The sequence below is a fragment of the Phocoena sinus genome, chromosome 9 (genome assembly GCF_008692025.1).
Source record: "Phocoena sinus isolate mPhoSin1 chromosome 9, mPhoSin1.pri, whole genome shotgun sequence".
Lineage (NCBI taxonomy): Eukaryota > Metazoa > Chordata > Mammalia > Artiodactyla > Phocoenidae > Phocoena > Phocoena sinus.
This window is the reverse complement of record NC_045771.1, coordinates 42,247,652-42,319,740: the sequence shown is the minus strand read 5'-3', so window position 1 is coordinate 42,319,740 and position 72,089 is coordinate 42,247,652. Positions and strand designations below refer to the sequence as shown.

At 38.1% G+C, this 72,089-nt stretch overlaps 1 protein-coding gene and 1 non-coding gene across 5 annotated transcripts; one reads left to right on the top strand and one right to left on the bottom strand.

Moving 5' to 3' along the window:
• Positions 1-15,001: 15,001 nt before the first annotated feature.
• HERPUD2 (HERPUD family member 2) lies at positions 15,002-58,906 on the bottom strand. Of its 4 annotated transcripts, none has more exons than XM_032642886.1 (9): positions 58,381-58,691; positions 57,761-58,181; positions 35,552-35,629; positions 32,656-32,769; positions 28,799-28,953; positions 20,237-20,359; positions 17,210-17,470; positions 16,323-16,440; positions 15,002-15,865 (listed from the first exon to the last, which is right to left on the bottom strand). In XM_032642886.1, exons 2-9 carry the CDS (start codon positions 57,905-57,907, stop codon positions 15,704-15,706), a joined length of 1,158 nt encoding a protein of 385 aa, XP_032498777.1. In that variant the 5' UTR covers positions 57,908-58,181; positions 58,381-58,691; the 3' UTR covers positions 15,002-15,703. The 4 variants fall into 4 exon arrangements, with proteins under 4 accessions (XP_032498777.1, XP_032498779.1, XP_032498778.1 ...); XM_032642888.1 differs by lacking the exon at positions 58,381-58,691 and adding an exon at positions 36,599-36,727 and having other exon boundaries at positions 15,003-15,865; positions 17,147-17,470; positions 57,761-57,871; XM_032642885.1 differs by having other exon boundaries at positions 15,004-15,865; positions 17,147-17,470; positions 58,381-58,906.
• Positions 46,103-46,209, top strand: LOC116759926. Its single transcript, XR_004351588.1, has one exon. It is a non-coding gene; the product is annotated as a U6 spliceosomal RNA (small nuclear RNA).
• Positions 58,907-72,089: the final 13,183 nt, after the last annotated feature.

The window sequence follows — 72,089 nt, the reverse complement described above, 5'->3', positions numbered from 1 at the left end:
CCTAGGGTTGTTGTGAGGATTAAATAAGTTAATACCTGCAAAGCACTTAGAACAGTAAGCATTTGATAAATGTAACCTATTATTAATAACATTTCTTAATAATGCTGACCCAAAAAAAACAGGGGTGAGGGTGGGAAAGCTCCAAGCCAGTATTTATTTGATTCATAAAAAGAAAATGTTACATGTTACATTTCTCCTCCTTTTGAATACTACTACTCTATCCCTTGTGTTTTCCCCTAAACATACACACATACACAAGCACACACATTCTATCTTCAAGTACTTTGAATCTGGTGCCTCTTGACTAAGTTAGCTTCCTGGTCCATCTCCAAGCTGAGGCGGGGCCTTTCTGAACTTCACAAACAGCTCAAACGCCAGAGTGAGCTGCATACCCTCTTACTCTAGTAATGCTTCTTCCCTTAACTTCTACTTTGGACACTAAATATACCAGTTTCCTGTTGGTTCATATTTGCATGAGAAGTCTTTTTCCATCTTTTTACTTTCAACCTTCTTGTATCCTTATACTTAAGGCATGTTGCTTTTAAGTCTCAGAATTAGGTTTTATTCTTCTTGTAGTCGATTTCTAATCTCATAGCACAAAAAAAGAATTCAGAGTAATGATAGTAAAGATGATCCAAGATCTTGGAAAAAGAATGGAGGCATCAAGAAGATACAAGAAATGTTTAACAAAGACCTACAAGAAGTAAAGAATACAGATGAACAGTACAACAGCTGAAATGAAAAATACACTAGAAGGAATCAATAGCAGAATAACTCTGGCAAAAAAAAATGTATAAGTGAGCTGGGAGACATAATGGTGGAAATCACTGCTGCAGGACAGAATAAAGAAAAAAGAATGAAAAGAAATGAGGACAGTCTAAGAGACCACTGGGACAACATTAATCACACCAACATTTGCATTATAGGGGTCCCAGGAGGAGAGAGAAAGGACCTGAGAAAACATTTGAAGATATAATAGCTGAAAAGGAAACAGTCACCCCAGTTCAGGAAGTAGAGTCCCAGCAGGATAAACCCAAGGAGGAACATGCTGAGACAGATAGTAATCAAATTGACAAAAATTAAAGACAAAAAATATTAAAAGCAACAAATAACATACAAAGGAATTCCCAGGTTTTGTTTTTTAAGCTGACAATATTGTCTTTAAGTTGTAATATTTAGTCCATTAATGCTTGATGTATTGATGAATTTGGATTTAAATCTACCTTCTTAACTTTTTGTTTTCTGTTTGTTCCCATCTGTTCTTTTTTCTCCTTTCTTGCCTTCATTTGGATTTTAAATTTCCATATTCCTTTTCTATTATCCTGTTAGTTTTACATTCTTTTATTAACTAGCATAGAAATTGAAACATGCTCCCTTGTTTATTCATTTCTAATATAAATTAGTGTCTTAACCATTTCCATTTCCAAGATAATTCAAGGACCTCAGAATACTCAATTCCATTTACCTCTCATCAGACTTATATGCTATTTTTGTCATGTATTTTAATTCTTTATACATGTAAGACCCCATAAAGCATAAATGTATTATTTATGGCAATATTCTTTTAGATTTATGCACAAATTTACCTTTCCATTGCTTTTCAGTTTCTTTCTGCACCTTCAAGCTGTGATCTGTGATGATTTCCCTTCTGCCCAAACACCCATTAGTATTTTCCTTTAGGACTTCTAGTACTTTCCGGTGGTGACAAAATCTGTTTTCATTTGCCTGAAAATGTCTTTTGAAGGATATTTTTGCTGCACATAATCTTCTATGTTGGCTATTATTTTCTGTAAGCTCTCTGAAAATATCACCTACTAGGCTTACTTATTGTTGCTCCTTTGAAAGTGATCTACATTTCCCTCTGGCTACTTTTAAAATTTGTTTTTCAGCAGTTTTACTCTGAAGTAATTAGCTGTGATTTTCTTTGTATTTATCCTGCTTGGAAGCCAAGAACATTTCCTACATCTGTGGCTCAATGTCTTTCATTAGTTTTGGAAAATTCTTAGCCATTATCTCTTCAAATATTGTGTCTGCCCTGTTCTCCCCCAGCATCATTTGGATTTTTTTTTTGACCTTTCAATTTACTAATTCTGTCTTAAATAGTGACTATCAATGCCATCTACTGATTTCTTAATTTCAGCTATATTATTTTTCAATTCTAGAATTTCCTTTTTATATAATTTCCAGTTCTCTACTGAAATTTCTCCATCTTGTCATGTAAATCCTTGATCATTTTAATCACAGTTATTATAAGTTCTCTGTCAGATAATGCTAAGTATCTTTTTTTTTCTTTGCTTTAAATTTTACAATATAATTTAATTTTTACATTTTATTTAAGGGTAATGGTTTTTTTTCACAACTCACACACACACACTGTATTTTATTTTTACAAGAGATAAATAAACTGACACCAAGCATTGTAAATGGATGACCACAACAAAAGCAACAATGCTTGCAATTACCAAACACGAAACACGCTCATACTATGTCATAATATTGACATTCAGTCCAATAATCCTCCACTGTAACAGCTCCTTTACTTTGCAGTGAAAATTGATTTGTGTATTTTTTGCCTCTGAGTCCTTATGGGATTTTTTTTTATTCAAACAGAAAGTCACAAAAATTATAATCATCCTCATCAGTTCACTCAGTCCCATGTAATTAATTTTTTTTTCCATCTTGATCTTTTGTTAGCACTTCTATGAATTCATCAGTTTTCCATTAGAGTTGTGAAAATGCTTATTCATTCAGTTCAGCAGTATAGTCAGTTACCAGAAAACTGTACTTGTCAGAGTCTTTTCCATGAATTCCTTGAAGATGAAACCCTTTTATAGGAACATTTTTGCGAAAGCATCAGAGTACACCCAGAGCTGTCTGTAAATGACAAAAGACTTAAAAATGACCATGGTTAAAGATTTGATGAAAGTTCATAATAATGCAATTGGCAAGGAAATTTAGTTATTTCTGAGATATACATTTTAAAGTAATAACTAGAATTATGACTTATAACATTATACCAGAATATATAAGATTTTTAGAAATTTCATGTAATGTCTGAAACACTTATATTAACATATTTCCATACAAATAACCCAAAGAAAGTTTAGTATTAGTTGTTTTTTTGTTGTTCTTTGTTCGTTTGTTTATCCTGCAGGTTCTTATTAGTCATCAGTTTTTTTTGTGTGCTTTTTTTTGTTTTTTTTTGTGGTACACGGGCCTCCCACTGCTGCGGCCCCTCCTGCAACGAAGCACAGGCTCCTGATGCGCAGGCCCAGCGGCCACGGCCCACGGGCCCAGCCGCGCCACAGCACACGGGACCCTCCCGAACCAGGGCACGAACCCACGCCCCCCACACCAGCAAGCGGATCCCCAACCACTGCGCTGCCAGGGAAGCCCCAGTCATCAGTTTTATACACATCAGTGTTTACATGTCAATCCCAATCGCCCAATGCAGCACACCACCATCCCCACCCCACCACGGTTTTCCCCCCTTGGTGTCCATACGTTTGTTCTCTACATCTGTGTCTCAACTTCTGCCCTGAAAACCGGTTCAACTGTACCATTTTTCTAGATTCCACATATATGCGTCAATATATGATATTTGTTTTTCTCTTTCTGACTTACTTCACTCTGACAGTCTCTATATCCATCCATGACTCAACAAATGACTCAATTACGTTCCTTTTTATGGCTAACATTCCATTGTATATATGTAGCACAACTTCTTTTTTTTTTTTTTTTCCGGTACGCGGGCCTCTCACTGTTGTGGCCTCTCCCATTGTGGAGCACAGGCTCCGGACACGCAGGCTCAGCGGCCGTGGCTCACGGGCCCAGCCGCTCCGCGGCACGTGGGATCCTCCTGGACCGGGGCACAAACCCGTGTCCCCTGCATCGGCAGGCAGACTCTCAACCACTGTAGCACAACTTTATCCATTCGTCTGTCGATGGGTATTTAGGTTGCTTCCATGACCTGGCTATTGTACATAGTGCTGCAATGAACATTGGGGTGCATGTGTCTTTTTGAATTATGGTATTCTCTGGGTATATGCCCAGTAGTGGGATTGCTGGATCATACGGTAATTCTATTTTTCATTTTTTAAGGAGCCTCCATACTGTTCTCCATAGTGACTGTATCAGTTTACATTCCCACCACACCCTCTCCAGCATTTGTTGTTTGTAGATTTTCTGATGATGCCCATTCTAACTGGTGTGAGGTGATACCTCATTGTAGTTTTGATTTGCATTTCTCTAATAATTAGTAATGTTGAGCAGCTTTTCATGTGCTTCTTGGCCATCTGTATGTCTTCTTTGGAGAAATGTCTACTTAGGTCTTCTGCCCATTTTTGGATTGGGTTCTTTGTTTCTTTAATATTGAGCTGCATGAGCTGTTTATATATTTTGGAGATTAATCCTTTGTCCATTGATTCATTTGCAAATATTTTCTCCCATTCTGAGGGTTGTCTTTTCATCTTGTTTATGGTTTCCTCTGCTGTGCAAAAGCTTTGAACTTTCATTAGGTCCCATTTGTTTATTTTTGTTTTTATTTCCTTTAATCTAAGAGGTGGATCAAAAAAGATCTTGCTGTGATTTGTGTCAGAGTGTTCTTCCTATGTTTTCCCCTAAGAGTTTTATAGTGTCCAGTCTTACACTTAGGTCTCAAATCCATTTTGAGTTTATTTTTGTGTATGGTGTTAGGGAGTGTTCTAATTTCATTCTTTTACATGTAGCTGTCCAGTTTTCCCAGCACCACTTATTGAAGAGACTGTAGTTTCTCCATTGTATATCTTTGCCTCCTTTGTCATAGATTAGTTGACCATAGGTGTGTGGGTTTATCTCTGGGCTGTCTAACTTGTTGCATTGATCTATGTTTCTGATTTTGTGCCAGAACCATATTGTCTTGATTACTGTAGCTTTGTAGTATACTCTGAAGTCAGGGAGTCTGATTCCACCAGCTCCATCTTTTCCCCTCAGGACTGCTTTGGCTATTCGGGGTCTTCTGTGTCTGCATACAAATTTTGAGATGATTTGTTCTAGTTCTGTAAAAAATGCCATTGGTAATTTGATAGGGATTGCATTGAATCTGTAGATTGCTTTGGGTAGTATAGTCATTTCCTAATATTGATTCTTCCAATCCAAGAACATGGTATATCTCTTCATTTGTTGGTATCATCTTCAATTTCTTTCATCAGTGTCTTATAGTTTTCTGCATACAGGTCTTTTGTTTCCCTAGGTAGGTTTATTCATAGGTATTTTATTGTTTTTGTTGCAGTGGTAAATGGGAGTGTTTCCATAATTTCTCTTTCAGATTTTTCATTAGGGTATAGGAATGCAAGAGATTTCTGCATTTTTAAAATTTTGTATCCTGCAACTTTACCAAATTCATTGAATAGCTCTAGTACTTTTTTGGTGGCATTTTTAGGATTCTCTATGTATAGTATCATGTCATCTGCAAACAGTGAGTTTTTTTTTTTTTTTTTTTTTTTTTTTTTTTTTTTTTTTTTTTGCGGTATGCGGGCCTCTCACTGCTGTGGCCTCTCCCGTTGCAGCTCCGGACGCGCAGGCTCAGCGGCCATGGCTCACAGGCCCAGCCGCTCCGCAGCATGTGGGATCCTCCCGGACTGGGGCACGAAACCGTGTCCTCTGCATCGGCAGGCGGACTCTCAACCACTGCGCCACCAGGGAAGCCCAAACAGTGAGTTTTAATTCTTCTTTTCCAATTTGTATTCCTTTTATTTCTTTTTCTTCTCTGATTGCTGTGGCTAGGACTTCCAAAACTATGTTGAATAATAGTGGTGAGAGTGGACATCCTTGTCTCGTTCCTGATCTTAGAGGAAATGGTTTCAATTTTTCACCATTGAGAATGATGTTTGCTGTCAGTTTGTCATATATGGCCTTTATTAGGTTGAGGTAGGTTCCCTCTCTGCCCTCTTTCTGGAGAGTTTTTATCATAAATGGGTGTTGAATTTTCTCAAAATCTTTTTCTGCATCTATTGAGATGATCATATGGTTTTTATTCTTCAGTTTGTTAATATGGTGTATCACATTGATTGATTTGCATATATTGAAGCATGCTTGCATCCCTGGAATAAATCCCACTTGATCATCGTGTATGATCGTTTTAATGTGTTGTTGGATTCTGTTTGCTAGTATTTTGTTGAGGATTTTTGCATTTATATTCATCAGTGATATTGGTCTGTAATTTTCTTTTTTTCTAGTATCTTTGTCTGGTTTTGGTATCAGGGTGATGATGGCCTCATAGAATGAGTTTGGGAGTGTTCCTTCCTTTGCAATTTTTTGGAAGAGTTTGAGAAGGATGGGTGTTAGCTCTTCTCTAAATGTTTGATACAGTTCACCTGTGAAGCCATCTAGTCCTGGACTTCTGTTTTTTGGAAGATTTTTAATCACAGTTTCAATTTCATTACTTGTGATTGGTCTGTTCATGTTTTCTGTTTTTTCCTGGTTCAGTCTTGGAAGGTTAAACCTTTCTAAGAATTAGTCCATTTCTTCCAGGTTGTCCATTTTATTGGCATAGAGTTGTTTGTAGTAGTCTCTTAGAATGCTTTGTATTTCTGCAGTGTCTGTTGTAACTTCTCCTTTTTCATTTCTAATTTTATAGATTTGAGTCCTCTCCCTCTTTTTCTTGATGAGTCTGGCTAATGGTTTATCAATTTTGTTTATCATCTCAAAGAACCAGCTTTTAGTTTTATTGATCTTTGCTATTGTTTTTTTTTGTTTCTATTTCATTTATTTCTGCTTTGATCTTTATGATTTCTTTCCATCTGCTAACTTTGGGTTTTGTTTGTTCTTCTTTCTCTAGTTCCTTTAGGTGTAAGGTTAGATTGTTTATTTGAGATTTTTCTTGTTTCTTGAGGTAGGCTCGTATAGCTTTAAATTTCCCTCTTAGAACTACTTTTGCTACATCCCGTAGGTTTTGGATCATCGTGTTTTCATTGTCATTTGTCTGTAGGTATTTTTTTATTTCCTCTTTGATTTCTTCAGTGATTTCTTGGTTATTTAGTAATGTATTGTTTAGCCTCCATGTGTTTGTGCTTTTATACAGTTTTTTCCTGTAATTCATTTCTAATCTCATATCATTGTGGTCAGAAAAGATGCTTGATATGCTTTCAATTTTCTTAAATTTACTGAGGCTTGATTTGTGACCCAAGATGTGATCTATCCTGGAGAATGTTCCATGCGCACTTGAGAAGAAAGTGTAATCTGCTGTTTTTGGATGGAATGTCGTATAAATATCTATTACATCTATCTGGTCTGTTGTGTCATATAAAGTTTCTGTTTCCTTATTTATTTTCATTTTGGATGATCTGTCCATTGGTGTAAGAGAGGTGTTAACGTCTCCCACTATTATTTTGTTACTGTCAGTTTCATCTTTTTATAGCTGTTAGCAGATGCCTTATGTATTGAGATGCTCCTATGTTGGGTGCATATTTATTTATAATTGTTATATCTTCTTCTTGGATTGATCCTTTGATCATTATGTAGTGTCCTTCCTTGTCTCTTGTAACATTCTTTATTTTAATGTCTATTTTATCTGATATGAGTATTGCTACTCCAGCTTTCTTTTGATTTCCATTTGCATGGAATATCTTTTTCCATCCCCTCACTTTCAGTCTATATGTGTCCCTAAGTCTGAAGCGGGTCTCTTGTAGACAGCATATATATGGATCTTGTTTTTGTATCCATTCAGCAAGCCTATGTCTTTTGGTTGGAGCATTTAATCCATTCACGTTTAAGGTAATTATCGATATGTATGTTCCTATGACCATTTTCTTGATTGTTTTGGGTTTGTTTTTGTAGATCCTTTTCTTCTCTTGTGTTTCCCACTTAGAGAAGTTCCTTTAGCATTTGTTGTAGAGCTGGATTGGTGGTGCTGAATTCTCTTAGTCTTTGGTTGTCTGTAAAGCTTTTGATTTCTCCATCGAATCTGAATGAGATCCTTGCCAGGTAGAGTAATCTTGGTTGTACGTTCTTTCCTTTCATCACTTTAAGTATATCATGCCACTCCCTTCTGGCTTGTAGAGTTTCTGATGAGAAATCAGCTGTTAACCTTATGGGAGTTTCCTTGTATGTTATTTTTCATTTTTCCCTTGCTGCTTTCAGTAATTTTTCTTTGTCTTTAAATTTTGTCAATTTGATTACTATGTGTCTCAGCGTGTTTCTCCTTGGGTTTATCTTGTATGGGACTCTCTGCGCTTCCTGGACCTGCGTGGCTATTTCCTTTCCCATGTTAGGGAAGTTTTCGACTATAATCTCTTCAAATATTTTCTCATGTCCTTTCTCTCTGTTCTTCTGGGACCCCTATAATGGGAATGTTGTTGTTTTTAATGTTGTCCCAGAGGTCTCTTAGGCTGTCTTCATTACTTTTCATTCTGTTTTCTTTATTCTGTTCTGCAGCAGTGAATTCCACCATTCTGTCTTCCAGGTCACTTATCCGTTCTTCTGCCTCAGTTATTCTGCTATTGATTCCTTCTAGTGTATTTTTCCTTTCAGTTATTGTATTGTTCATCTCTGTTTGTTTGTTCTTTAATTCTTCTAGGTCTTTATTAATCATTTCTTGCATCTTCTTGATCTTTGCCTCCATTGTTTTTCCAAGGTCCTGGATCGTCTTCACTATCATTATTCTGAATTCTTTTTCTGGAAGGTTGCCTATCTCCACTTCATTTAGTTGTTTCTCTGGGGTTTTATCTTGTTACTTCATCTGGTACATAGCCCTCTGCGTTTTCATCTTGTCTCTCTTTCTGTGAATGTGGTTTTTGTTCCACAGGCTGCAGGATTGTAGTTCTTCTTGCTTCTGCTCTCTGCCCTCTGGTGGATGAGGCTATCTAAGAGGCTTGATGGGAGAGACTGCTGGTGGGTAGAGCTGACTGTTGCTCTGGTGGGCAGAGCTCAGTAAAACTTTAATCCACTTGACTGTTGATGGGTGGGGCTGGGTTCCCTCCCTATTGGTTGTTTGGCCTGAGGCAACCCAACACTGGAGCCTACTTGGGCTCTTTGGTGGGGCTAATGACAGACTCTGGGAGGACTCATGCCAAGGAGTACTTCCCAGAACTTCTGCTGCCAGTGTCCTTGTCCCCACAGTGAGCCAGAGCCCCCCCTCCCCACCTCTGCAGGAGACCCTCCAACACTAGCAGGTAAGTCTGGTTCAGTCTCCCCTGGGGTCACTGCTCCTTCCCCTGGGTCCCGATGCACACATTCCTTTGTGTGTGCCTCCAAGAGTGGAGTCTCTGTTTCCCCCAGTCCTGTCAAAGACCTGCAATCAATTCCCACTAGGCTTCAAAGTCTGATCCTCTATGAATTCTTGCTCCCGTTGCTGGACCCCCAGCTTGGGAAGCCTGGCGTGGAGCTTAGAACCTTCACTCCAGTGGGTGGACTTCTGGGTATAAGTGTTCTCCAGTCTGTGAGTCACCCACCTAGCCGTTATGGGATTTGACTTTACTGTGATTGCGCCCCTCCTACCATCTCATTGTGGCTTCTCATTTGTCTTTGGATGTGGGGTATCTTTTCTGGTGAGTTCCAGTGTCTTCCTGTCAATGATTGTCCAGCAGCTAGTTGTGATTCTGGTGTTCTTGCAAGAGGGCATGAGAGCACATCCTTCTACTCCGCCATCTTGGTTCCTCTCCTCAATGCTAAATATCTTAATTTTCTGAGGGTTATCTGTTTTACTTTCTCCTTTTTGGTCAAATCTTATGTTTTTGTATTCCTAGTTATTCTTTTTTTATTGCTGAATAGACTTTGAAAAAATGATAGAGAAAATTTGAGGAATTGCATATTATCTTTCTTCAGGGGGGATTTATTTTTGCTTGTGGCTGTCCACTAAGTTTGGAGCCAATTGCCTCATTCAGTTAGGGACTGAGATGATTTGAGGCTGGGCTTCAGTCCTTGTGAGGACAGATCCATTTCCAGTTCACATTCACTCAAGGGGTAGCCCTTTGGAGATTAAATAAAAAGCCTAGGGTGTTTAAAGGACATTACTTCTTGGTGCAGCCAGAACTCTAATGTTTGTTTCCTAGGGGTCTACCAAAAATTTTGCTCAGCTTCTCTCACTTGTTCTTGAATTAGCAAGTGCTTTTAGGGGTAAAATGTGGCACCAAATGTAGGTCTCATCTGTGTGGAATATTGGTCCCTGCTTTGTTGATAGCTTTCTGACGCCTTAATAGATATCTATATTCTGACTTTTCTGGTTTTCTCAGCAGAGGGCTTGGTGCAAAACGAGTTAATCACCCATTGCTGGAAGCTAAAGTCTCTACATGCTTTATTTGAATGATTAATTTTAAGGAATTCTAGTTCTGAAGTAAAATAGACTTTTTTCTGTCACTTACTACCTATAGGACTTTAAGTGAGCTCTTTAACCTCTTTGAGTCTTAGTTTCCTCATCTGGGAAATATGGAAGTAACAGTAGCACCTACCTTGAATTGTTTTAAGGATTTTTTTTAAATGCAGGTATAGTATTCAGCACAGAGCCAGGAATATAACTAATGTTCATATGTTAGTAATAACAATTTTTAAAGCATTATAATGGTTTTTATTGTTAATTATATAAATTAACACATAATGGCAGCCTCTCTCCTACGCACTCTCCGTGAGGAGTGGTAACTGGTAAAGACCCTGTACAGATCTTAATTTTTCCAACTTTCCTATGGCTTTGGAATACCTGAGTGGAATGGCTTACTGTACCACATGAAACAGTTTATGCAGGCATCAGTATGTTCATTTTGGAAAGTAGATTAGCTGGAGTAAGAGAGTTAGAATTTAGCAGCAGGATCAAGGAAGTAAGCTTTGGCAAGAAGACTCATGAAACTGACACCCTAGACTGGGGCCTCCAAGGCTTATCCCCCAAGTGTGATGCGAGACAGTAACCACCAAGATTTGCTCTGGAAGGAGTCAGATCTTTTGCTGCCCTCCCCCTATTAGGGCTGAGACCTCATTGTGCTGGGAAAAGCTTTCTATCTAAGACTCCTGGACAGTAGAGAAGCTCCAGAAACCCTAATTATTCTGGGCTCTCTTTGTAAGAAAAACCTTTATTTAGAAGATTCTATAGTGTTTTAATAAAAAAGGCTTGCATTGCTCCACAACACTTATGTTTAAGAAGCATCATCATTTATTCCTCATTTTTAAATATTTAAATGTTTTTAAATGCTACTGTTATTATACACTTTAAAAATCTGTTGAGAGTGGACCTCATTTTAAACATTCTTACCACAATTCTTTTTTTTATAAATTTATTTATTTATGGCTGTGTTGGGTCTTCATTGCTTCGCACGGGCTTTCTCTATCTGCAGCGAGCGGGGGCTACTCTTTGTTGCGGTGCGCGGGCTTCTCATTGTGGTGGCTTCTGTTGTTGCGGAGCACGGGCTCTAGGTGCGCAGGCTTCAGTAGTTGTGGCACATGGGCTTAGTTGCTCCACAGCATGTGGGATCTTCCTGGACCAGGACTCAAACCCGTGTCCCCTGCATTGGCAGGTGGATTCTTAACCACTGCACCACCAGGGAAGTCCCCCCAATTGTTTAAATTCAAAAAAAATTAAGTATTTTTAAATGTCTAAATACTGAAACATCCAAAATATTGTTTATGTGTAAGATATAAAATACAGTAAACATGCTTTGTACCCACCGTGCAGCCAGTTTCCCAGGTTGCAGTGAGAGCGTGTGATGCCATGTGGGGAGGTGAGTCCGCCAGCCACATTGGGGCTCCCAGGAAAGATTGGTAGTTGGGAATACCACATTCCAGAACCTGGTGGAGTTTTGCAGATGTATCAACACAATTCCAGATACAACAGGCCTTAAGGTCTGATTTACACCAGACTTACAGAAAGCTGACATACAAATCAGCACACCTCAGTCTTTTCTCAGTGAAGTAAAAACTGCCATGGGGCTCCCAAAATAATGAGACTCCAAATATGGCCTCTTCTCCCTTAATTTGAAAAGCCAAATTTCAAGTGATGATGAGCCATAGCCAGAGAAACTAGTTAGAATAATGATGGGTGGTAGCATCAAACTATAGTGAAAATATCTCCAGTTCTTCAGCCCTCAGATCACTCTTTCCTTTTACCCAGCTAACAAAATCCAACCCTCTCACCCATACTGCTTGACTGTAGAAAGCCTAGTCTTTATTGTGATGTGTAAGAAATGGGAAAAGTCCTGGGAAGTATTTATATCCCATCCTGGTTGTTGCTAGTCACCATTTAGCCTAGAGACCAGTGTCTGGGCTTCTGTGCTGCTCTTTTGCCATCTGGAAACCATCTCCAAGCTACCACTGCCCTCTAGGAACCATCTGGCCCCAGAATGGACACAGCTCCTCCCTTCACATCTAAAACACAGCTGACACTGGGCTGTAGTTTCTGACAAAGACTTACTGAAAGTAAGACTAACATGAGGGAATTAATAATGTAGGGAAAACAATTAAAATTGAGTAACACATTCCACTATTCTTAGAACCTTTAGCCACAGCCCTTCAGAGGGGGAGTCTATGACCAGCATCGTTTTCCTTAGGCTCCAACCTACAATTAGGATGCAGAGACCTGCTCATTTCCTTCAGATGGGTGTCTCCCACAATAATGCTCCCCTCTATGAATTCTATGGCTCCAATTCTCCCCTGTCCAACTCCCGACAGAAGAAAAGAGACTGATCAATCTCGTAATTATCTTTGGATTCTTACTCTACTCGCCTGCTCTATTTTAGCATGTGACCCATGGAACACTTCTTCCAGCTTTGACAGTTTATTTATTTAGTTCCCAGGTTAAAATCCAGACCCTCCCTCTGGATGCAATGACTGCATCAGCCCTGAAACAAGCCATCCCTAACTATGGACCCAAACAGTGTACAAATGTACCATAGCTCACCCTGTTGAACATCTGTCAGTCCTATTATAAACAATGCAGTGAAAATCTTAAAAGGTGGGCTTCCCTGGTGGTGCAGTGGTTAAGAATCTGCCTGCCAGTGCAGGGGACATGGGTTCGAGCCCTGGTTCGGGAAGACTCCACATACCACAGAGCAACTAAGTCAGCGTACCACAACTACTGAGCCTGCGCTCTAAGGCCCGCGAGCCACAATTACTGAAGCCTGCGCACCTAGAGCCCATGCTCCACAACAAAAGAAGCCACCGCAATGAGAAGCCTGCACACCGCAACGAAGAGCAGCCCCTGCTCGCCACAACTAGAGAAAGCCTGCGCGCGGCAACAAAGACCCAACACAGTCAAAAATAAATAAATAAAAATAAATTTATTAAAAAAAAAAGAAAATCTTAAAAGCTGAATCACACATGCATGATACCCTTCCAAACCTTTTCTGATTCAAAGCGTGTGTACATTTTCAATCCCTCATGCAGTACTGAACTAACTCCTGGGTACTCTTCTGGTATGGGGGATACACTAATGAGCATAAATTCACTCCCCAACCTTATAGCTCTCATGTTTTGTAGGACAAATAAGGAAATAAATGTAAACTACCAACGGTGCTAAGTGCAAAGGCCATTAGCTGAGAGCTGATGATTAGTAAGTAGTAACAAGGCAAAGAAGGACGGGACTGTGTTCCAAACAAAAAGAACTGTCATTTTAAATGTCCTGGGGCTGGAAGGAGAGTGCCAGAATTGGAAAGCCAGCCTGGCTAGAACAGAGGTATTAAGGAGAAACACAGATTGAGAGGTTGCAAGGACTCAACCTTTCAGAATGTCGTAAAGCCATTTTTAGGAGTCTGATTTTATTCTACAACCAACAGGATAACACAGCAATTATGTGCACATTTTGAAAATCTGATACTTGCTGGAAAGGCTATGTAATATTTTACATTCCTCTGTACCTTCACCAACACTGAATATTATCATCTTACCAATTTGTTAGTTTTAACTTGTCCACATTACATTTTTTTTCACATTTATTGCCCATGTTTGTATCTGTTATGGACTTAACGCTTGTGTCCCCCCGAAATTCATATGTTGAAATCCTAACCCCCCAATTAGGAGGTGAAGCTTTGGGAGATAATTAGGGCATGAGGGCAGACCTTTCGTGAACAGAGCTGGAGCCCTTGTAAAAAGAGACAGCAGAGAGCTTGCTTCGACTCTCTGCCATGAAGGACACATGAAGACAGCCATCTACAAGCCAGGAAGAAGGCCTTCACCAGATACTAAATCTGCCAAAACCTTGGTCTCAGACTTCTCAGCCTCCAGAACTGTGGAAAATAAATGCTTGTTGTTTAAGCCCCCAGCCTGCAGTAATTTAGCATAGCAGCCCAAGCTGACTAAGAGATTGCCCTTGCCCATTTCCTACTGGGATTTTGTCTTTTTTTTAAGCTAAATTTAAGACTTACTACCTTTTTAATATTTTTTTCCTGTTTGCCTTTTAATTATATGTCAAAACATTATATACATAAGCAACCTTTTCTTTTAGGGATTCTGCTATAAAGGTATTTTCTCCTCCCAATATTATATAAGTATTCATCTATATTTTTTATTAGTAATTTCATGGTTGAACTGCTCGTATTCAATCATGATGTTTTGACTGACATCTATAAACAGAAACCTAATTTTACTTTTCAAAGGGTTAACCAGTTACCCTTGAAATGTCACCTTTAACACTGGAAGTAAAATACTTAGAGAATAATTCATGGACTCTTCTTAATTTTATATTTTGTTCTATTATCTAATCATATATTACTGTACCAGTACCATATATTACTTTAAAATACATATCATGTGAGATAAAAGTTCTTCCATAGTAAGCTCTCCTATCCTCATTTATTCAATTTTAAGCTACCCTATAAGAGACTTACTCCTTTCTTAAGAAATACTGAATTAACTTTCACAGGGATTTTTAAATAAACTAAAAATAAGGTTTCAGACTACCTGAGAACTAGAAGATATCCATCTGGAATGGAAAGAGGTGAAAATGACCTTGAAGACTTTAGCAACCCAAAAAACTACTAAAATTTACATAGATTTTTGCATGTAATGGGTACATTATGGAAGAGTTTGAATAAATAGCCCATAAGACAGTTTACCATAATTGACCTTTTATTTTAAAAAATTACAGGGAGCAATTTCCAGAATCTTATTTTATAAAAGTACTGCCTATATCAAACATTTTATATCATTATTAATTCCATTGAAGAGCTGCCTTTTTTTTTTAAGGTACTAATTCCAATCGAGGGGATATGCCCTTAAAATAGAAAGTTTCCATTTATTCAAATGTCAAAATTAAGATTATTGAGAAGTTTATTGCTTTATGGCTGGGCAAGATGCTACTAGCACATTTTAGGTAAATAATATTCTTTGTTAAAAACTATGAGGTCATTCTGTTTAAAACTTTCAGGATAATTCACAGAAAATAGATATATGTATTCAAATTATATATTGAAGGGCTGAGATATTAGCTAGACATTTATATGTGAAGCAGCTCTTTAAAGAAGACACACAAACAGGTCTGTCTTGGTATAATATACATAATTGAAATTAATAAAACCTGGAAGACCAATATTACGCTATGTTCTGTTAAGATCTTTAAAAAAAAAAATCACACATTTAGTAGTCCATTTGTGCTTAAAATATTCATATGCATGAGAAGCTTAAAGAAGAAAAAAACACCTCTATACATGATGATGAAAAGAAAGTAATAAATTTTTTTGAAATTGCACTGTTATTTAAAACACTTTCCTAAATTCAGACCCTCCTTTGCAACTGGCACAGTTTTTCAGGTCTAATTGGCAACCTGGGGAGGCCCCTCTGGTATTAGTGAAGTAAAGAAGGTGGTGATAAAAGACCAAGCTGATGCCATTAATCCAGGCCTTTGAATTGCACTGGCATCTTCACCTGCATCTTCTCCACTCTCATCTTCAAGCCCATCATCCATAAGACGCTCCTTTCAAACAAAAGAAGAAACATATTCCTAAGTGATCTGAACAGCTACCATTAACTCATGACAGAAAAGGAGAGAGCTAAATTCTTCCCAAAGGAGGAACATGAGCATATAATAAGGAAGCGGAACTTCATGGTCATTAGAAATCTTCATTAAATCCAAAATTGATAAATTCCTCATTCAAGTTCAAAGGGATAACTGCCAGTTTAATACGGTAAATTCTCACTGTGTGCATAATTTTCTTTTTAGACTGTTTTTGGGAAGAATGATATTAGTTCTTTCCACTTAATTCTAATATATGACTGACAGTATTATAAGTTCTCCTAGGTGAAACCACACATTTACATGTTAACTTTTCTTCAATACTGTGGAATACCCCAAGAGTCTTTTGTTATGTTGGTCTCATACAGTGCTGAAGAAACATCTATATTTAAAGTATACGAAAACCTCATTAGCATACCATTTCTTCAAGTTCTAGATTGTTTGCATTCTGCACATCATTGTTGACTTCGGCATTATTGTTGGGAGCCTGTTGCTGACCTCCTTCTTGCCTAAAAGGAAACCATCCAGCTTGGTGTCTGCTCAGTAAAATAAAGAGAAAAGAAAATAAGTCACAACTGTTTTTATTTGTAACACTATCAAACATTAGTGTCCTACAAGAGCAAAATGATTAGAACTATGATAAATGAAAAGACCAAACCTCCTACTTCAGGCCAAGAACTACCCCTCTCAAAGCAGTGACAGGAAAACAGGAATCAATTGAAGTCTAAAGTTTATCATGAGCTTAACTGACTCTATGCTAGATATTAAGACAAATCAGGAGTCATAAAATCATTTTTTGATATTTTTCAAAATGAAATTCAACTAGATATTTGTTTGCCTCTTGGGAAAAAGGGGGGGCAAGGGACAGTTAGTCTGCTTATGAAAAAAAATCTGACCTATACCTATAGGACTTACTATTGATAACTATAATTAATTAAAAAGCATATCCTCTGCAAGACTGCATCATACACACCTCAAGTTTTAAGTAATTGATAGAGCATGTCTAACTGAACTAACAATTTTTATAAAAGACAGTAAAGGAAAAAATCTGCTCCTAGACAATTCTGATAAATGTTCTTACGTTACATAACCTGCTTTGCTTCTGATGCCAGATATCTGAAGACCAACATTCATACTCCTTGACGCAGCATTCACAACAGACTACCACATGCCAGATTCCGTGCTGAACAGTTTTAGAAAGTAATTAAAAGAAACCACACAAAGTGAATGAACATCACTCACAAATAAACCAGTAGCATGGCTCCCATTACCATGATAAACCGACTAAAAGAAGAATAGAAGTACACAATGCTAAGGAGAATTGCAGCTCGTGAGAACGTGTACATCCAGTCTAGCCAGTCTCGATTGAAGTCTTCTTCGTTTAGCACTGGACCTCCCTGTGCATTCATTTGAACATTCTCATTCATGGGTCGATTTTCTTGGGCCACTAGGTTTGGAGCTGGTGGGGGTTCTTCTCCAGGAACGTGTGCCAGATTTAGAGGCTGTGAAGCAGCAGGCTGGGCTGGGTTGGCATTTGATGTGGCCTGAGCTGAAACTGCAGCTTGACTGAAATATTCACCAAAATAAATATTAAAAAAAACAAAAACATTTATATACTGTATTTTTCAAAACTTCCTGGGAAGTCATATGTATTTGTCATAAACCTAATATAGAATATCACAACTCCCGCACCTCATTTCCTAGGTAAGCATAATTCCCAGTGGAAAAGTGGGGCCAACATGGATGGGCAGGAGTAGCTCAGGAAAGGATGTTCTCCCAGCCTGGTAGTCTAGGTTAGCAGGGGAGAGGTGGAAGAGATAAGAACAGCCATGTGATCACTACTGTTTCTCTCTTGCACTAAATTATAAGGTAATGACAGATCTTTTTCCAAAACTTTTCACTAATGGCCTCTTTTGCTCTTCTACAGAGGATAAATGACCCCCACACCCACCACCTGTTCCTTAGACCCGTGTTTTGAAAGATTTGTCTAAAAAAGTACATTAATCAGGGCTTCCCTGGTGGCACAGTGGTTGAGAGTCCGCCTGCCGATGCAGGGAACATGGGTTCGTGCCCCGGTCCGGGAAGATCCCACATGCCGCGGAGCAGCTGGGACCGTGAGCCATGGCCGCTGAGCCTGCGCATCTGGAGCCTGTGCTCCACAACAGTGAGAGGCCCGCGTACCGCAAAAAAAAAAAAAAAAGGACATTAATCATTACCCTGTGTGTCCACTCTAAGTGATAAATGATTTGTATTAGTATTTTAAAATATTAACAAGATCCAGGTAACAACCCCTCAACCCCAATCCTGACTTTTGGGAACTCCATCTGGAGAACACTGGTGTAGGTCCTTATCAAGTTATGAAGAACTGTGGTCCTGAAGTTTGCTTATAATTTGATTGCTTAAAAGTCAGAATAAATTTTCCTTTAAAAGACTCCCAGTAAAATGATAATATATCTGAAATTTGCTTTAAATTATTTAGCAAAGGGGGGAAAGTTGTAGAACCAGACTGTCATAAATTGATAAATGTTGAAAAGCTGGGTGATGAGAACACAGGGATTCGTTTCACTCTTCTATCTTTTTATATGTTGAAATTTTTCTACAATAAAGTTTTAAAATCAAGATAGCAAAATAAAATAGAAGTTTTCTAGGCTACAAAAGCCTATATTTAAGCCAGTTATCTAATACATTGTATATGTAGAGGGTTCTTTCATTTCCAAAACACTTCCTATCTCATGGACATTCTGATTCATAGGTGAGTTATTTAATTAAATGTGAAAACTTGAGGCTCAGAAGTTAAATGATGTACATAAGGTTATATGATTCAGTAGCAAACTGCGATAAGCCCCAATTATCTTACACAGTTCTTTTGAGGTTATAAACAAGACAAGGGGTGTAAAGCATCTAGTGGAGTACTAAGGACAAAGCAGTCACTCAAATGATAACCATTACTATGGCGACAGGTAAGGTATAAAGAGGCTTCCTGGAGCCAAGGGGTTATACGGGAGAGCATTAGGATATGAAGTTAATAAAGCAGGTAGCTTCCTGGGGTAAGCTCTAGAGGAAGGATAAGGATACAGACTTCACACTGTAGGCAAGAGAGCCATCAGATGTTTTAGGGGATGGAGAATGACAGACTCAATTATGTGTTACGCAAATTAACCTGGCAGTAGTACAATGAAATATAGTAAAGAGCCTAAAAGGAGAAAAAGCGATTGCAGTAAAGTGGGTCTAATATTAGAAAAGATCTTCACAAAATATTGAAAGTAAGATATAGGGAAGGACAGAAGCTAGAAACAACATACTAACTCATCTTGGTAAGTTGTTGGATTCAGGGATAACAGAAGCCAGAATCAAAACTGACTAAGGCTAAGAGCTTGGAGGATGATTAAGAAGAGACAGTATCACTGACAAGGAAGTCAAGAAGGAAAATGCACTTAAGAGGATGGTGCAGTTAAATTTCAGACATACTGCATTTAAGGGAAAGGCAAATTTCTCTATGGAAATCTCCAACAATTAAGTGGAGACACAAGAGGAGGCACAGAAGATGAAGAACGGGAGTCATCACAGAGAGCTAACAACTAAGGCCACGGAAAAAGGAAATCCAAGATGACTGGCCCAGGACTGAATCCTATCTTCCCTACCAGACTGAGTATCACAAGGCACATGGCAGGTATACAAATACCTAACTGAACAAGAAATGTTACCATTTAGAAAAAGGGAAAAAACAAACGACACAAAATGAGTGATCAGAAAGAGAAAAAGAATGAAGAGGATGACAGAATCACAGAAACAAGGACAGGAAAACATTAAAGAGAAGCTAGAAATGTTAAATGAACACACAGGAAGTCCAGAAGAAAGAAAACCGAGAAACTGTATTTGGTACTAAGATTGTTCCATGCTGATCAGAAGCAAGACTTACTAAAATACCAACAGTCCAGAGAGCATATTAGCCACAACTGAGCCCTACATCAGTATGAGCCTCCCTGACATATGATTCTTTCTATTCCCTTTCTTATTCGACATCCTACCTTCACGTAGATTTGCTGCCTTCCAGTGTAAGTTTTCTCCTCTTAAATAGATAAAATGTTCTATTAAAGAAAGCACCTGAATACTGCTAAATATAATTAGGGGAGAGACAGAGAAGCAGAGAATAGGTTTAGTTGATGTGAACAAGATGTGAACCCTTTTTCCTTTAGCCAAATACTTTAAAATAATTTTTAAAAACCAATGAAACACATCAGTAAATGAAATCCCAAATCAACTTACTTAGAATCAAAAAGAAAATAAAGCAAATAACACAATGAGTAAAAAGATAAACTCAAATTAACTTACTATTGCATATAATACTGATGCGCATACATCTGTTGCCACCATAGCATCTGCAGTGGGCTGAAAGCGGGATACACTGGGAATCCAGCCGGAACAGCCTGCCCAGGAAGCTGGTTGTCTACATTTCTAAAATCGAATAATAAAGAAATGTCTTTTAATGCTCCAGAAGAAGTTGAAAGCATTTCTCTACATTTTTATTTCTGAACTACAAGTAATCCATTGACAAACGTATTAAATCTTAATGAAAAATACTTATTTTCAGCATTCCTCAAGTAAGACATTATAGCTTATGTAAGATGACCCTGACCCCAAGTATACAGAACAAGTAACATCACAGCCCAATTTTAATGGAAAAATACAGCAAATGTGCGGCCAGATTAAACATCTGCTATCTTCTCATTTCAGCACAGAAGTCAAAAAATACTTTCATTACATTTTTAGTACATTCTTCTTGAGAACCAAAAACCCTAAACTTGGGGGAATTAGCAAAAGGATATTTTACATTAGTTATAAAATATTATTTAAAACATAGCACCTATCAACTGTAAAATAAAAAATGAACATTATTAAAATCTGTAAAATATTTTTTAGTTAAATAACCAAGATTAGCAGACATATTTATACATGCATTCCTAAAGTAGATTAAAATTCTATTAATTCAGTAAAATTTGTGGGTGGTCACATTTAACTTTTCTTTTTTTTTTTTTTGTGGTACGCGGGCCTCTCACTGTTGTGGCCTCTCCAGTTGTGGAGCACAGGCTCAGCGGCCATGGCTCACGGTCCCAGCCGCTCTGCGGCATGTGGGATCTTCCCGGACTGGGGCACAAACCCGTGTCCCCTGCATCGGCAGACGGACCCTCAACCACTGTGCCACCAGGGAAGCCCACATTTAACTTTTCTATGCCTCAGTTTTCTCATCTCTAAAATGGGGCTAATAATAGAATCTTCCTCACAGGGTTGCTAGTCTGTACTCAGTAAATGTTAGCTATTTTTATTTTTACTCTCCCCTACCACTAACTCTGAATATGACTTCAAAGTGTGTAATGTGAGGTTTGCAGAAATTCGCATACCTCAAGACAACTACAGGGATAAACATATAAGTAACTGCAGAATTTGTGAATTTTGTAATTCTCCTTTTCTTCCTATTACTTGAATTTTATCTTAGCTAATATTAGTTTGATCTATCCAGAGTGAGACAAGAATAATTAACAAATTCATGAACTTTAATTTTATATTCTAAAGACTGTTAACATACAATTAGTAAAATTTGATTATAGAAACCTAATTTAGAAGAGCTTGGGAGGCTAAGACTTATCAACAAACTGTACTAAAGGCAACTTGGTGCTAGATTAAGGCATCAACTCTCCTGCATGTAACCTGATATTTCCTCTTCCTTGGAGGAATAATAGGAGCCATACAGTGGCTCCCATCCTCAGAAGATCCTCCTGCCTCCTGAATGCAGCCCTCCCCACTACTTCCCAAGCTTTCCTACATACTGAATGAAGAAGGAAAAGCAGAGAATCCTCCATGAGAGTTCCTCCCAGCTCTTGATAAACAAGTCCTGTATAAGAAGAGGAAAAGAACCTTACCCCACCTATACATTTAAAAAGATATCAATTAGTGATCAAATCTGGAGAGAAAGCCATACCACTGGAGCAGAGACGTATTATAAAACATTTATATAAATGTTTTGGCATTTGTATAAATGCTGTTAGCATTTCCCCCAGTGAACTGATGCATCTGAGCAAAATGAAAACTATCTAAATCAAGTATTAGCCATAATATTAGTCAGTATCTAGGTATATATTTAAATTTTCTTAGTATTTCCAACTAAGAAAAAACTCATCCCCCTAAAAGTAGAACTCAACCGATCTCTACCACTAAGAGGAAATATAACCTCACACAAGTCCATTACTTCAACTGTTAAATGTGAAGGCTGGACTTTGTCACTGTTTTTAAAGGTCAAGGGAAGAAAAGGCCACTAACAATCACTTAGAAAAAATTACTATAGCTTCCCACCTCACCTTCCTGCAGCCAAAAACATAAATGTGATCACTGAAACTATGTTGTCAAGAAAATAAATTAATAAATTCCCCTAGATGATTCCCATATGCTTCTTCCCTTTCTCACCAATAAGTTAAAAACTACTGGACTGTATAATTGCTAAGGTACATTCCAGGCCCAGGTTGGTATACTACAATTTTCCATTGTGTTAATTATCCTTCAGACAAGATGTTATATATTTGGTACTCTACAGAAAACAAGAAAAAAGAGTTTATTTGATATGAAATTATAAAGTTACTGTTAAAGCACATAATAATAGAGTAGTGAAACATATTACATAAGAATTTAATATATTCTAGAGGATGCATCATTAAATAACACAATAGAGAATTATTATTTGGAGCTGGGAAAAGTGATGACCAAATTGGTGGTTGGGGGAAGGGAGTTTAAAGGTTCACCTCATTCCATATTCAAATGAGTTTCAAGTAGACTAAAATAAAGTATTGAGTTAAACCATAGAAAATCTAGATGCAATTAGAATTGACTATTTACCAAAACTATGGAAGGAGGAAGACTTTCCTAACTTATAAACAATAGAAGAAAGCACAAAAAAGATAACGTATTTGACAACATAAAATTTAAAGATACTGAGCTTAGAAAAAAACGTTTACAATAAATATTAGTTAGTATCTTTTCTATATAAAGAACTCATAGAAATTGAAATAATCATTAGGACACCAAATAAATGCAAATAAAATAAAGATAGGGATTTTTTATCTGCCAATATCCAGTGTTGGCAAGGGGTACAAGTGAAACCCAACTCTTTCATCGCCAGGAGGATAAATTGGAATAAGGCTTTAAAAAACAATTTCATAAAATTAAATACCTTTAAAAATGTTCACTTATACTCAACTGCCCAAGTAATTCTGATCCTGAGAATTAGCTTAAAGAAATATGAAATATGGAAAAAATTTTCACATGTCTGCCCTTTTAAGCCTTTGTACGTACTCATCCCTCTTAGGAACCACACACTCAGCCTACTCCCACTCCCGGCCTCCTTTCCCCTAATAACAGAGAGAAACTGAAAACAAGGACAGTAGCTCATGATTGAAAAGAGAAAACCTTATCATAGCACTTATCAGCATGCTTACGTCACCTGTTTTTAATTCCAGTCCTATGAAGGCATTTATTCTCTGATCTATCTACTTTGACCTACTTCTACTTCTAGGAGTCTATCCTAAATATAAATGGCAAAAATCTGAAATGATATATGCACAAAGCTATTCATTACAACACTATTTGTAAAAGTAAAGATGGAAAATAACTCAAATATTCATCAATAGGAGAGTGGATTTCACAATTTATGCAGTCAGTGAATTGGTGTGCAGATGTAAAAAGGAATGAAAATCTCCATATCCTCCCACAGAATGACCTCCTGTATATTCTGTTATGTGATATTTTGTTAAAAAGCAAGGTGCAGAATATGTATAATATGCTATCTTTCATGTTAGAATGAAAAGGATATATTTATATGTGTGTATACACATTGTGTGTACGTGTGTGTATACACACTTTCTTAAATTTTCACTATGAAACAGTGGAAGGATAAACCAAAACCAAAAAGTCATAAAAGTAGTTACGTATTATATTATGGGGAGAGAGAGAACAGGAAAAGGGAATAAAACGAAAGCAGGGCTCTTAATGTATCTTGTTTTATAGATTTGAGGCTGGAACCATAGAAATGTTTTATGCAATTAAGAAAAAAGCTAAATCAAAAAGAAAAAATAACAAGACATAAAAAAATTTCAAAGATATGGAAACAAATGAACTCGTGTATCAAGTCTGCAGCACATCACACAGAGAAGATTTATTCTACTGACTTCAAAACATAGTATTTTAACTGCAATAGGATAAATTCTAAAGACAAAAAAGAACCATACTTGGGGGAAGGGAAACACTCAACTCTAATCCCGTCCGCCCATCCTGTCCACCTAAGGGGAAGGAATACTGAGAAGCACCAAGTAGGTTAGGCTCTGATAAACCCTAGCATGTGATGTTCTGGTAAAATCGTTTCTCCTGAGGGCAGACCTTGTTAAGAAGAACAGAATGGTCTGGCGTTATTTCAAAATCATTTTCTTTTCTCCTCTGCTTGCTAGAAACACGAAGGAATTCCTCTCTGGTATTTACTGTGAGGACCTGGTCAAGCTCTTAGAAGCATCTCAAGTCTTACATTCAAGTCAAATTCATTTTGAGGTAACTTTTTTTTTTTTTTGGCCATGCCCCACAGCTTGCAGGATCTTAGTTCCCCGACCAGGGATTGAACCTGTGCTCTCGGCAGTGAAAGCACGGAGTCCTAACCACTGGACTGCCAAGGAATTCCCATTTTGAGTTAATTTTTAAGTATGGTATAAAACAGTAGCCTAGATTCATTCTTTTGCATGTGGCTGTTCAGTTTTCCCAACACCATTTATTGAAGAGACTGTCTTTTCCTCATTATATATTATTGCCTCCTTTGTCATAAATTAATTGACTATATATGTATGGGTTTATTTCTGGGTTCTCTATTCTGTTCCATTGATCTATGTGTCTGTTTTTATGCCAATACCATATTGTTTTAATTACTGTTACTTTATAGTATAGTTTGAAATCAGGAAGTGTGATGCCTTTAGCTTTGCTCTTCTTTCTCAAGATTGCTTTGGCTATTTGAGGTCTTTTGTGGTTCCACACAAACTTTAGGATTGTTTGTTTTTATTTCTGTGAAAAATATCATTTGGAATAATGATAGGGATTGACTGAATCTACAGATTGCTTTGAGTAGTATGGACATTTTAACAACACTAATTCTTCTAATCCATGAGCATGGAATATCTTTCCATTTATTTGTGTCTTCAATTTCTTTCATCATTGTCTTATACTTTTCAGTGCATGGCTCTTTCACCTCCTTGGCTAAACTTACTGCTAATACAGACTTTAAATGTTGTAGATTTATATTTGATCTGGAACTATGTCCAGGCTACACTATGCTTTTTTAAAAGGTTTATAAAATAAAATAGTATGGTATTTCTATTTAAAAAGCATACTTAGAAAATTATTTGGAAGGAAACTACAAAAATGTTAGCAACAGTTATTTCTGGGTGGTGGGTTATAAGCGATTTTTACTATTAAAAAATCGGATAACACAGAAGGGTACAATGAGTAGGTTTTCAGTTTTAGTAATTATAAAACAAGGTTGTTACTATTTCGGGGGAGGAAATTGAGTGTACAAAACAGTGGGTATTCTATAAACCAGTCAGCAGTTTTTGGAGTTAAATAAATATGACAGCACAGCACACTGAGTCCAAAACAGTCAGTCAAGATTTATAAATGTGCCATTATAAATGGATAGCCAATGTGGTGATATACATGTACTGTTTGGTCTTCTCATGTTTCCTCAAGATCTTGATGGGCAAATTATCACCTGCATTACAGCTTCTTAAAAAGTGAGGTTCCCAGAATGCTGTTAAGTTGGCAGATTCCTAAGCACTACCCTAAACCTAGTGATTCAAAAACTCAGGGAGTAGGGATCACAATTTAGCAATTTTAACAAGTTCACTAAAGATTGAGAGTACTAACCTACATGGTGGAAAACACATGTGACTAGTTAAACATAAGCTGTACTGAAGTCTAAAAAAGGTGTGCAGAGATTATATTTTGTTGGTGAGTTCTTCAAGGTCACTAAATTACTGCTCTTGTACATTTAAGGCTAAGGCTATGTTCAATAAAATTTACTTAAGGACAGATGTAAAGTCTTCATTAGTAAAAAATTACAACTATAAGATGAAATTAAATCACGTTCATTGTTGAACTGAATAACCTATTTACTGAACTTTCACTTAAATTGTTTTGTAAATCACAAAGTGCTCTTTCCAAATATAGATTCATTTTCCAGCACCTAGCACTGGCATTCGTTCAAATGTTCAGTGTATCAGACTCACAGATGACTATAAATCTGTTTGCTGAATGAATGTACAACATTCATTTATAAATATGAATGAATTTATAAATAACTGCTAACACATCAGTAAACACTTTACATACATGAACTCTTAAGCCACACAGAAATCCTGTATGATAAGTACCGTTATCTCCAGATCATGAGCAAACTGAAACAAAGTAGAGAAGAGACTTGCCCAAGTTAGTCAGTGGTTAGGGCCAGGATTCAAACCAAGGCAGGCTGGCTCCTGAATCTGTACATCCACTAAGCTATACTGCCCTCCTGATTTAAAACATTATTCATCTAGTAATAGATTCCCTAAGTGAAGCTCAAATCTTTAAGGATTTTATTGCTTATCATCTTAATACTCATTTTTAGCAAAATAAACACTATTTCAGATTTTTCTAATCTGTTTTATATACTTCTAAGAGCTAAATGCCTTTGTCTCCAAAGTTTGTTGATTTTCTCAACAGCCTAAAGAAATTATTAATCTTTTCCCAAGATAACCATGGTCTTATTCTGAAGATACGCAACTTTACATACTTTGTTTTGTTTATTACAAGATATATTCACTGTTAAGTATGAGAAAGAGTTAAAAATCTTATTGTGCAGAGATAACTATTATTAACATGTCATTGCATATTCTTCCAGGTTTATTATATCCATAATTTTCTCACTTTCTATCACTACCACCGTATTTGGTAAAATATTGGTAAAATCACTCTGTATAAATTAAGAGGAACTGAACTGTCTTACTCTGCAAAAAAGACAGGAAAGGAATCACTGTCATAAGATAGAAAGTATTTTAAGCCATTATTCTATAATGTAAACCGTGACAACACTGTTTTTTATAAATAACTAAATTTTGGTTTGTAATAATCATTTTCTGAAAACAAAAATATTGATAGTTTCATAGGATGCTTCATAAAAGTCTACAATCAGCCTCATCTAAACACTTATTTTTAGAAGAAAAACTCAAGAATATGAGACAGATGAGTCTTTTAAATATTTTGCTATATACTCCGCTTTGTTTTTCTGCATTAAGAATTGAATTAAGCTTAAAGTTCTAAGTAGAAAGTACCTGTATGTTATTACATCCTGTTTGGCATAACAATCAGTGGCTACTCCTTGGTTATATCACTTACTACCATTCTGAGGAGTCCTAGCCATTTCCTTATTTCCAGCCTCACCATCATGGATCTGGAGCACTGTCACACACTGCGGTCCCACAGCATGATATGCAACACAAAACAACTATCACTACCTATTATTCATGTTTCCTTTACTTCAAAAGTACTCTGGTTTCAGACATAACCCAGGTCTAAACTGTACTCTCCAAGATCCTCCTTTCTGAGCTGTCTGAAAGATATGCTGTGGCTGTCGACTGCATTCCCCCCTGGAACAGCCTAACCAAAGAGGCCTGCTGTAATTGCTAAATATAAGGTAGCCATAGCAAGCGTCTTGAGTAAACTCCTCCAAGAAAGACTCTGGATAACATGCAATGGTTAGCATACCTTCATAATACATCACAGTTTTATTCTACCTCAGTTGTTACCTGGCTGATCATAAACACCAGTGGAAGTTTTTAAAAGCATATTATTGGGCCCTATACTCTTCCAAGAACACTCTTATTCACCCATCTGCTCCCCAGAAGACTAATTTGCATAGACCTATAGTGAGACTGAGTAAAAACAAAAATTTTAGTTACCTAGATCCTTGTTATTCAAAGTATGTTCTAAGCATCAGAAGCATCAGCATCACAGGGGAGCTTGCTGGAAATACAGAATCTCAGGCCCCATAAGACCTACTGAATCAGAACCAGCATCTTAATAAGATCTCCAGGTGATTAGCACAAACATTAAAGACTGAAAAGTACTGCCCTAGACAATTCTAATGTACAACCAGCTTTCAAAAGCACTGCTCCTGGGCTTCCCTGGTGGCGCAGTGGTTAAGAATCTGCCTGCCAATGCAGGGGACATGGGTTTGAGCCCGAGTCCGGGAAGATCCCACATGCCACAGAACAACTAAGCCCGTGCGCTACATCTACTAAGCCTGCACTCTAGAGCCTGCAGGCCACAACTACTGAGCCCTCACACCTAGAGTCCATGCTCCACAACAAAAGAAGCCACTGCAATAAGAAGCCCATGCACTGCAACGAAGAGTAGCACCCGCTCGCCTAAACTAGAGAAAAGCCCACGTGCAGCAACAAAGACCCAGCACAGCCAAAAATAAAATAAATAAATTAAAAAAAACAAAACACCATTCACTTAAAAAAAAAAAAAAAAAAAAAGCACTGCTCCTGGGAATTCCCTGGCGGTCCAGTGGTTAGGACTCCATGCTCTCACTGCAGAGGGCCCGGGGTTTAGTTCCTGATCAGTGAACTAAAATCCCACAAACCGTGTGAGACAGCAAAAAACAAAACAAAACAAAACAAAACAAAACACTGCTCCACCTAACCCTCTAATTCTCAAAACATATAATTAGGTATATGAGTAAATTTCAAACATACTTTGATTACTGAAGGGGGCTACCATGAAAGTCTGGAGTCACAGATTTTTAAGAGGCCCATAGCTATCAGTTTCACTCACCCTTGCATTACATATGGGAACTGATGACTCTGTGCTGGGTCGGTTTGTGCTTGTGGAAGGGTTCGTTGCCTCAATCCTTCTGAGGACGAACTGGTAGCTAAAGACAAGGTTTCTTGACTGGATGATGGAGTTGATGATCCTGACAGATCTGAACTCTACAAACAAAAATGTAATTATTTTTTCAAGGAGATTTAATTCATTACAATCACAATATTATAGACACATTGCTAAAAATGTACTTATGAAATCCCTCTGCAAAGAGTGAATTTCAGAAATTTACTAATTTGACTCCTGTGCCCAGCTTAATAGGTAGATATTTTAATTCTTAAGAGACTGAAGAGTTTAGAAAATCAAAATCACTTAATTACACATTAGTCCATTTCTCAACTATAAAGGGCTGAGTAGTAATTATATACAAAAAAATAGCACACAAAATTTGTGAAAATTAAATTCATACAAAGCTCTCTTCATGATGCTTAACACATAGGAAGTGTTTAATAAATGGTACTAATAACTGTGTCACTTAACAGTTACTATGAACTACTACTGTATAACAGCTACTGTATAACATGCTATTAGTAGTATACTCGTTTAAAATATTGAGGAACATGCTAGAATTTTGTGTTATCTCTGACATTAACAAGGAACATAACCTTAAAATTCACTTAACCCCTGAGTCTCAGCTTTCCTATAAAAAATGAGATTGAACTAGATTTTCAAGATTTCTTTCAGTTGTAAAATTCTATTAGTTTATAGATACTACCAACAAATATTGTTTTTTTACAACATGAACAAGATACCAAACAGGATTTTAAAATTCTCATGCTAAAATAAACAAATGGGACCTAATGAAACTTCAAAGCTTTTGCACAGCAAAGGAAACCATAACCAAGACCAAAAGACAACCCTCAGAATGGGAGAAAACATTTGCAAATGAAGCAACTGACAAAGGATTAATCTCCAAAATTTACAAGCAGCTCATGCAGCTCAATAACAAAAAAACAAACAACCCCATCCAAAAATGGGCAGAAGACCTAAATAGACATTTCTCCAAAGAAGATATACAGAATGCCAACAAACACATGAAAGAATGCTCAACATCATTAATCATTAGAGAAATGCAAATCAAAACTACAATGAGATATCATCTCACACCAGTCAGAATGGCCATCATCAAAAACTCTAGAAACAATAAATGCTGGAGAGGGTGTGGAGAAAAGGGGACACTCTTGCACTGCTGGTGGGAATGTGAATTGGTTCAGCCACTGTGGAGAACAGTATGGAGGTTCCTTAAAAAACTACAAATAGAATTACCATATGACCCAGCAATCCCACTACTTGGCATATACCCTGAGAAAACCAAAATTCAAAAAGAGTCATGTACCAAAATGTTCATTGCAGCTCTATTTACAATAGCCAGGACATGGAAACAACCTAAGCGCCCATCATCGGATGAATGGATAAAGAAGATGTGGCACATATACACAATGGAATATTACTCAGCCTTAAAAAGAAATGAAATTGAGCTATTTGTAATGAGATGGATAGACCTAGAGTCTGTCATACAGAGTGAAGTAAGTCAGAAAGAAAAAGACAAATACCGTATGCTAACACATATATATGGAATTTAAGGGAAAAAAAATGTCATGAAGAACCTAGGGGTAAGATAGGAATAAAGACGCAGACCTACTGGAGAACGGACTTGAGGGTATGGGGAGGGGGAGGGGTGAGTTTTGACAGGGCGAGAGAGAGTCATGGACATATACACACTAACAAACGTAGTAAGGTAGATAGCTGGGGGGAAGCAGCCGCAAGGCACAGGGATATTAGCTCGGTGCTTTGTGACAGCCTGGAAGGGTGGGATGGGGAGAGTGGGAGGGAGGGAGACGCAAGAGGGAAGACATATGGGAACATATGTATATGTATAGCTGATTCACTTTGTTATAAAGCAGAAACTAACACACCATTGTAAAGCAATTATACCCCAATAAAGATGTTAAAAAAAAATAAATAAATAAAATAAAATAAAATAAAATTCTCATGCTTCAGTGATGTCAGTAACTCACAGATTCAATAACCTCAAACAATATAATCTCTTGAAGACCACCTCAATTTGCTACTGCTTGAAAATAGTTTGTCAAGTGTTTTATGTAAATTTAAAACACAATTACATTTTATATAAATTCCCCACTTTAAAAAGCTGGGTACAAAATAATTTCAACATCCTTCCAAGTTCACTAAAATTGCATTTACCTGTACTGCCTTCCTATTTACAGCATGTCTTTTTGCCTCTCTACCTTCCTTAGTCCTGCCATGTGAAAGGGCCCAAGGACACACTGGTCTTTTGCAAAACTAACAAAAGCTTTAAGATGTTATTCCACACCACACAGACACCAGAAACCTTACTAGGGAGCCTGATTGTTAGGCACATGACCTGGAAAGTGTTCTTTTTTGGCATGATTTCTTGTTAAAGGGACCATCAAAATATGGTGTTCATTAAAAAATTAATAGAAGAAAGGCCTAGCCATTTGGCAGCACAGCCTAATTTCTCTAGAACTAATTACTTCTGGCCTTATTGGATAACTCTTTCATGAACAGATTTTTAAGACATTTTCAAGTCCCACTGAAATTTATCTGCCATAAAAAATTAAGAGGAATTCAACTTAATTCTCCTTTGATACTTTTTAGATTTTTATAACACACCTTAAAAAAACTGAATATATATACTAATGACATGAAATCATGAACGAGGAACCACTAGAAAAGTGAGAAGGTTCTTTGTCAACAAAAACAGGAGCAACACAACTGTGTCCAAAGACTATACACAGAACTCTATGCCAATGCCAGGGTTTTGTCCCTTCTTATGCAAGGTAGGAAACATAGAAAGACCCTTAGGTTAATTGACAAAACATATCTCAATTTAATGTAAGCTAAACTCCCATGGCTGGTACTAGAAAATACCATTGAGGCTATGCTAATTAAATACAGCAACTAGAAGATCTAGTTTCTTAAAGAAGCAGTTAACTGGCAGTATCTATATCACCCCTGCCATTCATCCCCTCCTTAAAGTTTTGGCTAGATTCTTGGCAAGAAGGAAAGTACACTTAGCAGTACAAAAGTTCCCTGCCCAGGAAGTTTTAAGCAAGCTTCCACTCATCCAGTCCTTTTCTTTCACCTCCAAAAGTGTCACATAAAGCTTTTACGGGAAACCAAAAATAATTTAATATAAAAGATTTGAGACGGTGTCTCTAAAACTTGTAGACAATATCTAAGTTGAAAAGTTCAACTAGTTTTTAAAATTTCCAAAACAGTTTTAAGCAGATGGAAAAATAAGAAGGGAGAAATGAATACTCAAGTCTGAAAGAACTGAGTAGGTTAAGTAATTATTCCTCCCACAGTTGGAATATAGGCTCAAATGCAATTATTTTAAAAAACAAAGTTCTTGACTAAGCAATCTACCAAGAAGATTTAGCAAACTTAAAGTTTAAATAATTTAATCTACCTTGATTAAATATACTATATCAAATACTTTAAATATTTCTGAAATACTCGCCCTAGAGTTTATATTATATAACCATATCATAATTGTTTTTTGAGTATTTCAGTAATTAAACCCCTGAAGATTGGATCTATTACTGACCTGCCATATAGCAAATTATAACTCATGGGGAACAGGCTTCAGGGGATAACACTGTGTATTGGGTCTCTAAAAATGAAGTTTAAATGCTTAACTTGAGCTGTTCAAAACACAGTCTCACAACCCACAAGAGCGAATTGTTCTGTTTTCCACTTAGTTTTTAAAGGCAAAAAAGGATAATCAGAAAACTTCAACATTTACTCTGCCTAAAATAACTCACAGAATTGCTGCTGGATGTCAATGCTTCATGACTTTCTCTACTGGTGCTGGATTTTGGAGAACTGGGAGGAGTCCGCGAAGTACATACTAGATGAACCATATGATACTCATCTTGCTAAAATTAAAGAAGATTACATTTAAAGAGTAGTACTGGAAAATACACAGCTCAAAAATGTCAGTAGCTAAGCAGAAATACTTAATTCAGAACTTAAGTTCCTTCCTACCACAGCCATTTTATTAGTAATAAATTGCTGTCATTAGGACCCTTGTGAATTCAATATTTTGTCCATGCTTAGAAAATGGTCTCAATACTCAGGAATTGCTATATGAAAAAAATGATTATTTTGTATACCAAGCTGTTTTGAAGCAAACACTGCTGTAAAGTTGTGTCAGCACTATCTATTATTTCAATATAAAAACATCTAGGGCTTCCCTGGTGGCGCAGTGGTTGAGAGTCCGCCTGCCGATGCAGGGGACACGGGTTTGTGCCCCGGTCCGGGAAGATCCCACATGCCACGGAGTGACTGGGCCCGTGAGCCGTGGCCGCTGAGCCTGCGCGTCTGGAGCCTGTGCTCCACAACGGGAGAGGCCACAACAGCGAGAGGCCCAAGTACCGAAAAAAAAAAAAAAAAAAAAAATCTAGCATGTTAATATCAGAACTGTGATAGTCACACTGAAGTTTAGGCCTACAAACTTTGAGTAGTGAAATGTTTTCATTATTTGAGACCTTACAGCGATAAAGAAACTCAAGTAACTTCACTATAATCTCATTTGTCTTAGTTTTAGCAATAGTGTTTTTTTTAAGTCAAAAACTGTTTTTATCTATAACACTTATGCACAGACATAAAGCATATATTTGAACTATATTCTGTAAATATTCCAAATGTGTTGCCATAAATCTACAACTACGACTGAAGGAAAATGTTCTAAAAATGATTAGAATTGGCATTTTAGCTTAGCGATTTCATGAGTATATTTATAGTTAGGCATAAAGCAAGTAAATAAGATGGAGAAAGGAAAGAGAATAAAGGGGGGCAGAGAAGAACAAAGGATGGCTCAGCAATTTTAAAAAAGAAAGAAAAGGGACTTCCCCGGCAGTCCAGTGGTTAAGACTCCACCTTCCAATGCAGGGGGCATGCGTTCAATCCCTGGTTGGGGAACTAAGATCCCACATGCAGCATGGTGCAGCCAAAATTTAAAAAAAAGAAAAAAAGCATGTGGGATCTTAGTTCCCAGACCAGGGATCAAACCCGTGCCCCCCTGCAGTGGAAGCGCAGAGTCTTAACCACTGGACCACCAGGGAAGTCCTGAGGCATTCTTCTTTTAAGTCTTCTGGTTGGAAATGATTTCTGGCAGCAAAAGCCTTTTTAAATGTATGCATGTGCAGCCTCTAGCTATACTTGGGTAAAATAATAAATATATATTTCAAAGAGCATATAGCAAAAAGGTTTTTAAGGATAAAAACAGGGAAAGAATGAAAAGGTGAAGCACAGAGGATTTGGGGGGTAGTGAAATATTCTGTACAATACTATAATGGTGGATACAGGTCATTTTTACATTTGTTAAAATCTACAGAATGTACACCACCAAGAGTGAACCCTAATGGAAACTATGGGTTTGGGGTGATAATGATGTCAATGTAGGCATCAACTGTAACTACTATACCACTCTGACGTGGATGTTCTTAGTGGGGGTAGCTGTGTATGTGTGGAGGCAGGAGGTATATGGGAAATCTCTATACCCTCTGCTCAATTTTGCTGTGAACCTAAAACTACTCTAAAAAACAAAGTCTAGGGGCTTCCCTGGTGGTGCAGTGGTTGAGAGTCTGCCTGCCGATGCAGGAGACACGGGCTCGTGCCCCAGTCCAGGAGGATCCCACATGCCGCGGAGCGGCTAGGCCCGTGAGCCATGGCCGCTGAGCCTGTGCATCCGGAGCCTGTGCTCCGCAACAGGAGAGGCCGCAACAGTGAGAGGCCCGCGAACCACAAAAAAAAAAAAAAAAAAGTCTATTAAGAAAAGAAAGGGGGGGAGTGAATCTGCTGCAGATTCCACTATTTTTGAGAGGGAAAGAGAGCGAAGGAGACAGAGAGGTTATTAAACCACTTTGGCAACCTGAAACTACATGATGAAAATGACAGCAAGAAGTCACACAAAACTAAAATGTCAACTATCTAACAGAAGGAACACACCAGTGTAAGATTTTTTAAAGTTTCCCACAGGTGATCAATAAACATACAGGAGAGGATAGAGAGATTAGGGATATCCAGAAAACACTGAGTTAGGTCAAAGATCTAAAGCAAAACATTAACAGCTATATATTCAATTCTGCTACACTCACAAGCAAAAAGAATCTCAAACATTTGAAAAGTTCTAAAAGTATAAATTCCACAAATAAACAGGAGCTAAAAAGCTGCCATTAAAATAACTAGCATTCAATCTGTCAAAAAAACTATATTCAAATATATTTAACTCTGAGTACCAGCATTCAAAGTTTGCTAACTGATGGACCAATTGGGCTTCATTCTATTTTCTGTCCTGAAATTAAACTCCTAACCGAAGTTAACTTGTATTAAAACATAGTTTGGTCAAAAGGGTATTTAAGAGAGGAGACTATTATCAATGAAAATCCTTCACCACTACTTGAGCACTCTACTCCTGCACAGTTTACCGATAACTCAGTACTGCTTTCTTACCCAAGATAACAAATCCCTGAACACAAATATATAATCCTATTTTAGATTTAGCTATCAGATGGATATACAAAACTGTTACCTAAACCCAAAAGAGTTGATCTTAAGTAACTAAAAACTAAACTGGTTGGATATCAATAAAACTTCAGAACATATCTCCTCTAGCACTCTGAGTATCTGGTATCAAATAGTGGTAGAAAAGCTTACTTTTCTGAGAATGTCTTTCAGCTGCAGGTGATCGGGAAGCAGTCTGCCAGAATACACCAACCTCTGATCCTTTGTCAACTAAGAAATGGGACAAAGAAAAGAATTCAACTTTTTCTAATTATACAAATTGAAGGTTGGGAATAAGATGCCTTACAATGGGTAAAGTAAAACTCCCTTTAGGCACAAATATGCAGAAAACTGAAATAATTTAAGAATTTTGTTTTTCCAAATTCCACTTAAGACATTAAAAGTTCAGCATATGGTAGCATATCTACTGTAGATATAATACAGATAATTACCAAATTATTTTTAAAACGAGGAAAAAAGGTAAATTGGAAGTTCGTCTTTTCAGCCATAATGCAATCCATGTGTGACTGTCATTAAAAACCTTCAAGATTATAAATGAGAAGGTGGCTGACTTTCTATTAACAGTCAACAATGGGATAAAATCCCAAGGTCACCAGTGTTACTTTGCATTGTTTGTCAGTATTTTTAATCAAAAGTAAACATAAGATTTATTTTATTCTTTACTAACATCATGCAGGACAATTTATTGGTTTTAATTCCAAAGCCGTTTGGATTTAGTTACAGCTTTAGGTAACTATTCTTGTTTTTATTATTCCTGCCATTCTCATGAATACCTTCGTACATTTTTCAAAAACACAAGACTAAAGAAAAATCAACTCAAGGGCATGGAGATTCAAGTGCCATCTCCATATGCAACCCAAAATAGGAAATATGTTCTGGTTATCTCTGCCTTATTTTGTACTTAAAGTAAATCTGCTAAGTGCTCACACTATAAGTATTAAGTATTTAAAATAAAAGCATTTATGTAGAGTCCCCATAAGACCTCCTATTTCATAACTGAGAAACAGGCAAATGTTCCTTGAATTCTATTAAAACAGTTAAATATTAGCTATATCAACAATTACTAAACATGCCAAATCCAAGCAATAACTATAACAATCTTCAAACAGCCTACATATGCAACATGGCTACTAAAAAAAAGTCTTACATTAAAAATAACCATAGTAGAAAGAGTCATACTGAGTAATATCTGTGATTCAGGGGTCCTTAGGTACCAAAGATCAAGGGAAGATATAGTTGTCCTTCCAAGATACTTAGCTTTTAGGCATAATTTAGCTTCCCCTGGAAGTATTTTTGAGTGTACCATTCCTAAAATGCACATATAAAAATTCTTATATTAACAACCAAATACAACAAAGGATTTTTTTAAAAATACATATCCCAAGTCTTGAAACTTCAATCAGTACATATAAATATTGAGTGGAGCACAAACAGTAAATTATATAACATAAGTTAAATGCTAAGTAGATAATGACTGACTTAATCCCTGGACAAATGAATTATGTAATGCTTTGTAAGTTTCCAAAATATACTTATTACTTCAGCTGCAACCTAAAGAAGTTTCTTTGATAAATACTACAGTCATCATAAACTATCATTCTTTCACCAGCCCAAACATTTAATAGATACTTCTATGTCATGTAATTCTGTATAAAAATTATCAGTTCTTTCCTTACGAATTTTTTTTACTTTACTTTGAAACTTCTCAAACATACATAAAGTGGAGAGAATAAAATGAAACCCCTTACCATCTTCAAGAATTCCCAAATATCCAGCTCCAACAATTATCAACATTCTGCTGTTCCTGTTTCATTTACCCACCTACCCCCATTTTGTTTTTGGCAAGGAAGAGAGTTTTAAAGCAAATACCACATATTTCTTTTTGCCTGTAAAAAACAGAATGTATCTGTAACAGTTTTTTTCCCAACTACCCACAATATTACCACATTCAACAAAATAAATATTAATTCCTTATAATGTGATATCCAGCACAGCTCAATTTTTCCCACTTGCTCAAAAATGTCTTTTTAGGAATGGTTTGTCTAAATCAGAATACAAACAAGGTTCACACATGGGATGGGGCTTTTATGTCTCTTGTAATTTTTTAACAGCTTCCACTTCTTTAAAATTTTTCCTTAGCTATTTGTTGAAGAAAACATGTTGCAATCTGGATTTGGGTGACTATGTCCTCCTGGTATTGTACAGCATGTCCTGTACTCTCTGTATAATGAAGTTAGATCTAGAGGGTTGATTAAATTCAGGTTCTTTTTTGTTTGACAAGAGAACTTCCTGTTGCGTCATATTATTAGCACACTGGATTGAGTGACTTACTTTTAGTCATGTTAAGTTTGATCAGTGGGTTCAAATGTTGTCAGCCAAATTCATCCCTTATAAAGTCTGCCATCAAACATTCACCTTATTAACAACCTAGATCCAACTGCCTAGATCCATTATTTCATTAGGCGTAGAAAATATTTTCTAATTCTCTAATTCTTTCTGTATTAGCTGTGCTTCTTCTAAAAGAACTTTACCTCATCGACCATTTGCTTACCTAGATTACACAAGAAAGACAGCAAAAATGCTCAATTTATTCCCTTTATCAGTTTTCAAAATGAGTGCCCAAGCAACCTCCAGAAGTGACCAAAAAGTTTTGGTTTAAGTATCATTGTGAGCTTGTGGAATTTTATGTTTTTCAATGTACTGCCACCTGGTTGTTTTTGTTAATCCTCAAATTGCACCATCTTTGGCCAGTAGGAGTCCCTTCAGGTTGGATCCTGTGTCACTTTGACATGACCTCTAAGAGCTTCCTTGCTTCCGGGCACACCAGATTCATCTTCCACATTTCTTTCCCCAGGCCTGGAATCAGCCACTGTTCCAGGGGCCTTGATTCCTTTTAATGGGAAATGGCATCTAGAGACAAAATCTGGGGTCTAAGAGTGCTTATTGTTACTTGCTATTATTTCTAAGATTCTTCATTGAGGAGAGCAAGAAAATATGTATTTTTGAGAAAAAGAAACTTAAACCCTGAGTATATATTCATATTTCCAATTTTAATTAAACAGTATATGGTTTTTTTTTTTTTTTTTTTTTTTTCGGTAGGTGGGCTTCTCACTGTTGTGGCCTCTCCCGTTGCGGAGCACAGGCTCCGGACGCGCAGGCTCAGCGGCCATGGCTCACAGGCCCAGCCGCTCTGCGGCATGTGGGATCTTCCCGGACCGGGGCACAAACCTGTGTCCCCTGCATCGGCAGGCGGACTCTTAACCACTGCGCCACCAGGGAAGCCCAGTATATGGTTTTTTATTTGTATCTTTATCACCCTGAAAATCTTTCGTGCTAATGATATTAACAAACGTATGCCATTAGCAAAAGTATTTATATGCTTTATCCTACTATGTATAATCTCAAATAATAATAACAATATTGGATGAGGTTTAAGATTTCTTGTCACTTTTTTCCATCCTTAGATATATACCATTAGGGATATGCAGTCAAAATACAGTTTTGAAATTACTTGTAATAATTCTTCTTACAGTTTTGTCACCATCCTGACATTGTTAAATTGTTTTGTTACCATTTAGGAATTTTTTTCTATTTAACTTTTTAAAATTATATATAACACACATGGAAACAAAGTAAAAATTATAGAACAAGGTGTTTAGCTTCTGTCCCTACCCTCTTTCTCTATAATTCTGAATTACCCTTCCGTCATTTTTTAACAACATAACAAACCTGAATACAAATACACTTGTATTTCCCTTCTTTTCTCACATAAAAGATAGTACAAGATACTCCTTTGTACCTTGTTTTCTCACTTACTGTATCCTGGAGATTACTCCTTAGCAGTATAAAGATGTCTTCCCCATTCTTTTTGACAGATGCATAATGCTCCATTACACAGAAATACTAAAGTTTACAATATGGATATTTGAGTGTTTCCAGGCTTTTGTTATTAATCATTGTGTCCTTGTTTCATACTATTCTACTTATTTCTCTATTCCCCCACTATATCCTGGAACATGGAGCTCCCTGGTGATCTTCATAAAAGCAATCTTGGTGGAAGAGTAGGGTAAAAACTTAACTGGAATGGATTCAAGAGAACAAGAGAGGAGTACAGATACAGTGAATATTCATAATTTATAAGAAGTTGTGCACTAAAGACAGGAAAGAAATAAAGCAACAGCTAGAAGGGAAGTGGAATCAAAGAGGGTCTTGTTTGTTTTACTGTTTCATGTTTTTGTTTTTTTAAAAAGAGAAAAAAACATGTTTGTATGCCAACAGGAATAATCCAGTAGAAAGGAACAACTGCGGATGCAGGAGACAAAAATAGAGAATTTCAAGAGCAATGTCCTTGAGTAGCTATTAAGGGGTAGAATCTCATGTGAAGGAGTTGGACTTAGAGAAGAATATGGCAGATAGGTGAAGAAATGTTGAGAAACTTGTACATGCTCCCACTACCACCTGTCTGTGTCTCAGTTTTCTTAACTGAAAAATGAGGGCAATAATAGTACCTATTTCACAGGGTTGAATTTTCACAACACTGAAAATGCACACAAACCTCTAAGAACAGGGCAGAACACCTAGTAAACATTCAATTAGCATGTGATACTAATCTCTAATACCTGCTTCTCTTACATCATGCTGTTTCCTGAGGATCTAATGAGAGATTATGTGAAAGTATTGATAAGTTGTATGACTAATAGCAGACTATCTTCATTATGTATAAGAACATGATTAGGACACTACTAAATAGGTTTGGTTAAAGTTGCAATAACTATCAGTTTTAATGACTAAAAAAGCAAGCCCTAATCCATGTTTGAAGAGCTTTCAAAAATCAGTTTAAAATGACATTTATAAATAACAAAAGGAAAGCTTTTAATTAATTTTAGCTTCTCTAAACAGAGAGAAAAGTAATTTGACATTGGTAAGAAGAAGTCCATGTCCAAAACATAAGTTACTTACCTTCAGATTTTTAGTGAAAGGACGTATTGGGTGCTAAGATGAAAGAAGTATTTACCAACTACTGCTTCAAAATGTAAGAAATCTATATATATTACCTGCTTTCTACATAGGTAATCTCCATTTTACTATTAAACTGTAATGGTAATGGAATTAATCATGTACTTTATCACAAGTATCACTTTTAAACAACATGGGGCATAAAAATATGCTATAACACTCATTATTTTGGACTATTGACAAATATATATAAGTACAATGGCAATCAACTTAGACAGTTTACTCCCATAATTATTTAGTAGGTAAGTTTAAAACAAATTTTTTTTCACAGAAACAATACAGATCACCATCAGTCAGCAACCCCACAGATTCCAGAAGCCCATGCTTGAAAAACTTAACCATACAAATTAGACATATTTAGTACGATCACTTAGTTTTAAAATGCAGGTACTAAATCTCATGAGAGTCAGCTACAAAGTAATCATCCTGTTATTTATATTGATAATTTTTACATCAAGATAAAAACCGAAAATTAAAGATGTTGGAGATTGGTTCAAGATGGCAGAGTAGAAGGACGTGCGCTCACTCCCTCTTACGAGAGCACCAGAATCACAACCAACTGCTGAACAATCATCCACAGGAAGACACTGGAACTCACCAAAAAAGACACCCCACATCCAAAGACAAAGGAGAAGCCACAATGAGATGGTAGGAAGGGCGCAATCACAATAAAATCAAACCCCGTGACTGCTGGGTGGGTGACTCACAAACTGGAGAACACTTAAAACACAGAAGTCCACCCACTGGAGTGAAGGTTCTGAGTCCCATGTCAGGCTGCCGAAGCTGGGGGTCCGGCAACGGGGGTAGGAATTCCTACAGAATCAGACTTTGAAGGCTAGAAGGATTTGATTGCAGGACTTAACAGGACTGGGGGAAACAGAGACTCCACTCTTAGAGGGCACACACAAAATAGTGTGTGCATCGGGACCCAGGGGAAGGAGCAGTGACCCCAGAGGAGACAGAACCAGACCTACCTGCTAGTGTAGGAGGGTCTCCTGCGGAGGTGGGGGTGGCTGTGGCTCGCCGTGAAGACAAGGACATGGGCAGCAGAAGTTCTAGGAAGTACTCCTTGGCGTGAGTCCTCCCAGAGTCTGCCATTAGCCCCACCAAAGAGCCAGGTAGGCTCCAGGGCTGGGTCGCCTCAAGCCAAACAACCAACAGGGAGGGAACCCAGCCCCACCCATCAGCAGACAAGTTTTACTTGTCTTTACAGACAAGTTTTACTGACCTCTGCCCACCAAAGCAACAATCACCTCTACCCACCACCAGTCCCTCCCATCAGGAAGCTTGCATAAGCCTCTTAGATAGCCTCAGACACCAGAGGACAGACAGCAGGAAGAAGAACTACAATTCTGCAGCCTGTGGAAGCAAAACCACATGCACAGAAAGATAAACAAAATGAAAAGGAAGAGGACTTTGTACCAATGATGAAGGAACAAGATGAAGGAACAAGACAAAACCCCAGAAAAACAACTAAATGAAGTGGAGATAGGCAACCTTCCAGAAAAAGAATTCAGAGTAATGATAGTGAAGATGATCCAGGACCTCAGGAAAAGAATGGAGGCAAAGACCAGAAGATGCAAGAAATGTTTAACAAAGACCTAGAAGAATTAAAGAACAAACAAACAGAGATGAACAATACAATAACTGAAATGAAAAATACACTCGAAGGAATCAATAGCAGAATAACTGAGGCAGAAGAACGGATGAGTGACCTTCAAGACAGAATGGTGGAATTCACTGCCATGGAACAGAATAAAGACAAAAGAAATGAAGAAAGCCTACGAGACCTCTGGGACTACATTAAACGCAAGAACATTCACATTAGAGGGGTCCCAGAAGGAGAAGAGAAAGAGAAAGGACGCGATAAAATATCTGAAGAGATTATAGTTGAAAACTTCCCTAACATGGGAATGGAAATAGCCAGCCAAATTCAGGAAACACAGAGAGTCCCAGGCAGGATAAACCCAAGGAGAAACACGCTGAGACACACAGTAATCAAACTCACAAAAATTAAAGGCAAAGAAAAATTACTGAAAGCAACAAGGGAAAAATGACAACATACAAGGGAACTCCCATAAGGTTAACAGCTTATTTCTCAGCAGAAACTCTACAAGCCAGAAGGGAGTGGCACAATATATTTAAAGTGATGAAAGGGAAGAAACTACAACCAACAATACAATACCGGCAAGGATCTCATTCAGTCAACAGAGAAATCAACAGCTTTACTGACAAGCAAAAGCTAAGAGAATTCAGCACCACCAAACCAGCTCTACAACAAATGCTAAAGGAACTTCTCTAAGTGGGAAACATAAGAGAAGAAAACAACCTACAAAAACAAACCCATAACAATTAAGAAAATGGTAACAGGAACATACATGTCGATAATTACCTTAAATGTGAATGGATTAAATCCTCCAACCAAAAGACACAGTCTTGCTGAATGGATACAAAAACAAGACCCACATATAAGCTGTCTACAAGAGACCAACTTCAGACCTAGGGACACATACAGACTGAAAGTGAGGGGATGGAAAAAGATATTCCATGCAAATGGAAATCAAAAGAAAGCTGGAGTGCCAATACTCCTATCAGGTAAAATAGACTTTAGAAAAAAGAATGTTACAAGAGACAAGGAAGGACACTATATAATGATCAAGGGATCAATCCAAGAAGATATAACAATTATATATGCACCCAACACAGGAGCACCGCAATACATAAGGCAACTGCTAACAGCTATAAAAGAGGAAATCGACAGTAACACAATAATAGTGGGGGACTTTTAACACCTCACTTAAAACCAATGAACAGATCAGTGAAACTGAAAATTACTAAGAAAACACAAGCTTTAAATGACACAACAGACCAGACAGATTTAATTGATATTTATAGGACATTCCATCAAAACACAACAGATTACACTTTCTTCTCAAGTGCACATGGAGCATTCTCCAAGATAGAACACATCTTGGGTCACAAATCAAGCCTCGGTAAATTTAAGAAAACTGAAATCATATCAAGCATCTTTACCGACCACACGCTATGAGATTAGACATCAATTACAGGAGAAAAAAACGTAAAAAACACAAACACGTAGAGGCTAAACAGTACGTTACTAAATAACCAAGAAATCACTGAAGAAATCAAAGAGGAAACCAAAAAATACCTAGAGACAAAGGACAATGAAAACATGACAATCCAAAACCTATGGGATGCAGCAAAAGCAGTTGTAAGAGGGAAGTTTAGAGCAACAAGCCTACCTCAAGAAACAAGAAAAATCTCAAATAAACAATCTAACCTTACACCAAAAGGAACTAGAGAAAGAACAAACAAAACCCACAGTTAGTAGAAGGAAAGAAATCATAAAGATCAGAGCAGAAATAAATGAAATAGAAACAAACAATAGCAAAGATCAAAGATCAATAAAACTAGAAGCTGGTTCTTTGAGTAGATAAACAAAATTGATAAACCTTTAGACAGTCTCATCAAGAAAAAGAGGGAGAGGACTCAAATCAATAAAATTAGAAATGAAAAAGGAAGAGTTACAATGGACACTGCAGAAATACAAAGCATGACAAGAGACAACCACAAGCAACTCTATGCCAATAAAATGGACAACCTGGAAGAAATGAACAAATTCCTAGAAAGGTATAACCTTCCCAGACTGAACCAGGAAGAAATAGAAAACATGAACAGACCGATCACAAGTAATGAAATTGAAACTGTGATTAAAAATCTTCCAACAAACAAAAGTCCAGGACCAGATGGCTTCACAGGTGAATTCTATCAAACATTTAGAGAAGAGTTAACACCCATCCTTCTCAAACTCTTCCAAAAAATTGCAAAGGAAAGAACACTCCCAAACTCATTCTACGAGGTCACTATCACCCTGATACCAAAACCAGACAAAGATACTACAAAAAAGAAAATTACAGACCAATATCACTGATGAATATAGAATCAAAAATCCTCAACAAAATACTAGCAAACAGAATTCAACACATATTAAAAAGATCATACACCATGATCAAGTAGGATTTGTGCCAGGGATGCAAGGATTCTTCAATTTATGCAAATCAATCAATGTGATATACCATATTAACAAAATGAAGAAGAAAAACCATATGATCATCTCAATGGATACAGAAAAAGCTTTTGACAAAATTCAACACCCATTTATGATAAAAACTCTCCAGAAAGTGGGCATAGAGGGAACCTACCTCAACATAATAAAGGCCATATACGACCAACCCACTGCCAACATCATTCTCAATGGTGAAAAACTGAAAGCATTTCCTCTAAGATCAGGAAAAAGACAAGGATGTCCACTCTTGCCACTTATTCAACATAGTTTTGGAAGTCCTAGCCACGGCAATCAGATAAGAAAAAGAAATAAAAGGAATACAAATTGGAAAAGAAGAAAAACTGTCAGTGTTTGCAGATGACATGATACTATACATAGAGAATCCTAAAGATGCCACCAGAAAACTACTAGAGCTGATCAATGAATCTGGTAAAGTTGCAGGATACAAAATTAATGCACAGAAATCTCTTGCATTTCTATACACTAATGATAAAAAATCTGAAAGAGAAATTAAGGATACACTCCCATTTACCACTGCAACAAAAAGAATAAAATACCTAGGAATAAACCTACCTAAGGAGACAAAAGACCTATATGTAGAAAACTATAAGACACTGATGAAAGAAATGAAAGATGATACAGATGGAGAGATATACCATGTTCTTGGACTGGAAGAATCAATATTGTGAAAATGACTCTACTACCCAAAGCAATCTACAGATTCAATGCAATCCCTATCAAATTAGCAATGGCATTTTTACAGAACTAGAACAAAAAGTCTTAAAATTTGTATGGAGTCACAAAAGACCCCGAATAGCCAAAGCAGTCTTGAGGGAAAAAAACGTAGCTGGAGGAATCAGACTCCCTGACTTCAGAGTATACTACAAAGCTACAGTAATCAAGACAGTATGGTACTGGCACAAAAAAAGAAATATAGATCAATGGAACAGGATAGAAAGCCCAGAGATAAACCCATGCACCTATGGTCAACTCATCTATGACAAAAGAGGCAAGGATATACAATGGAGAAAAGACAGTCACTTCAATAAGCGGTGCTGGGAAAGCTGGACAGCTATATGTAAAAGAATGAAATTAGAACACTCCCTAACACCATACACAAAAATAAACTCAAAATGGATTAGAGACCTAAATGTAAGACAGGACACTCTAAAACTCTTAGAGGATAACATAGGAAGAACACTCTTTGACATAAATCACAGCAAGATCTTTCTTGATCCACCCTCTAGAGTAATGGAAATAAAAACAAAAATAAACAAATGGGACCTTATGCAACTTAAAAGCTTTTGCAAAGTCAAGAAAACTACAAACAAGATGAAAAGACAACCCTCAGAATGGGAGAAAATATTTGCAAATGAATCAACAAAGGATTAATCTCCAAAATATATAAACAGTTCATGCAGCTCAGTGTTAAAAAAACAAACAACCCAATCAAAAAATGGGCAAAAGACCTACCTAAATACACATTTCTCCAAAGAAGCCATACAGATGGCCAAGAAGCACATGAATAGCTGCTCAACATCACTAATTATTAGAGAAATGCAAATCAAAACTACAGTGAGGTGCTCGCTTCGGCAGCACATATACTAAAATTGGAATGATACAGAGAAGATTAGCATGGCCCCTGCGCAAGGATGACACGCAAATTCGTGAAGTGTTCCATATTTAAAAAAAAAAAAAACTACAGTGAGGTATCACCTCACACCAGTTAGAATGGGCATCCTCAGAAAATCTACAAACAACAAATGCTGGAGAGGGTGTGGAGAAAAGGGAACCCTCTTGCACTGTTGGCAGGAATGTAAATTGATGCAGCCACTATGGAGAATAGTATGGAGGTTCCTTAAAAAACTAAAAGTAAAATTACCATATGACCCAGCAATCCCACTACTGGGCATACACCCTGAGAAAACCATAATTCAAAAAGACACATGCACCCCAGTGTTCACTGCAGCACTATTTACAATAGCCAGGTCATGGAAGCAACCTAAATTCCCATCGACAGATGAATGGATAATGAAGATGTGGTACATTATTCAATGGAATATTACTCAGCCATAAAATGGAATGAAATTAGGTCATTTGTAGAGACGTGGATGGATCTAGAGACTGTCATACAGAGTGAAGTAAGTCAGAAAGAGAAAAACAAATATCGTATATTAACACATATATGTGGAACCTAGAAAAATGGTACAGATGAACCGGTTTGCAGGGCAGAAACAGAGACACAGATGTAGAGAACAAATGTATGGACACCAAGGGGGGAAAGTGGCAGGGGTGGTGTGATGAACTGGGAAATTGGGATTGACATGTATACACTGATGTGTATATAATGGATGACTAATAAGAACCTGCTGTATAAAAAAATAAATTTTAAAGATTTTGAAAATTCCTAGTCCTAAAACTATGAATCCCAGTTTCAGAAATACAAATACTCATCAAACCTTTAAACCTAATAGCACATAATCTATTTAACCCAAAATATAGCCAATTGAAATAGCATTACTACAAGCCCAGAGGCTGATAATCCCTTTTCCCCATGTCCTAGTTTTTTAAAGCCTATACCCACTGAACAGAAAAGTTGGGCAATGGCTAAGCAAGTCCCTCAGCAGGATGAGGAAACAGCATGACCAACAGCACCCTGCAAAAGGTTTGCAAGAAGAAAAGACCACAGCATTCACCATTTGCACCTCTGGAAGAGCAATCGAAGTTTAGAAAATCCATTAAGAGGCATTTGTACATTTCATTCATATCTTTAGCCACTGTCCCTCTCCAGTGTCTTTTGCTAACTTTTCCATCCAATTCTAGAATTTAAGGAAGCTTCTTCAGCTAAGATGCAAATTTGCTTTTCTATCCAAGGCCTCTCGCTCCCTCTCAGACCCAGATCCAGATATCCAACTGCTTGTTAGACATCTGACACTTTCAAATATCTTTTTTTTTTTTTTTTTTTTTTGGCCGCGCCAGGCAGCATGCGGGATCTTAGTTCTTGGACCGGGGATCAAACCCATGCCCCCTGCAGTGGAAGCACGTAGTCTTAACCACTGGACCACCAGGGAATCTCCACCTTCAGATATCTTAATAGGCAACTCAATATCAAAACATCTACAGTGGTTCTCAATTCTTGGTTCCCCAGATCTTTCCTCTTGCTTGTTCCCTATTCAATAACAACTTGCTACTAGTTGTTTAAGCCAAAAATCTGGGCATTATCCTCAATTTTTCTCTCACCTTGTCTAACATATCTAACCACCAGCAAATCTTACGGACTCTATCTCCAGAAGTCCCTCTCAGTCCATTTCTTTCCATCTCTATTGCCATTACCCTAACCTAAAACCATCTTGCCTGAACTTCTGTAATAGCTTCTTAACTGGTCTTCACACTGTGTTCTAGTCAGTAAATAGAGTGATCTTTTAAAAATGTGAATCACTCCTGTGACTCTCTAATGGATTCCTACCACTCTGGATTGAATTCTAATTGCACACCATAACCAGATGGTCCCAGCAGATCTGGTTTCTCTCTCTTTCCAACCTCCTCTGATCATAATCTTTCCTCCTCACTCACTAGCCAAACTGGCATTCCCTTAGATCCCCAATATGCCAAGTTCCTCCCCAACTCAGACATCCTACCTGCAACAGTCTCTCCCAGCTCTCGCAGGGCTAGCTCTTAACCATCTTTTGGGTCTTAGCTTTAAAGTGACCTCCTCAGAGAGGTCTTATCTGATTTACAAATTTAAAGTAGAGTATTTCCTTTCACACACCCGGTTGGTTCCTTCATAACGCAAGCCATAATCTGTAATTACCTGTACGTTTATTTCCCTAAGTGGTATATGAGTGCCAAGAATAAACAAGGGTCCATGTCTGTCTAGCTCATCCCTTTACTCCCAGAGCCTAGCACTGTGTCCTGCAGAGTAGATGCTAAATGCCGATTTATTAAATGAAGTGTTATGAGTCCAAAAGGGTTACACAGATTTGGAAGACACACTTACTTGAAGTTCATTATATCAGTTATTTTACATGTAATCATTAAGAATGGAAATGAAGTATTTAGTCTGTGAACCACAATACTAGTTTAAAACACTTGCTGGTGCTAAATTCATTTGGTTCATTTCTGCAAATGGTACTGATATTAGCATATTATACTATTGAAGGAGCAATCATATGTTAGTATCTTAGTATTAACTTTACTCTAAATTAATAGTCAACTTCCAGTAAACATATCTTTTCACAGCAAGGGAACATCAATTTTCAAAAAAGCAGAATATAATAAAATTACATGGTACTCCCCGAAAATACATGAAGCAAAAACAAGTGTGGATGAGGATGTGAAGAAAGTAGAACTCTCATACATTGCTGGTGGGAATGTAAAATGGAACGGCCTCTGGAAAAGCCTGGGAGTTCCTCAGAAAGCCACCATATGACTCAGTATACATCCAATTCCATTCCTAGGTATATACCAAAGAGAACTGAAAACAACAAATCCACACAAAAACCTGTAAAGGAATGTGCACAGCAGCATTATTCATAATAGCCAAAAAGTCGAAACAACTCAAATGCTTTGATGAACGGATAAACAAAATGTGACATTTACATATAATGGAATATTATTGGGCCATAAAAAGTAATGACGAACTGATACATGTTATAACACGAATGAACCTTGTAAACATTATGCTAACTGAAAGAAGCCAGACATAAAAGGCCATATATATTATAGTTAGATTTATGTGAAATTTTCAGAATAGGTGAATACATACAGACAAAAAGTAGATTACTGGTTACCAAAGGAGTGGGGGACAGAGAATGCGGAGTGACTGCTAATGAGTATGGGGTGATAAAAATGTTCTGGAATTAGACAGTGGTGATGATTGTACAAATTTGTGAACTACTAAAAACCACTGAGTTGTACACATTAAAGGGCAAACTTTATAGTATGTGAATTATACCTTAATTTTAAAAATTGTTGCTTTAAATTGAATATTCAAACATCTTCAGATAATCAGAAGTAAAAGGAAAAAGAATTCTTTAATTTTACTTTGGGTGAAAACAGAGAAAAAGTTTTCATGTGCATAAATTAAGTAAGAAAATTTGAAATTTTTTCTAGTGAAAAAATTCAGTTTAAATATCAGTGAATTTAATTTAAATATCTGGAAAACCAGTGGTTAGACATGATAACAAACCACACAATAATCAACTGAATTTTCAAGTGGTTTGGATTATAATCTACAGTATTAGGAAAATAACAGATTTTGAGATCTAAATTCAAATTCAGTTTAACTTGTAAAATTGACACAATTTTATTTATCCAGACCTACTAACAGTATTTTATTTTATATTTTCTTGCGGTACGCGGGCCTCTCACTGTTGTGGCCTCTCCCGTTGTGGAGCACAGGCTCCAGATGCGCTGGCTCAGCAGCCATGGCTCACGGGCCCAGCCGCTCCTCAGAATGTGGGACCCTCCCGGACCAGGGCACAAACCCGTGTCCCCTGCATTGGCAGGCGGACTCTCAACCACTGCGCCACCAGGGAAGCCCCTAACAGTATTTTTTACCTTGATGAAAAATCCATTTCTGTATTAGTTAGGGTAGTAATGCTAGCTGCTATAATGAACCTCAAGATCTCAGTAGCTTAACACAATAAAAGTTCATTTTTCTCTCAATAAAAAATATTACATGGTATCCTTTAAATATAAGAATTCAGAAGACTCAGGATTGGAAAATCTAAAATGAAGTACTAATTAAATTGTCAATGAAAATTTTCTTCTGTTAAGATACTGGCTACACAGATTAACATATAAATATACTTGACTACCTCTGTTAACAACACCACCATTCTTCCTGTTGCTCACATCCTACATCCAATAGTCAGCAAATCTTAATAGGTACAGTACTTTACCATCTCCCCTGCTCCACCCAAGACGAAGCCTGGTGATATATGGTAGAGCAGAGGCAGCTAAATTACCAAGTTGGAAACATCCTGTTGGCACTCTGAGTAGCCCAGAGACAAAACTATACCACTCCAAATAAACAGCTGCTTAACCAGCTGGCCCAAAAACTCTGCTACCCACTTAACAGAGGTTGCTAAAAACCAAGGTGAGGAAAGCTCACCTGCTAGTATAATATGCAAAAATAAATCCTAAACTGGGGAAAGATGTTTTCTTTCTAAAAGGTTTACATATATTTTATCTAAAGTGTCTGACTTTTTAATGTTTATTTAACTAGACAGCAAAAACAGATAAAATACCATGTATCCCTAATGCACTTAAAATATTCACAAGAGTCTAACAGATGAGTTTACAAAGCGAACAATACTTTTATATTTCTGGAAAGTCACCTAGTTGGTATCAAAAGATTAGATTTTTTACGTGAAGGACTAAATGGGTCTTTCATAATTATGAATGGCTTAAAAAATCATGTCCTTAGTATATCCAACTTCAACATAATCAAATAGCTCAGTAAAAGCAACGGTTAACTTACATATTAGTGCAAAGAACTACAGCCCAATTTCTTTTAAAGTGGTAATTATTAACATTTCAGTTCTTATATACAGTTCAGCCATAAGTGTCAAACAGCTTTAAAGAGCTGGTTCTCTGCACAAAATATCGTTTATGTGGGAAATGAATCCAGTGAATTTGTACTGAACATATCTCCCTCCCATTCCCACTAAATCCACCCAATCTAAAGCCTCAGGAAATTCAGAAACACTGTAAATGGAAGCAGAACTTACCCAAACTGCCTCTACCTCTTAAGCCCTTGCAACAACAGTAAACAAAACCAGCTTACAGAGCTTACACAACAATTTCCTCTGGAACTCCAAAGGGACATTCCCTGCTTAGCTGTTTCTACTGACAGGCCAAATCAGGTATACATACAACAGAGATGCCAAAATACATGACTGCTATGGTTCATACAAACAAGCAGGAAATGTGAAAAGATAGGGCAAAGCAATGTACTTGGAAGTCTTAAGATATTATGTTCCCATACCTTCCCTATAATTTATCAAAATAAAAATAACCACACACTAAGCTGACATGCATTAGAACGGTATTAAGACTGTGTTACCCATTCATCTGTAGCCTTTAGATGACAACCCATCTAAACACACATGCCTTTTTACAGTCCACTTACTTCTTTTTAATTTGCAAGTATATAATTGAGCTGGCCAAATCCCTAAATGCCTTTCTTCGTCTTATTATATATAACCATCATATGGTTAAGACCTGAGGCTTGCCAAGTCAGACTAACCTGGGTACAAATTCCGATTCTACTACCTAAAGTTCTATGACCTTGGGCAAAAAAATCACCAAGCCTCAGTTTCCTCATCTATAAAACAGAGCTGATAACAGAACTCACAGCGTAAGCTGTCTATGAAGAATAAGTATGATAAACATATAAAGTGCTTACCAGAATGCCTGGTATACATAGCAACCTCTTAGTAAATGGCAGTTTAAAATCACAGCACCAAATATGACAGTTAAGTAAAAGCATTTAGGGGCTTCCCTGGTGGCAGAGTGGTTGAGAATCCTCCTTCCAGGGTTCGAGTCCTGGTCCAGGAAGATCCCACTTGTCGCGGAGTAACTAAGTCCATGCGCCACAACTACTGAGCCTGTGCTCTAGAGCCCGCGAGCCACAACTACTGAAACCCGTGCGCCTAGAGTCCATGCTCCGCAACGAGAAGCCACTGCAGTGAGAAGCCCACGCACCGCAATGAAGAGTAGCCCCCGCTCACCGCAACTAGAGAAAGCCCGTGCGCAGCAACGAAGACCCAACACGGCCAAAAGTAAATAAATAATTTTTTTAAAAAATGATTTTAAAAAAAAGCATTTAAGACCATCAAATCAATATCTATTATGTGTGGGAATTCCGTGGTGGTCCAGTGGTTAGGACTCCATGCTCTCACTGTTGAGGACCTGAGTTCAATCCCTGGTGGGGGAACTAAGTTCCCACAAGCAGCGCAGCGCAGCCAAAAACAAAATTATTATGTAAAGGAGAAAAACTTAAAGTTCTAAAAAAATCCTATTTTTAAAAGCACTGATGCATGATTAAACAAAACATTACCTTCACAGTACTGTTATTTTCCAAAAAACACATTAGAAAAAGGCAAGGAGTTAAACAAAACAAATTTCAGTCAGCACTCATTCAAAACTTTTAACTTTCCATCAACCTTTGACAAGAGTCTTATAAAACAAAAATTATTTGTGTGTATGGATTATAGCCCCTTTAAGTCAACAGTTCTGAGGTGGTTAAGCAAGCAAATTTTAAAACTGACCTGCTTACTTATGCTAAGTGAAGTAAGTCAGACAGAGATAAATACTGTGTGATATCACTTATATGTGGAATCTAAAAAATAAAACAAACTAGTGAATATAAAAAAAAAGAAGAGACTCACAGATACAGAAAACAAACTGTGGTTATTAGTGAAGAGATGGAAGGGGGAGGGGTAATAAACAAGTAGAAGATTAAGAAGTACAAACTATTAGGTATAAAATAAGTTATAACGGGTATATTGTACAACACAGGGAATATAGCCGATATTTTACAAATTTTTAAAAAATGACCTTCCTAAATAAGGTAATAGAGAATTACAAAAATAAGACAGATATAAACCTCAAATTATATTATAAAAGCTACTTCCACTGACAATGAAAGTAAGACTTCCATCTGAACTGTAGGCAATTTGGTTATAGAATGTTATATTCTCAGAATAGAATCTATGCAATTGGTTCTATCCCTATTTCTTTAATTCTAACAAATCTCAGAGCAAAGGCACTATTTGAAAAGGTGCCAAGAGAGAGGAGGTCTATCCAGAACTGAGGGACATGTTCAACGGTCATTTTGACCTCAAGACAAAAATGGGAAGCAAAAGGATACAAGCCCCAGAAAGGTTTGCCTTCAAAATTGAATTCAGGGTGAGTCAGGTCCATCGTAGTTATTGTTCGTGTATAAGAACAAACAGTAAGAAACAAGATAATGAAAAAGGTGCCTAACTGGATTTAGAGGTTCTTATTTTTTATTTTATTTCTTATTTATAAAGTTTTCTCTAAGATAGTCCATTCTACTGGATAACATTAAGTTCAACCATTTTGATTTTTACATACCTAGTAAATAAGTCTAAACTAGACCAAAGTCTGAAACTACTCAAGTAAAAGTGGCCCTCTTGATAGGTTATCTTCACCCACTAGCAGTAATTACCTAAATTTCAGAATAATTATTTCACACTACAGGCCAATTTTAGGAACTGAAAACCTAAAGTCATGAAGTGATGACAAATGTCATATTAGAATATGACTCACAATTATATACACTATCAACATGAACTGGTGCACTCCCCAGTTCTTAAACCAAGTACCAAACCAATTATCAATACCATTCAAAGTTAAACAAAACTCCACCAGAGCTCAGTTTCACACCTGAGGTTTTTAATAATGACTTTGTAAACTTCTGTGTAAATGTGGCAATTGCCTTGCTTCCTAACTAGAAAACACTTTCCCCTTTTAGCCCATTATGGAGCTATAATCCTTTAACATAGTACTATACTACTAAGTATTATAATAATATAAAGCATTTAGAATCATCAGTGCAACAACAGCTGTGAAAGAACAGTTAAAAAAAAGAAAAAGAAACTATGATCTTATCTGATTAAAACTTATTAACTCTTTAAGAAAAATGTCCCTGTGAATCTTTTCTTAAAACAGCTACACATTCCCTTATCCTCACTCCAGAGTGGACCATTCCCTTCCAGTGCTCCTACAGCACTCAGTATATCCCTCTTATATAACACTAGTACATAATATTGTAGTTATTTACTTATATGTCTGTATCCCCCACTAGACCTGAGCTTTTTAAGAGCAAAGGACTCTTACCACCTTTTTGCTTAGTATATACATTGTAGACCTTCAAATGCCAGGTCAATAAATTCCTAATTAAATAAATAAATGAAGCCCAAGAAAGTGTGCTTTGGAAGGAGGGGTATATTTGTTGTGGGTTTATTGAGGGGAGGGGAGGTTGAATTTAAAATATCCATGCAAATGGAGATTATCTGTGATTAAATGAAGTCAATATCTGACCATAAAGCTAAAATCTTAAGATTTTACACACTGTTGCAGAGTTTAGCCAGAATTCCATTAACAGCATGTAGGCATGTGACCTATCCTTGTAGAGATCCTAAAAGAACAACTTCAAATCTCCATTCTTCTCCCTCCAGCAGCTCTCATTTATTTTCCTAGAAGCCACCGTCCACAGGGATCAAGGCCCTCTACCTCCCCTGCCCCATCAGATGCAATAAGAGCAGTGTCTACGAACTGTTCTACTTCACGCTGGGGAACACTTGCTTCTACCAGGCACTAAACCCTTCTCTGCTTCCAAGTCCACCCACCTCCACCTTTCTTATGCGCAAGGAATCAGGCATAAGAAACGATCTGTTAAACACCAAACAGCACTTGAGACACTTAAAAACAGAATCAATGTTAAGTAGTCATTGTGGGGGGTCATAAGAATCTAAGCTTCCTTTATATTAAATCAACAATATAATATTGCTTATATTGTTAAATTTCTCCATTCTAAATAACAACTTTACAAGTAAACTTTAAGGACTCCAATTCCTATGCTGAGGACTCCCTATGGCTTTGGAGTATCAGTAAACAGTTGGTCTGTTAAACAACTGTGATACTTCAAATCAGTTCTAAGTGATAAAAAAAGCTAGAATGTGAGTGTGTGAATAACCTTACAAAGTTTTCAGTGAAGTTCTATGAAAATAAACACATGTGCGCTTCACTGGTGGCGCAGTGGTTAAGAACCAGCCTGCCAGTGCAGGGGACATGGGTTTGATCCCTAGCCTGGGAAGATCCCACATGCCACGGGGCAACTAAGCCCGTGCGCCACAACTACTGAGCCCGCACCCTAGAGCCCGCGAGCCACAACTACTGAAGCCTGTGCGCCTAGAGCCGGTGCTCCACAACAAGAGAAGGCACCGCAATGAGAAGCCTGCGCACCACAACAAACAGTAGCCCCTGCTCGCCGCAACTAGAGAAAGCCCTCACACAGCAACGAAGACCCAATGCAGCCAAAAATTAAATAAATAAATATATTTATTTTTAAAAGAAAGAAACGAAACACATGTACACCATCCCCACCTTCATTAACCTAGAAATAAACTTCAGATATTACAATTCACTTGGAGAAAACTTGCTGGAAGAGGAAAAAAGGTTTGCCACAAGGTTAGGTAATTAATAGGCTGCATATTATTTGGTATACCTTCCAAAAGTGCCTCCGGTGTGTACTAGAAGCAAGCAGCTTAGGAGGGCCAGGTGTAGAGAAGTTTGCAACTGATCTGTCCTCCAGCAGCTGACTGATCCACATGGGCACTGATAGCACTCCACTGAGATAAGTGCTAAGATGGCAGAACTCCTGCCAAAAACAGGCTTATCCCAGGAGCAGGTAAGACAAATAGGGTTCACACTCCTCTCTTACTTTTTAAAAAAGAAAAAGTTTCAGAAAAGTGATAACTCTTGTTCTATCACAGTGCAAACCAAGTCCCTTTTGGTTTAATCATATAATGTAAAAGATCCTCACATAAGTATACACTTGAACATATAACTAAGTACTTAGATATATGCTCAATAATGTACTTAGGAATGGCTATGTTATGAACACTACTATGGAAGTCTAAAGCTTTCAATTCTGCCTATCCTGAAAAGCTATTTTCTACTTTAAAAATGTGTAAAATGAGTCATATGCAATAGGAAATCTTTTGTAAAGCAGAAATTTTTAAAGAGAAATTGTTACCCCTGTGTAAATCTTACCTTTCAAGAAAAGATTTGAATGAGAGTTCCAACTATTTTGTTCCAAGTACTTAAATACTTCAGGGTTTTTATTTCTCCTACTAAAAATATTTGTAATCAAAAAGTACTGACAAACATAGCTAATGCCAACTAAGAGTTGTTTTTCTAAACCACCTGTTTTTGCAATAACTACCCTATTTCTATAGCTATTCTAGAAGCCTAAATGCCTAAGTAAACTTAATACTGTAACACTGAAACAGTCCTAATTCATTAACATCTTAATATAGATCAAATGCCTTCCTTACTTATTTGCATAAAACAAGTGTTAAGTAAAACCTAGAAAGCACAGTTGCCTTAGTATAGATCAAGTGCCTTCCTTACTTATTTGCACAAAACAAGTGTTAAGTAAAACCTAGAAAGCACAGTTGCCTTCCAACACATCCTTGCTGCTGGCTTAAATTTGCCAGATGCCAAAAATATTTCCCACCCTAAAAATCCAAGCTTCTTCATTAATTAAAAAAAAAAGGTTTAGTAATCACTGAAAACTACTTATTCAGGAATGAAATTTTTACACAATGGAGAACATGAAAGCCTAACTTTCATACACACTACACAACATTATACTTTTCTAAATTATTCCAAGACTTAGTTATCAACTGTGTTGATAACTTTCAAATCTAACTTTGGGGACAGATAGAGCCATACTGTCTATTTTATTTATTATCTTTGCAATATCCAGATATGATTCAGAATGAAAAACACTGCTGCAGTGATTTACAAATGGCTATATGAAAGGAATAAAATGATGCACCAAATGGTGGGGGTGTGGAAGGACTGTTCTCCTCTAAATGAAGAAAATTTCTGTGTCCTCTACAGGAGGAAAATGAGAGAGGAAGGGGCAGAAGAAAGTGAATCTAAAACGTATAACTCTTTGCTTCTTGAAACATATATACTAGTGTGTAAAGAGTATAACTTTCATAGGGGTCACATACTTATTTCAAAATTCGCTCTTCAGCAATGAGCAAATTTCTGGGCCAGATGTTGAAAGTAAAAAGGAATTTTAGTCTAATAAGCAATAAAAGCTTGAATATGGATTGCAGTGTTTATCTTTTTTTTAAAGGATACACCTGTCATTCCCATTTTAGGTTGATGATTTTAAGTCCAAGGAAAACGGTCCTATTGTATGCCTGCCAATTCTCATGTGCCTTAATATTTCACTTACTAATTACACTTACTAATTAACTGGACCTCATCAGGAAGATATTAATGATGGTTCAGACACTCAAGAGAGTCGCATAACCTCGGAACGCAAAATACTTCGCAGTCAAAATACTTTGCAGTCAAAGAGACCTATTTGACTCAAGAGGGGTGGGGATAAGCAGAGAGTAAGGGAGTATATGACACGAAAATCCGCTGGCCAGAGCAGCTGCGCCCAGGTTTTAGACACTTACTGGTTTGCTAGGGTACACGTTAGACAGATGCGTTTTTAGTTTCCCCACGGTCCAGTTCAAGAAGCAGCTAATAGTCTGGTCACTGTATTTCTGATTCGGTGCTTTAATGATGAGGGTCACAGGAATCTCCATCCCATTTTGGTCCATGGTGCCTCCAAGGTCGAACAGAGTCAAGAGGAGCAGCAGTTAAGCCCAAATGAGCCGAGGTGGTTACTGCCGGCGCGGCTGGGATGGGGACGGAAGCGAATGGGTTCTTAATATTCCTTGTCCAAGTCAGTCACAAGTGCATCGGGCGATACAAAGGCCATTGCCGGTGCCGAGGATGATGGCCAGGGGCGGAGGCGGAGGCGGCGGCGGGGTCTGGGGGCCCGGCCGGGGGTGCTGTTTTCCCCGCCAGGTTCGGGCTCCGCCGTGCTCCGGACTGCAGAGGGAAGCCAAGGGGAGAGAGAAAGCGGTGAGAAGGTAGAGAGGGGTGAGGGCGCGACAGCCCGAGCCACCGCCCCGCCCCGCTGCGACCCCTAAGCTGAAACGCAACAAGGCCCCGACGCGACGGCCCCGCCACGCGGGCTGGAGAAGGGGACGGGCCGCTCAGGGCGGCCAGCCGCGACAGGCAGGGCTACCTGAGAGATGGCTGCAGGGCCCGCCACCGCCGCCCTCCTCCCCCGGGCACGGCCACCGATCACACAGTACGGCCGAGCGTCCTCCGCGGCGGCCGCTCCCTTCCTACTGCTCGGCGGCGCCCACGGCCCAGCCCTGGATCTCGCGAGGCGGCGCGGCGGCAGCGGGAGAAGTTGGCCGAAGGGCTCTCCGCCTGACCCCTCCGGCAGGGCAGCTGGAGCGCAAGGCGGGGCGCGGCCGAGACGGCGACAGGTGGCAGGAAGGCGGGGACTAGAATAGGGGCACCGGCCGCGAGCGCGCCTGTTTTGTTGTTGTTGTGAAGAAGGTCCGGGTCCCCTTTAAGCCGGAAAACGCAGGGCGGAAGTGCGTCAGGGGCGGCTCGCCCCCGCGCGCTGCCCTCCAGGTCCCGCCGCCGACCGCCCCTGGCGGCCCAGGGCGGCGGGTGCAGAGTTCTGTGTCGCCTCGAAGTCAGTCGGGCGTGTCGAGGCCGCCAGGCCAGGCCATTCGCTCCGCCTTGCCTCCCCAGCGGTACTCGGGCCTCCACTCGCTTCGCTGGCGTTAGCACATTCTGTTTTGACCACACCCGGAAGACTTGGGAAGTGTTCCTCATCCTTAGAGCTGTCTCTTCAAAAGTTAGTGTCCTTGCTGATGCTCAATTAGGCTTCTGCCCATAATTTCTTGTGTCGACTGTCTGCAAAGCACGGTACCTGGAGCTTTGGGGAAGGAGGGACTGGGGGTACATTGCATAAGGAGAATGCTTTTAGTCTACCTCTACTTTCCGTGTGACCCTGGCTAACCTTCCTGAGCCTCAGTTTACTTCTGTAAATGGGGACGGTAATGGCCACCTGACTGTGTGCTGTTGATTAAATGAGCTATGTAGGTAAGCCATCTGGTACAGTTCTGGCGTATATCAGTCTCTCAACTAAATATTAATTAACATATATTTCCTCTCCGTCTTCTCAAAAGTTGGCAAGTGTTTGTTTACTGAGCACCTACTGTGTGTTGACCACAGTGGGAGATGAAGACGGTTGGCAGTGTTATTTTTCTGGTTTATGGTTTACACGTGGGAACGCGAAGTTTCAGGCTATTGCCCAAAGCCGACTTACTCTCCATTTTCTGCACAGGTTTAGGAGTCAGTGCAGTAAGTTGAGATGTGCATTTGCACAGGTCCAGGCTTCCACTTATAGGTGAATACAAGCACATAATGTAGGGGGCTTTGGGGACCTGATCTCTTCCCCTCTCAGCTGCAGAGGAGTTAGTGAAAGTTAGACCAAGAGGAAGTTCTTCCTCTCAACAGCTAGTGCCCCAGGATCCCTTACACCCTCTCCTCCTTCACCTCTTTCTTTGTGATAGGACACCTACCATATCTTAGCCATACCCTCTCAATGCTCTTCTAAAATAAGAGTGAAGTTTCCTTTATTTCTTGTCATGAAATGAGAACAGTTTACTATGACTTGGATTTCCTGTAGCAGACCCTTTTTCTACCTAGTATCTAGTCATCTTAATAGAACCTTAACTTAATTCTAGCTACAAGTACTTTTTCTAGCTCCCTTACATCTAGCAGCAGCCATTCGACACAGCTGTAGCCCGTAAGATGAAAGGTGAAGTTGCTACTGGGGCTTCCAGGGGAGCTTTCAGATGAACATGTTCTGCAGACCAGAGCTCATCCTTGCCCTCTACACCTGTCTTTCTTACTGGAGGAATGTGATGCTGGCAGTGGGGCAGCCACGGCTCAGTCCTGAAGCAACAAACAGGAGAACAAAGGCCTGTATTACAAGGATGGCAGAACAGAACAATTGAAAGAGGCTGAATCCTTTATGGCATAAGTGTGCCACCATATAAGTCCCAAGCTGTCTGCTCTAAGAATTCTTTTATGTCCAATTCCTGTTTAAGGCAGGAGGAAGTCTCCCCAACTGCAACTGCCACAAGCACCACCACCCAAGCCTGTCACTTATGCCTGTGACTCACACTTCCAGGAACCCCTTAGAGTAATGTGATCATCCCCCTTGGCGCTCTGAAATGTACATTATTAATGAGATATATATTAATAAATATTAATATTGACAGAATGCATTTCACTGGATAGACACTACTTAAAGTAGAGTTCATCAGAGGTTCACTAACATGGACAAAATCATTTTAAAATGTAATGAACATTCAAGAATTTGAAATATATGAGTATAAAGATTATAGAGTATCTGACAGAAATGATTTTTTTTTTTTTTTTTTTTGCCTTACAGCCACCTGAATTAACAACCTAAAAATGCTTTTGATGCTGTGGAACTTGCCCACAATAAAAACAGTATGTAAATATGATCCCATTTTTGTTAAATTACGTGTATGTGTTTATAGAAAAATGTATGAAAGGGTAGTCCCTAGACTATTGATAGTGTTTAACTTGGAATTTGGAGTAGGAAAAACAGCATGGAGGGGATGCAAGATAGCAGTTACTTAGAGGGTGCTGTGAGCTGTTTGTTCTGTGCCCGTGTTGCACATAAGAAGGGGAAATGTGAAAGAACAACTACACATCTCAGTTACCATTTGCTACTTAAAGACAGCCTCTAATGAGAATGCTTAAGGGGAGGATGCTAATAGATAATAAAGGATTTGTGATTGTTAAGGCCAAATCTACTTTAACAATATTAAGTATTCAATACACATAATTTTAGTAGCTAGTTCAGTAATTCAGGGTGATTTCTGCCAATGGAGTAACTTTGTTTGTTGACAAAGTAAAACGCTTAAAGAAAATTATTTGTAAATAATAAAACTGATTTCCAATATTTGTGGGATATTTACTTCTAATTCTTTTAATTGGGAAGGAGGACAGCTAGAAAAGCTTATATTGACTCCTTCTGTGAGATTCCAGTTTCTTTTAAAATTTTAAAGAAAATAAAGTGCTTATTACTGCGCTTTTCTTACTAAAATTTGGAATACCTTCCAGGAAGGTAAAATACTTTATGATGTTGAATAATATAGTTTTCAGTGTTTTGGTTTTTTTGTTTTTGTTTTTATGATAACTCTCTTGGGAAGAAAGACTTTAGTCAAGTGATGATCTTGCAGTTGCAAATTTCAAAGATGATGATAGCCATCTGGCTTCTGATTGATTCCTTCTATTTCTATTTACACCAAACTTGTCTTTTTTTTTTTAAGATGCTGTGCCACAAAGCATCTAATCAAATCTCAATCAAATTTATTGTTTAAAAACAAGTGAAATCCTACATTTCGAGCCTAGGAAAATTAGCTCATTTCAACACTGCACTTTCAAAATCTTAATTGGTCCCAGATGTTTGATTATAAACCATATTGTAGAAAATGGAAGGAAGAAAACCACACATGCATTGAATGCCAAATGGATGATTTAAGTGATGTGTCATTTAATGAATTTTCAGAACAGCCCTGAGAGGTAGTGAGGTCAATGAAGCTCAGAAAGGCTAAATGTCTTGCCCCAAGTCACACAGCTAGTAACTTCCAAATAGAATTCTGATTCCTCTGTAATACACACTCTTTCCACTACACTGAACTTAAAGATATTCATTCATAACAAGACACATCCAGGAGGAAAAGGCTTTCAGGAACAACATCTTAGAGGTCATCTAGATCAGCTTTCCAAGTACTGCCGGAATCGCTCTTAGGACATCTCTGAAAGGCAATCAGCCAACTTTGGCTTAAACTCTTCCAGGGAGAGGGAGCACCATAGTTTTCACTACAGCATGACCTATTGTTAAACAGCCATGGTTATTATAAGTGAATTAAAATCTGCATTGCTATAATTTGTCATTAGGCCACTTTTCTCCTCTTGATTAATTCAAAATATGTTTACTTTTATTCCACATCTGCCCTTCAAATGGTTAAATGCTCTCTACATCTTATCCAAACTAAACATCCCCAGATTCTTCAACCATCCTTAAGAATAGTTTCCAGATCACTCAAAACAGTGACTCACCTTTGAACACACTACTTCGCATAGCCCTCCTCAATTATGGTGACCATAATGAGCATTTCGACACATGATTTCCCTAGAATAGTCTTCATAAGGACACATCTATATTTCTATTTCTGTATTAATATAAATCTTCATAAGGTAGTTTAGCAGTTGGATTTCCTGCTTTTCAGAAACTATGTATCTAGTCAGTTCTTAGAGCGACCATTTGGGTAAGACAGAAGTCTAATTTCTCTGATGAGTTAATCCACTGACTTATTTATCATAACACTTGGAAAAAATTGTAGCAAATAGGATCTCACTGACCTCCTTTAGGTGACCAGAGGAAGGGGGGGAAGGGGAAATCCCTTATATTTTTCATCCTCTAAAGAATTTTGACCTAAATATATGTATTAGTTATTTATTGCTGCAAAACAAATTGCCCCTAAAACTGGGTCAGAATTTTGGGAGCGTCTTTGCTGTTGGTTCTGGTTTTGAGTCTCTCTTGAAATTGCAGTCAGGATTTCAGCTGGCATTTGGTTGTCGGAAGGCTTGATTGGAACTGGAGGATCTACTTCCAAGATGGCTTACTCCTAAGGCTGGCAAGTTGGACTGGTTGTTGGTGTGAAGTCTCTGTTCCTCCCCATGTGGGTCCCTCCACAGGACTGCTTTTGAATGTCCTTACAACCAGACAGCTGGATTCCCCCAGAATGAGGGAATCCTAGAGACCAAGGCTGAAGCAGCAATGCCTTTCATGACTTAGTTTCTGAAATCTTACATTGTCACCTACATGGTGTGCTATTTTGTCACATAGGCCAGCCCTGAGTCATTGTAGGAGGAGAGTAGTATGAGCATGAATACTAGGAGGTAAGGACCTCCTGTTATACTGGAGGCCAGTTACCATAATGTACCTTACCAAAGCATAGCAGGTCATAATGGATACCCTGTTCCTTCTGTATGCAGCTATCCAAGTCCAAATCCCAATAGTAACCTTGCAGTTGGTTCACAACTGCATGCCCTTCCTCTGGCATTTAGCCTCTCTTCCCAGAGATGTTTCACCAAGTTCCTCCCCCCAAAATTAGAACTATCTAACTCTATTGGCTATATTTCTCAAATGTTTATAAATGTTTATCTTTTTTGCTAAAAGTAAATATAGTTTAGCTGAGTTTGGGAATATTAAATTTGCAACACTACATTCAAATAAAGGTAAGAATAATCACTAAATTGAACATGGAGAGTAGTCATGGGCCTAACTCAGGGGTTCTTAATCTGGGTCCAGAGATATACCCTGAATTATCTATAGGACTGTGCATTTATCTGGAGGGAGAGTCCATGGTTTTTATCAGCTATTATTTATTTATTTATTTATTTTTGGCTGCGTTGGGTCTTCGTTGCTGTGCGTGGGCTTTCTCTAGTTGCAGCGAGCTGGGGCTACTCTTCGTTGCGGTGCACGGGCTTCTCATTGCGGTGGCTTCTCTTGTTGCGGAGCATGGGCTCTAGGTGCACGGGCTTCAGTAGTTGTGGCTCGTGGGCTCTAGAACGCAGGCTCAGTAGTTGTGGTGCACGGGCTTAGTTGCTCCATGACATGTGGGATCTTTCTGGACCAGGGCTTGAACCCATGTCCCCTGCATTGGCAGGCGGGTTCTTAACCACTGCGCCACCAAGGAAGCCCTTTATCAGCTTCTTGAAGGGGCCATTTGTAATGCCTTTCAGAGCAGCAACAAAATTTAGTCCTCATTGTAAGGTTTTTCCAGTTAAAGGAAATGGGTTTTTGAGCCATTTACCAAGTTGCTGCCTCAAGGGCCCCAAAACACTGTTCATTGCCTGCTTTTTGATAATAGAAATAAACCCTGTAAATATCAATACTTCTCCTTTTCCAGCTTTCATGATATTAAGCTTTGTCAGTAAAGAGCACTGGAGGGACACTAGAGGAAGAATAGAATTCTCTACCTGTGTAGTGTAGTGTGCTCCCTTAGGCAGGCTTTTACAGCACGTGTGGCTTCTGCAGCTCTCAGTTCCAGCAGTGCCCAGTGGCCAGCAGTGTGTAGCACCTCCCGTGAACAGGCAACTTTGCAGGCAACACCTATGAGCATCTTTCCCTGGAACCCCATCAAATGGCTTCACATGGAGTACCACCAGTACAACACTGTTCATGAATAGCTTCCCCTCACACCCCTTAGCCAGCTTTTCTCCCTCAGCAAACTTCTCTGACATCAAATGAGCCACAGTCACTGGATTTCTTCAAGGAGGGTCTATCTCAGCCCTTAGGGCAGTAGATGATCACTATATCTGATTTTCCTATATTCTTTAGCATTTTCTTAGTTCTTTGCTATCCATCTCCTTATCACTCCAATTCCTTGTTATAAATGGTAATTCTTTAACCTTCCATGTTCAAAATATTGTTTGATTTCTGTCTCTTGATTGGACCCTAACTGATACAGAATTGGTATCAGTAGTGATCCCAGGAGAGAAACACACAAAGAATTTGAGGATTGCCTTGGTCATGCCCTTTGGCTGGGTTCCTCCCCATTGAGAAGTGAGATGAGGGCATTAAAGTAAGCAAACTGTCATCTGTGGTTGATCGTGATGACATGTCAGCTGAAGCAAGAGATTGCCCAGCTCAATGCTGCACTTGGCCATTATGGCAGTTAAGATGTCTCTAAGGACAATAGTATGGCATAGAGTCTTCTGAGTGTCCTTTAGCACTTATAGAAAGGAAATCACAAGCTCGTTTCTTTCAACTCTCAGCTCAAGCCACAGTCTAAGACCAGAAAGCTTCCATGATAACTATAAAAGAATCTTTTAGTTCTTTCAGACACAGGGGTGATATTGTCAAAAATCAAGCACAAAATTTTATTATATGGATTGCTGAATTGTAGCAATAGTTGTATTCGCAGTTCCATCAAATTTTTCACACGACAAACTAGCGGTTATCAGTGGCGGGGGCTAGTGGTATACAGGTGGGGGAGTGAGAGGTACAAACTATTGGGTATAAGATTGGCTACAAGGATGTATTATACAGCATGGGGAATGTAACCAATATTTTGTAATAACTGTAAATGGAGTGTAACCTTTAAAAAATGGAGTGTAACCTTTAAACATTTTTAAAAGGAAGAAACAGAAAAGAATGGGCAGAGAAGACCAGGGTTACAGAAAAAAACAAAGTGTACTAGGCAAAAAGAAAAAGTGTACCAAGAAAGAAAAAGGGAAACCCAAAGTAGGATGCAGCCTGCATTTTTTTTTTTTTTTTTTTTTTCATTTTTTACATAAAAGTTAAAGCATTGAATGAGAAAGAATGGGATCCTGAAAATTGGAATGGGGACAGCTGCTTGAACACAGATGAAGCTAATCATCTTGAAACTACAAGTCACTCCAAGCTACCTCTATTAAAGAAAGAAGTTTGCCCTCTGGAGACTAGCCTTCCTTTGCTTAAAAACTCTGTGATAACCTCACCAAGGAAGATGCCTTAAAATGGAATATTTATTCTCCACAAGACACACTATAACCACCCACTACTGCCCCTAGACCTAAAACTAGGGTTAAATCTCAGCATTCTCCATGGCGACAGGTACACACAGTGACCCAGGAAGAAACAGCTTACACACCAAGATAATTGCAAGACTTTACTAATCTATATCAGCAGAAATAGGAAGTATATTCTAAGAGTGTTAGACCTCGGAGGGTGAAATACAGCACTAGATTGAGCCAAATTAATGGATATAGTGCACTTAGTAGATTCCAGGCTTGATGTGTTAGTTCAGGAAGCTGAAGGTAGCTCTCACGATTGATTGGTCGACTGAAACTTGGACTCAACCATGGCCTACATTTAATATAGCTGAGATACTAGAGCTATCTACATGATGTAGATAAAGGAATCCAAGGGCATAGGGAAATAGGTATGTTAAATGTATTGTGTGTTACCTGCACACCCACCTGTCCCCTTCAACGTTCCATGAGAAGGCCCAGAAGACACTCACTTCACTAAGGCATTGAGAAATACATGAGTGAGGGGAGCTCCCACATCCTTGTAAAGCTCTGTGTTGCTCTCATTTGTATACCAGGCATGACTAAAGGGGATGCTGCCACTGAGATAAACTCCCTAGTTATAGTGCCATTTGGAAGACAGCACCCTGAAAGGATGAGAATCTGTTTCATAGGATGCAATATATCCTTTGGATCAGAGACCATGATATGCAGAGGAATGTCAGTTCTTAGCTCAACTGCAACAATACTTAATGTTCACCATTTACAATAATAATATTTGTGCTACTCACTATAATAGAGGACACAAAGAACAGTAAGATATACTTGCCTTCAAGGGGTTTCCAGCTTAGGAGAAAATAAGACAAGCCCACAAATGACTGTAGGACAAAATAGAGTAAGGGCAGTATCCCAGGCCCTTCTGCAACCCAGCCAGTTTATGTCTCAGCCAAAAGCAGAAGAGGAAAGTGAGGGATCTGCTGTATCGAAGTGGACTGAGGGCAATTTGCAAGAGGCAAACAGTAATTTGACCTGACTCTTCCTTTCCTCAGCTTTTTCCAACTTTTTCTCACATTTCCCCCAGATTATATGCTCATTAAAACCAATCCACTGCCTTTCCACAAGCCCAGCCGACACTGTAAGTTCAGAGAGGTCTAGCTATGCCACAGGAGATAAGATGGACCTCACACTACCAGGCATGCATGTCTACCTCCCCCTTAAGGCCTACTTTTCACTGTGCCATTCTTAAGGACAAGCCTCATCCTTTTTTATTACACTCTCCTCCATCCCTCCCATTTTGCTTCCAGTAACTGCAGCAATTTCTTTATGTTGGTGGTGGCTTCCTAATTAGTTGTGTTAAGATTCTGAGGCCAGATCTGGGATCAGCAGGATAATTGATTGATTTAACTGACATGGGTTAAGGAAAGGGAATGACAACTAAGTCAAGTGCTTCAAATACCGTGCACTAGAAACCCACTTCATTCATTCAAAGTATTTCACATTTCAAAGGTTTTGTACTTTCTATCTTATCTCGAAAAATATTGCCAAAAACATGCATAACAATTAAGTAGTTTCATAACTGGTCAATAGAAAAGGCCAAAGTTCTTGAGAAAAATCTTGTCTTCTTAGTTTCTTTCTTTGTGACGTGACTCCCTAGGGTTTGTAAACTAGGCTGAATCTTTGAAACAGCAAACTAGCTTTGACTAAGAAAATTTGTTAAATTCCAGGCTTTAGAGAGTAATAGGACAGCTTCTTGAGTATAGTCTTTGTAACACTCATTCTTAAAGAATGCAGGATTTTATCTCCCTGAAGGAATTTATGTTTCACAACTTTGATGTTGCCCAGTGCAAAATGCTCAGCTCTGTTGCAAGAATTTGTAACTAAGATCATTCCAGAATGAAGACAAAGCAATTTAACATTAATCGAGTACTTATTACAGATGTGGAGTGTGCTAAGTGTGTTTATGTAGTGATCTCTTTGAATCCCTTCGAGATAAACCCTGAGCCCTCACTTGCAAACTTTCCCTGCCCCATCCTTAGATGTTTTGTCTGTACTTCTATGTGAAATCTATTTCATTTACCATGTGATAATTATCTCTTGATAAGTCTGTGAGCTCCCTGAGGCTAGATATCATACCTTAAACAAATTTTTTATCACTGTTGCCCAGGACAATCCCTTTTTCTTAATAACAATGAATATTATTGACTAAATGATAATACTCATTTTACAGAGAAGGTAAATGAGATAAGTAATTTGCCCAAGGTGACTCAGTTAATAATTGATAGAGCTGTTGATACGAAAGCCTCTGAATTTTATGGCATTTCCTATTTGTCTGTGTTTAACACCACTTCTAACTTCCGTACCTGTAGGATTTGGGGTAACCATCTATGTCCTCTTTCATGTATGCAATAGCAGACAGTAGAGTGTCTGGGAAAACTACAGGACAGAAATCTGGGCCAAATTGAGGAATACCATGAGGTCAGCAAAAGCGTCACAGGGACGAAGTTCAGAAGTGATGGGGGGACATCCCTCTTCAGACATCTGCTAGGAATCTCAGGTAGCCAAAAGCAACATCCCTGATTAACTATAAACTTGCTCGTTAACTACGCAGAAAAGCAGAGAAAAGAAAAACACAGGAATTTCAGCATTGTACCTAATTCTTATCTCTTATATACTTTCCTCTGATATTTAATGATTAGCTATACCACATGCATTTTCCTGCTAACTCCTCTGCCAAACTCAGTATTTTAATCTATTATATTTTATTGCACATATGACTAGAATCTCCTATAATTATTATACACTTGCAGCTTTTTATTTTGTGTCTATGAAAGTTATTCTTTGTTAACACAACCATTTTTATTCACTCTTATTCACTCTCACCCCAAATTGCAGCTTATAGAGTAACACTTCAGGAAGGGAAATACTTGAGGCACTCTCCTTATAACAACCTGCATTTGTGAGGATGCCAAGAAACCTATGAAAGAAAATAAGCTTAAAGAAGGAAAAGAAAGCTCAGCATAAATTAATACTTTTTCTCAGATTCATGTGAGAGATGGTCTTCTTTGCTCCCCACCATTTATGTATTGCTTCTCCAGGGTTTTTTTTGTATTTTTGTTTTTTTGTTTCAAAATTCATTTATAAACCTCCATTTTGGATAGGGGGGTCTCATTTTGACTTATTATCAATAGAAACCATTTTTCTTATTATTTCATAGGATTTTTTTATCAGCTATGATTTTCTTTTATTTAAAACATTTTTAACTTCATAAGAAATTCTAGTCTAATTTGTATAGCCTAACCATCCTAAGTTAGCAACTATCATTATTTTTTATTTCTTCTGATTTTCATTATATTTGTATGCATATTTATAATGAAATTCATATGTATATAGTTTTATAATGTTATAATAGTATGCACACACAATTTTAGAAATTCCTTTTTTCACGTAAAAGTGTTTTTATAAATTCTTTTTATTTCTATTTGGTTATTTTTTATTTCTACATAGTCGTATTTATCAGTGCTGAAGTTTCAAAATGAAATACTATATCAACATGCCATAATTTTATTTAACCATTTCTCAAGTCTTAGATATGTGAGTTCACAGTTTTTTATTTTTAAAAATAATGCTTCTATAAACATCTTGGTTTGCTTAGCCCTTATACTTGAAATATATTCCCAGAAGAATGATTACTAAGTCAAAGGATCTGAACTCTTGATATACATTGTCCATTATATTTTAAATCAACTGAAAATAAATTTAAATATTTGGCATTATTTATTTTAACTTGCTTTAGTCCAGCTGTTAATATATTATGTCATCAAACATTTTAAAATATGCTGAAAATACGTCATTTAGTTTATTTTGTTGCAAGTGATAATCAGCTAACCATCAAAAAGGCATGGCTGGATTCAGGAGTTTTCTTTCCCATTCTTCATTTATTTCCCAATGATATTATTGGTATCATTCCTTGTTGGGCTTTCTTCATAGTAGGAAAATGGCCACTGGAGATCTCAAGCCTAGTTATTTAAGACTATGACTTCCATATATCAGATTTCATTGAAGGATTCTGATTACCCTTGCTTGACTCTAATGCCTATTAATCATTTTGTCCGTGAGGACGTAGTACTGTACTCAGATTGGCCCATCTTGGTCAAATACTGACCCTAGGGGTGTGGGGAGGTGGAGGGCAAGGCACCATGACTGGCAGCCCTACTAGAACCATGGACTTGGAAAGAGATGAGGGGCTTAGAGGGGCTATTGGCAGACAAAACAAACATATCCATTTCTTATATTGTTTCTAAACTTCTTCATATCTATAAATGTAAACGTAGACTTGCCCCTCTTTAAGATTGTGAAGTAAGAAGTTTTACTTTCTTGCTCCCTTATCTCCCCTTTCTGCATCCTTCTCCTTTCTCCCAGACCTACCACCACTGTCCAGCGACCTAATGTTCTCGCTAATCTGTTTTCTATCAAAACCTACTTTCAGGGCTTCCCTGGTGGCGCAGTGGTTGAGGGTCCGCCTGCCGATGCAGGGGGCACAGGTTCGTGCCCCGGTCTGGGAAGATCCCACATGCCGCAGAGCGGCTGGGCCCATGAGCCATAGCCGCTGAGCCTGCGCTCCGCAACGGGAGAGGCCACAACAGTGAGAGGCCCGCGCACAGCAAAAAAAAAAAAACCTACTTTCAGTTAACAGGAGTTGAAAAGAATCCAAAAAAATCAAATTAAGACCCAGGACTCAAATTACTTTCCTCCATAGAGTTGGTTAGTTTTTAATCGAGGACAATCATACAAGACTAAGAAAGGTAGAATTTGAAGGGGAAGGGGGACACTTGAGCACCTTCAAATACTCCCCTTCTACTAGGAATTCATTTTTTCCCCCTTTAGATTGCTAGTAATATCTTTAGTGAAAAGAATGTAAGAGATGAATAGAACCCAGGATCACTAACTTGAATCCTGTCCATTCAGCTAGATCCCCAGAGGAAATACACATGTAGAAGACAAGGCTAGCCAGTGCATGCTCTTTATTACCGTGAGGCTTTTGCCCAAACCCCACTATTTAACAAAGCAGACAAAAGTGGTCAAGAGCATAGGCTCTGGAATCAGCCCAACCTTTGCTCAAAAGTGGCTCTATCATTTATTACCTGGAGTCTTAGTACCTTGACTATAAAATGGGGATAGTAATTTCTACCTCATGGGGTGCTGTGAGGATTAAAAATAAATAAATAATGCATACAGACTGCTTAGTTCAGTGCCTGGCACAGAGTAAGCCCTTATATTGACCTTTTTTTTTTTTTTTTTTGCGATACGCGGGCCTCTCACCGCTGTGGCCTCTCCCGCTGCGGAGCACAGGCTCTGGACGCGCAGGCTCAGCGGCCATGGCTCACAGGCCCAGCCGCTCCGCGGCATGTGGGATCTTCCCGGACCGGGGCACAAACCCGTGTCCCCTGCATCAGCAGGCGGACTCTCAACCACTGTGCCACCAGGGAAGCCCTAAGCCCTTAATAAGTGATAGTCGTTTGATGATGTTGATGATGATGAAGGATAAGAAGGAGGAAGAGGAGGAGGAGGAGGAGAAGAAAGGGAGGGGGAGGAGAACAGAAGAAAGAGGAAGGAGGAGGAGAAAGAAGAAGGCATCACCTTCTTACCTGAAAGGCCAAATCACATAAAAACCTCCTTTTCACTTGGCTGCAAGTTGGTCTTAGGACCTAAAATAATGGTCATCAAAAATTGTTGTCCTTATACCTCCAAAATAATTTTTTAAACTATGAACCCTCTCATGCATTTTTAAGTTAACATCTAAAGGTTTTCATTCTGAGTTTAAATAGTTATGAAATGATATTCCTGGCATTTTAAATACTGGCATTTTCAAATACAATTTTTATGTCACTTTTAGCTACCCAGTTGTTAGTGTCATTCACTCTCTTAATGTCCAGGGGTCCCAAGCCTATACCAAAATAGCAAATAATTATTAATTACACCTCTTTTTCTTTTACTTGGAAGCAACTTATTTAATCTACTAGACTCAGGGAGGGAAATTTTAAATTTGTTAATTTCAATACGCCTTTGCCATTACCATATGCTTAAAATATAATTTCATGAAAATCTCAGAGCTACAGATTTCACTCATTTATTTCACGGCACATATCTGTTACTTAATTTAATTACCAAAGCCAGCCCTTATTGCCAATCAGATGATTTTTTCTATAGAAAAAAGACTAGGGCTTCCCTGGTGGTGCAGTGGTTGAGAGTCCACCTGCCGATGCAGGAGACATGGGTTCGTGCCCTGGTCCGGGAAGATCCCACATGCCG

What these genes read in the sequence shown, in the direction of transcription:
- HERPUD2 (XM_032642885.1), bottom strand. Translation starts at nt 57,907, where the DNA reads ATGGACCAAAATGGGATGGAGATTCCTGTGACCCTCATCATTAAAGCA. An exon ending in CATCAGTATTATATGCAATA is followed by an intron (nt 17,471 to 20,236) that starts GTAAGTTAATTT and finishes TGAATATTTCAG; the next exon opens with TCAAGCTGCAGTTTCAGCTC. An exon ending in GCCATGCTACTGGTTTATTT is followed by an intron (nt 16,441 to 17,146) that starts GTGAGTGATGTT and finishes TTTACTGAGCAG; the next exon opens with ACACCAAGCTGGATGGTTTC.